This window comes from Thamnophis elegans, chromosome 7 (genome assembly GCF_009769535.1).
Source record: "Thamnophis elegans isolate rThaEle1 chromosome 7, rThaEle1.pri, whole genome shotgun sequence".
Taxonomy (NCBI): Eukaryota; Metazoa; Chordata; class Lepidosauria; order Squamata; family Colubridae; genus Thamnophis; species Thamnophis elegans.
In genome coordinates this window covers 75,719,779-75,789,500 of record NC_045547.1, presented here as the reverse complement: position 1 = coordinate 75,789,500, position 69,722 = coordinate 75,719,779, and the positions used below count along the sequence as shown (strand labels likewise).

The 69,722-nt window shown below is 45.3% G+C and overlaps 1 protein-coding gene across 1 annotated transcript; it reads right to left on the bottom strand.

Moving 5' to 3' along the window:
* Positions 1-9,015: 9,015 nt before the first annotated feature.
* LOC116511657 (fatty acyl-CoA reductase 2-like) lies at positions 9,016-30,756 on the bottom strand. Its single transcript, XM_032221827.1, has 11 exons — positions 30,544-30,756; positions 29,524-29,699; positions 27,001-27,180; positions 22,749-22,926; positions 19,365-19,409; positions 18,057-18,175; positions 16,591-16,658; positions 15,554-15,725; positions 13,162-13,291; positions 12,347-12,474; positions 9,016-9,229 (listed from the first exon to the last, which is right to left on the bottom strand). The coding sequence occupies exons 1-11, from the start codon at positions 30,742-30,744 to the stop codon at positions 9,067-9,069; spliced, it is 1,560 nt and encodes a 519-aa protein (XP_032077718.1). The 5' UTR covers positions 30,745-30,756; the 3' UTR covers positions 9,016-9,066.
* Between the last annotated feature and the right edge of the window lie 38,966 nt (positions 30,757-69,722).

Genomic DNA, 69,722 nt, shown 5'->3' with positions numbered 1-69,722 from the left:
AGCCAGCCAATCTGTGAGCGGTGGGCGGGGCAAGCGTGGTGCAGACGGGGTGGGGGGAGGGAGCTGGAACCAGTTCTAAATGGCACAGTAGAGTCTTAAAACTGTCAAGTTACAAGACCTTAGAATCAGGGAAAACCATAACTGGGAAAACCACATGCTGATTAGTGTACATTTAAAGTGACAATAAAGTTTTACTCTACTCTAGTCTACCCTACTCCTACTCCTACTCCTACTCCTACTCCTACTCCTACTCCTACTCCTACTCCTACTCCTACTCCTACTCCTACTCCTACTCCTACTCCTACTCCTATTAAATAAATGTGAATTCCTCCCATTCACACTCAGCAAAGGCCTGGTAAACTGTCTTTCAAGGGTGGATTTATGACCACAGACCTCATCCAGCTTGGAAAGCTGCCATGTAAATATTTTCCAAATGCAGTGCTTTTCTAGGAAATACTTGGCACAGAGTCTCTGAGATTCATGGACAGATCTTCACACTCCTGAAACAAACAAACGAACAAATTGTTTCCTGCAAAAGCCCACTCCCCTTTTGCTCCTCTTTAATTTCCTGTGGGAGGGGCCAATGGTCTACCTGTGATCTGACTCCCAAGTCAACCCCTGTTCATTAGCTTTTCCCTTTGTCTGGCTATGCATGTGCCCACTGGAATAGGCTCCAGCTGTTCTTCTGCCTCACTGATTCTGACTCTGAAGGCAGCTGATAACTGTCAGATGGCCCTGGCCCCCTCTCTGCCTCCAACACAGAGCCATTATCAGAGCCTTCCCCAGGCTCCAGGACTGGTCCATGTTCCTCCCCCAACCTCCTCACTGTCCGACTTGGCTTCTAACACCTCTGGCTGGTGGGCCACAACAGTCTTTTCCAAGACTTCTTCATGACTGCTCTATCAAGTGCTAATCTGTAGCATATTTCTTGACCGCTTGTTCCTTTAATATTGATAGTTGATCCTAAAAGACAACAGCTTTCTACTAATCGTGAAAGAAAGTGAATGTATGTGTCCCACGATAATGTTGCAGGATCCAATCTGGGTCGGTCACCAGAATCGAGCTTTCAGACTCATGCTGGAGCCCATCTTCAGGGAACTTCTCTCTTTCTACTATTCATTGTCAATTCAAAGCTTATTGTTCTACATGTTGTCATTAACTTGGCATTCTTTATATTTACCATATTTTTCACAGTATAAGACGCACTGGAGTATAAGACGCAGCAAGGTTTTGAAGAGGCAAATTAAAAAAATAATGTTTGCACTCTGCAAACCTCCCAAAAGCGGGCCTGTTTTTTTTCCCCCCAAAAGGGCATGATTAGCCTTTAGGAGGCTTATAGAGTGCTCCTGGGGAGGGGGCAGAATTGAGCAAAAATTGGCCCATTGTTTGCTCATTTCTGCCCTCCCCAGCCCCCAGGAGCACTCTGAAAGCCTCCTAAAAACTATGCACGGCCATTTTAGTGAAGGGACGGAGTTTCGGGAGGCAAAAAAATGCTGTGTTCAGATTTTCAGCCTCTTTTTGGAGGGAAAAAGGTGCGTCTTATACTCCAAAAAATACGGTAATTTTAAACCCACCCACCCCTACTATACTCCTTGACTTTTATTTCTAGAGTTTGCAGATCCTTGCATTTTCCGACAATGGGGTAATGTGATCAGCTCAGCATAGTGCAAGTTATTGTGTTTATTCCCCTAATTTTAAAGCCGCACTCACTTTCAACTCAACCAATTTCCCTTAATGGATATTGACAATAGAGATTGAATAGATATTGTCTGTAGTTTCCCTTAACAGATATTGACCATGTGATGGTGGGAATGCTGCAAAGATCGTAACTGCGAAAAACAGTCATAAGTCGCATTTTTCAGTGCTGTTGTAACTTTGAACGGTCACTAAACGAACTGTTGTAAGTCGAGGACTATCTGTAACTGCCACCATATTTGGCAATGTCAGATATATACGGTTGTCTTCTTCCAAATGCAGTGATTGCCACTGTTGGGAGAAATATCCATCTGGTTCAGTTCCAAGCAGGGAGAAAGACACTGGAAACATGGAGGCTGATTGGGAAGAAGATTTAATGTAAGGTGGCAGGCTGAACCAAAGTCGGCCTCAAGCCTGAACCAAACTAGGGTTTCATGATATTAAGCTTTAACTGTTCACATAGAAATTGCAAGGTTTGCTTTTAGGACATAGTGCAGTTAGACACGGGTTAGAAGGAAGGCTGCACATGAAATATGCTGAAGCGAAGCATCTATTTTAGCCCATTCGCTGGCTTGGCTGTTAATCTGTTTGGTAGACACATATTGTTAGTTCCTCAAAATACGAGCTATGCATGTCCGTTAGCTGACCCATGTATTATGACATCCTGTAGACATACTTTCTGTAACTCAAAGGCAAATCTTGAGGGGTGTTTCCAAAACTGGCTTTAGCTGAAAGTGATAAACTATATAAGGAAGTTCCTGAATTTCACTCAAGATTCAGGCCATTTATTTTTTGCCTCGAACCTGTGCAAATAAACTTTTCCTTCTCTGAAGAGCTGGCTTGTGTGTCCTGTCATTTTCTGCAACAAATGGAGCAGAACCATTAAGGGCATGGTCCTGGTGAAGCTGAACACATGGGTCTGAGAGTGAGGGGCTTTTATACCCTCTCTTGAGCTTTGCACTTGAGCTTCCTGTTCCTACACAAGGACATGTATTCTATTGACTGTTGTCAGACTCCCATAGGGTTTATGTAGGGGTCATACCTGACTCTATAGGCAAAGTACAAATCCTAGGTGTTTTTCTGAGCTAAATTTGGTTGAGGTTTCTGAGGGTGATGCAATGAAGGCGTTTGTCTTTTGAAAGGGTGTTGGGCAATTCCTATTATTATGTGGCTTAATGGCTTTTCCTGTGTTGGATCTTGGGCGATGGCTATTTTCTTATCAATAGAGCTATCTTGATACTTGGCTTCTTTCAATAAGTTCTTTATCTCTTAAGTGCTGACATCTGCTGTGGGCTTCCAAGAAAAGGTGGGAGCTGCTTTCTGTCTCCAAGAGCATGCTTCTCCATTTCTCCTTTAGGGGAATGTAATATTCTGCCTTTTTAAAAATATCAGTTGGCTGTTGTGGGGGGTCATAACTAACTTTGTAGGTTGTCTGAGTTAAGATTGACTGAAGCCTGGACTCTCTAAGATGATGTAATCAGGAGGCTTGTGTCCTGAAAGGGTGTTTGGTCATTCCTATTGTGTCTCAATGGCTTTGTCCTGATCTGGATCTTGAGTGAGGGCTGATCCTACCATTCTACCTAATTCTCTCAGGCTCTCAGTCTTGCCACACTTTCTATTATTCTTCTGTGCATTTTCTACTGTGGGAAAATGGGAGGGGGGATTATATGGAGTTGGATGCTGTGTAGCCATAACAATATTCTTTCTAGAAAGCCAAGGTCATCCTTTGACTTTGCACCTCTGCACCTGACCGGAACTGGATGGGTGGAAGCTGCCAGCATGGCAGTGAGATATTGGACCATGTGATGGACTTGTGGGTGTGGGGGCAAGATCTTGAACTTTCAACTGGGTGGGAAAACCAGGAAGCCTTCAGATTCGGGTTTTCCCAGATATGCCAGCATGGCTGTCTTAATAAATTGGAACTTTGAGCAATACTTTGCCTTGGACTCTGATTTACTTTTGGATTTTGTCTCACTTAAAAAATTTTATTTCTCTTTTATCCTGTTTTCATGAAAATAAGACCTCCCTGAAAATATTGCAACACAGCAGCAACCATGAGGTGACCATGCTCGCCGCCTCCTGCACCTCAAAAATAATAAGACCAAGCACTTATTTTTTTTGGGGGGGTGTCAAAAGAAAATAAGCCCCTGTCTTATTTTCGGGGAAACACAATAGAGGAAATATAATATTCTGCCTTCTTAATATTTCTCAAAATATTTCATTTTTCTAGGAGAAGGGTGTGTGTTACCTTCTACACCGCTATAGAAATATCGACCACAAGATACCAGTAGGTTTTCAATTGCTGGTTTTATAAGTGATGACAAGAAAACTCACGCAGTAGATGTCGAAAGTTTGGATGCGTCCAATAATCCATTAATTTTATAAAATGAATATTAAAATGAGTTCACTAAGAAATGATTTTTGAAAAATATTTTAATGAGAGCAAAGAAGTTGAATTTCATAAATATGCAATTGGTATTATCAAAGCAATAAAAATGAAACATATGTTAGTCCATAACAGACAGATAACATTTGGAAGTGTGCAGATAGACATCTCCCTAATAAACAGGTGCATTAGAGGAAGGAGACAGTACAACACAACACAATCAGCTTGGGAATTCACAATTGTCAGTCTCACTGTAGACCATACCAAGACCAGGACTCCACAAGCATATATTTATTCTGCTAGTAGCTGATAACCTGGCTTTGTCCGGGGATTTATTTATAGGGGGAAAATGTCCGGACCAATGTACTTTGTAATGTTGGATTTTCCCCCTTAACAGAGGGAGCCCCCTTGTGGAGTACTGTGAAGCCGTTACTATGGCAACTCCACTGCACTGTACAGAAAAAGCCATTTTAAGGAACAACAGACTGTATCTTAACAGAACACATACCCTGAGGGGTGTTAGGGGTATCTTATCCCCACAGTATTTGTTTCCAGAGAGCAAGTGTGTCATCTGTGTACCAAGTTTGGTTGAAATCGCTTGAGGCATTCCAGAGTTATGCTGGAACATACACACACACAGACACACACACACATATATATATATATATATGTTCTGACCCCCATCTTGCTTGTTCAGAAACTACAGCCACACACAGCTTGCAAAGGAACGTTTTTATCAGTCCCGGCTCTTGCTGGCTGCGAGCCCAAAATAAACACAGATAAATTATCTGGCAAAAGTAAACTACAGCAAAACAGGTTTATATAAATCAAATCACTTATCCAAGTGCTTCTTCTCGATGATTGCAAACAAACAGAGACTTGACTAGAACAGAAACGGAACGGAATGGAATGAACGAACGTTGACTTCTGCAACCAGGGCGTGGCACCATCAGTCATTTTTATCCGCAGGAGGAGACCCTAACGAGCAACAGCTGCTCGTTATCCTCTCCTGTGAGTTGGTCAGCCCTTTTCCCGAAACAACTCACAGGAGGTTTCTGCTGAGTCAATATATATAGCAGAATTTTGCAAGACTGATTATTTGCATTTGCTCCTCCTATTTAACAGTTTGGTGAATTGGAGAGATGTGTACCTGAACCTAATTTTATTTGTCCATTGTGGACTTTGGATACATTTGCATCCTGCTTTGTTAACAAAGCTGCAGCCTGGAACAGCTGACTAGGGGTATTCCAGAAGTCTGATCCACCCACCAACCAGCTGTGCTGAATCAGGCTGCAATAAGTGCTGAAGCTGACCTGGCTAGTCAGAGTTTGCAGCAGCAATCACATTGAGAAAGCACAGTAACTGGATTCAAAATAATAATAATAATAATAATAATAATAATAATAATAATAATAATAATAGTAGTAGTAGTAGTAGTAGTAATTGTGATAAAATCAAGAATGGAGAGTTGGCAGAAAAAATCACTACATGGCCAATTTCTGGAAAAAATAAAAGATAAAGTGGACAGTGAACAAACTTGGTTATGGTTAAAAACAGGTACATTAAAGAAAGAAACAGAGTCACTAATCCTGGCTGCGCAAGAACAAGCTATCCGCACAAATGCCATTAAGGCCCAAATCGAAAAATCCTCCGATGATGCCAAATGCAGACTTTGCAAAGAAGCTGACGAAACTGTTGATCACATACTCAGCTGCTGTAAAAAAAATCGCGCAGACTGATTATAAATTGCGGCACAATTCAGTAGCACAAATGATCCATTGGAATTTGTGCAAAAATTATAATATTAAAACAAACTGGTGGGAACATCAGCCTGAAAAAGTCACCGAAAATCAGATGGTCAAGATCTTGTGGGATTTCCGTATACAAACCGACAAAATTCTGGCGCATAATACACCAGACATCACACTGGTTGAGAAAAATAGGGTCACAATCATAGACATCGCAATACCAGGTGATAGCAGGGTCGCCGAGAAGGAACATGAAAAAATCGCAAGATACCAGGACTTAAAAATCGAAATTCAACGACTATGGCACAAACCAGCAGTGGTAATTCCAGTGGTAATTGGCGCACTGGGTGCTATACCAAAAGCACTGGAATTACATTTAAAACAGTTAAAAATTGACAAAATCACCATCAGTCAAATGCAAAAAGCCGCACTGCTTGGATCTGCACGCATATTACGAAAATACGTTACGACGTCCTAGGCCCCTGGGTGGGGCCCGACTAGTAACCAATGCCAAATCCGGCGAAACAACTGGCCGCTGTGATACAATTGTACAACAACAACAACAACAACAATAATAATAATATACAATACATTACCAAAAGCAGGTTTTCCAAGGTAGCAGTAAATACAAGCAAAACACAAGCAGTTTCACTTTTAGTTCTCAGCTAAGCGAGGCTCCTTCCTGTCTCCTTGTGGCTCACACAGCAAATTTCAGAGTCCAAATAGCCCTCATTGGCTGACTTAGTTGATATGCCTATTCATTGGCTGGCCTTGTTACCATGTGTCAGCTGGATACCATGGATGCTGGTAGGCAGAGATGGATTTTTTTTCTTCCTATTTTCCTCCCCCAAAACTTAAGTTGCGTCTTATACTCCAGAGCTTCTTATACTCCGAAAAATACGGTATATCTGCTCAACAAAACTCTGCATTGGTGACAGGACGGACATCCGGCCATCAAAACACTCTGCTAGCTCAGTTGCCCAGATTCCACCCCACAAGGGATTATGGGAGATTAAAAGAAGGTGATGATTGTGGATGCAGGACAGGCCTCACCTTACATGGTATTCCCTTTAAGCTGACACAGTTTCTGCCCAAGATTCCTGGGAATGCGGTTTAAGGGTTGGGGTCCTCTATAAATTGAGGAGGCCCCTGAAGGGCCTCCTGCAAAGTGGGCACACGTATAAAGCCAGTTTACCATTGTGTTGTTGCAGAAAATGACAGGCTTTAGGCTTCTCAGGATATAGGAAAGGTTTATTTGGCAGCCAGGTTCAGAAAGTTAGCGAAATGGCTAACGTTGCAAATTCTGAACAACCTTCATCATCAAAGCACACGTTCTTATACATTCTCAAAACCATTGCAACACAGAAATACTTAACTCATTCCTTATTGGTTATTTTCGGGGAAAAGCCTTATAAGTAGATGAGGGTCTTACTCCTCTCCTTTTGTTACAGGTATGGACCACGTGTCATTAATGAATTTTATCTGAACCTTGTGGTTTGGACTTTTGACATAGGGACGTTGGCTAGAACATCTTGTGGTTAGCGTGACCCGTCAAAACCGCGGAGGACAAAATCGCGCTCGACGGAAGCGCGCATGTGACGTCATCACAGTGCGACAAAAAAATTAAAAATTGAAATAAAATTAAAATTAAAGCAAGCCGATTCACATAAAGGTAAGGGTTAGGTTTAGGGTTAGGGTTAGGTTAAGGGTTAGGATTAGGTTTAGAGCGTTAGGGTTACGTTTAGCGTTAGGTTAAGGGTTAGCGTTAGGTTTAGCGTTATGTTAACGGTTAGGTTTAGGGTTGGATTTAGGGTTAGGTTAAGGGTTAGGTTTAGGGTTAGGTTTGGGGGGGTTAGGGTAAGGTTTTCGCTTTATTGTTACATTTTTCGATCACAGCGCGATGTTTTCGTCGCGCTGTGATGACGTCAAATGCGCACTTTCGTCAAGCGCGATTTTGTCCTCCACGGTTTTGTGGTGGAAGCGTGGTTAGAGGCTGATGACATTTCCTTTAAGCAAGCTTCTAACTATCCTTTTTATGCCACCTCTTCATTCTTATATTTTTAATGCATATTTTATTCTGTGAACTCTATTTAAAGCTGCATTTCATCTCTGGAGGTTCAAAGTATTAAATCATGAAACAAATGGAAGAGGGTGTTGTGACTTGGACAGTAAGGAGGTTGGGGAGGAAGATGGGCCAGTCCTGGAGTCTGGGGAAGGCTCTGATGAGGGCTCTGTGTCGGAGGGAGAGAGGGAGCCAGAGCCGTATGCCAGTTATCAGCTGCCTTCAGAGTCGGAGATCAGTGAGGCAGATGAACAGCTGGAGCCTGTTCCCAGTGTGCGCATGCGCAGAGTTGCCAGACGAAGGGAACAGCTAAAGAACAGGAGTCGACTTGGGAGTAAGGCCACAGGTGGACGATGAATGGCCCCTCCCAGAGGAAATAAAAGAGAAGCGAAAAGGGAGTGGAGTTTGCAGGAAACAATTAGTTCGCTTAATTGGTTTGTGACTCTCCAAGACTCCTTGCCAAGTTTTGTAGACATCGGCCTGGCAGCTCTCCAAGCCAGATAAAGTCTGTGACTATAAATCCTCCCTTGAAAGACTTAGCTGGATGTGAACGAGCAGAATTCTCATTATAAAAGGGAATTTTGTCGGGATAAGGAGTTTGCTTCATGATCTCGGGAAGTCTCGGTCAGAACAGGGGTGGGGTGTGTGTGATATCCCACCCTCAAAAGTAGCTGTCATTGCTTGGTTGATGTCACATTGGTTCTCATCATCAGTAGGAGTGAAGGAGATCCCCGAACCTTAATTATATAAATTTTTTTTTAGCTCTGCTGGTTGGATTCAGTAGGAGTACATGGAATACAAATCAATTCACATACAGTACAAAATGCCTGAAAATTATATCATTCAGTACTTCTGGGTAGAAGATATCTAGTGCCGATTTTCATGCATCAGCTGGGCACTGGGATGAAACAAAACGGGTAAATGCCATAGTGAAAAATGCAGCTTCATAAGAGATGATGGGATGGTTGTAGGAACAGGAAGTCAGTGCCCACTGCAGCAGCAATAACTTAATAGTAGCAGTAGTAGCAATTAAAGTCTCTTGTAATATCTGTTGAATGCTTAAACAAACAGCTGGAAGGTATCTCATTACTGTTGGAGCAGACAGAAACCAGGAGTCGATTTGAGGTCATGAAGGTTATTCCAGGACATAGGGAACCATCCCTTGAAAGGCTCAGTCAAGGTCGAAGGGTGCTGGAAGCTCTAATGTAGCTAAGAAACTTGTAGCAGAGGCTTAGTACAAAATACCAGACGTTACGAGCCATCTGCGACCTTGCAATGAAGACGCGCCAGACGATCACAAGCAGAGCGGCCTTCAGGGCAAACTGGATGGTCCTGAGCCTGAGAAAAAAAGAGAAAAGAGAGAGGGAAAAAAAAGAAGAGCTGAACTCTGGTACTGTCAGATAGAGACACCAGATCAACCGCCAGTTGGAATTTGTAGAGTCAAGGTTCAAGGTTCAAGGTTCATTTTATTTATATGCCGCCCTATTCCCAGCGGGACTCATGGCGGCGCACAAACCCAAGGGAGGGGAAGGGAAACACAAGAACTACAACAAAAAGTACAAGGGAATTAAAAACAACCAACAGCCACACGACTCGAGAGGGGAAGGGAACTCATCGACCCCAAGCCTGCCGACACAGCCAGGTTTTAACGGCTTTTCGGAAGGCCTGGAGAGAGGTGAGGGTCCGAATCTCTGCGGGGAGCTCATTCCAAAGGGCCGGTGCCGCCACAGAGAAGGCCCTCCCCCGGGTAATAGCCAGATGACATTGGCCAGTAGACGGAACCCGGAGGAGGCCTAATCTGTGTGATCTAATGGGTCTTTGGGAGGTAATTGGCAGCAGGCGGTCTCTCAAGTACCCCGTTGAGATGAACTCAACGCATCAAAAAACGTATTGCCTTCTGTGTCACCTTGGCCCGAAATAAAATAATCATTCCATCCAGGGGCGCAGCAAAAAATTTGCAGCAATGGATTTGCTGCTCTGTTGCTGGTGGGGCGTGGTCATCGTGGGCATGGCCTAGTCAACCTCCTGCACCGCAGCGAGGCGGGCGTGACTTCCCCAGGCTCTGGAGGCTTTCCTTGAGCTTCTGGGAGGGTGAACTGCTTCCCCTGGGCTCCGGAGACCCCCTGGAAGCCAGAAACAGGCCTACTTTCGATTTCCTGAACTTCCAGTAGATAGGCCTATTTTACACCTTCCCTAAGCTCTGGAGGCTTTTCTCAAACCTCCAATAGGATGAAAACTTCTTTCTCCGGGCTCTATAGGCCAGAAACAGGCCCGTTTCCAGACTTCCGGAGCCTCCGGTAAGCTTGTTTTCCCCTCTCTCCGAGCCTTGTCATGCACTTATCTGGCCCAATGAATGGGCCGCTTAGAGACTCCTGGGAGGGGCATGATGGGGAGGGGTGGGCGGGGCCAGCCAGAAGTGGGATTTGGGGGTTAGCCGAACCATGCAGAATCTTCGCTAGAGGGTTGCCCAAACCTGTGCGAACCCCCAGCAGCCCACCTGTGACCATCCCTATGATCCCAGTGATTTAGGGAAACAGGAGGGAGGAGAGGGGACAATGTCAGGCCTGCAGCCATCTTTTCTTTTGGATCTTTGGCCTGCCACACTTTCCATTATTCTACTGTGCATTTTCTATTGTGGGAAAATGGGAGGGGGGAATCGTACGGAGTCACAGACTATGTAGCCATAACAAAATTCTTTCTAGAAAGTCAAGGTCATCCTTTGTCTTTGCACCTCTGCACCTGACCGGAACTGGATGGGTGGAACTGCCAGCATGGCAGTGGGAGACTGGACCATGGGATGGATTTATGGGTGCGAGGGCAAGATCTTAAACTTTCAACTGGGTGGGGAAAATCGGGAAGCTTTCAGATTCGGGTTTTCCCAGATGTGCCAACATGGCTCTCTTCATAAATTGGAACTTTGAGCAATACTTTGCCTTGGACTCTGATTTAGTTTTTTGGAACCCTGACAGACATGATGAGAAGACCCAATGAACCAGATCTTAAAGACTCCTGTTATGGAGTTTCCTTATCCACCTTAGATAGAAGGTTTGAGCAGTCCAGCTCCAGATAGCAACGTCCATCCCCACCTACCACTAACCATTCAGAATGTTAACACTGCATTTCATGAGAATAGCAACCAGATATCTAGGTTATTAAGTAGGGATCGGACATGAGATGCATCTGGACTACCTAAGCTAAATAACCATTGCTATTGTTAAGTCTTCCTGTTCAGCTCTTGGACAACCTTCTCCAAGTTTCATGCTTATGGTGATAGGAATGAGAAATCCTTAAATCTTACCGGCTCAATGGATGACTCAGCCTTCCATCCTTTCGAGGTGGGTAAAATGAGGACCCAGACTGTGGGGGCAATATGCTGACTTTGTAAACCGCTTAGAGAGGGCTGAAAGCCCTATGAAGCGGTATATAAGTCTAACTGCTATTGCTATTAAATACAGGGAAGAATAGCATCCAAGAGGCATTGAATTAACATTACTTTTAGAAAAACAAAGAACAACAAAGTTGGAAGGGACCTTGGAGGCCATCTATTCAACCCCCTGCTGAAGCACAAGACCTTATACACTTTCAGTCAAATGGTTGTCCAATCTCTTCTTAAAAATTTCCAGTGTTGGAGCATTCACAACTTCTGGAGGCAAGTCGTTCCACTGATAACTGCTCCCACTGTCAGGAAATTTCTCCATAGTTCTAGGTTGCTTTTCTCCTTGATTAGTTTCCATCCATTGGTTCATGTCTCGGCTTTAGGTGGTTTGGAGAATAGCTTGACCGCAGAATGAATGAATGAATGAATGAATCAATCAATCAATCAGAGGGATAGAATCAAGATTACATGAAGTGTTAATACCACTAATCAGTGGAACAGAAGTTGCCTCCAGAAGTTGTGAATGCCCCAACACTGGAAGTCTTTAAGAAGATGTTGGATAGCCATTTGTCTGAAATGGTATGGGGTTTCTTGCCTAGGAAGGGGGTTGGACTAGAAGACCTCCAAGGTCCCTTCCAACTCTGCTATTGTATTGTAATCAGAATAGAGCTGGAGATATTTATTTATCCCAACCCCCCTTCCATGAACATCAACAAAATGTCTAATGTTGGATTTTCCCCCTTACCAGAGGGAGCCCTCTTGTGAAGTACTGTGAAGCCGATGCCATGGCAACTCCACTGCGCTGTACAATAGAAGCAATTTTAAGGAAGTACAGTAGAATCCATTTTAAGGCACAATAGGCTGTATCTTAACAAAACACCTCCTGAGGGGTGTTAGGGGTGTCTTACCGCCACAGTATCTGTTTCCAGAGGGTAAGTCATCTGTGTACTAAGTTTGGTTGAGCTATATGTGGCATTCAGCCCAAACCTCTAATTGTGGTGACCAAACAATTTCATTCACTGAACGCATTCTGTTCTCAGGTTGTGAAAGTTAACACAAAAGATTGTATGGCGTTTTACCTTCTGATATGCTGTCGGGCGGCAGGAAGTCCAGCCATATCTTCATTCAACAGATACTTCTTAGTTCCTAAGCAGTAATCTTTCATATATTCTGACCAAGTCAATTGGCAAATGTCAAAGCAGAACAGCTGGAATCAAACAGAAAGAAGGCTACTTAAAATGGAGAAGGACTATTCCGGTTAGAAGAGGTTCCACCAGTGGACCCGGAAAGCAGGCCACACCTACAGAAGAGGTTCCAAAAATTTTTGAAACCCACCACTGGTCCTTGGATATGATTATTCTACACTATCATGCTCATATTTATAAAACTCAGGGCCTCTGTGAAAGGTAAGGATGACTACTGCGTTTGTGGTGCAATCAGAACATTGCGTGTGTTGAAGTTGTTTTAATGCAAACCAAAGATGCCTTTTAAAAAACAAGTTTACATCCTATTCTTATGCATGCCAGTGCTGTGTGTGAGGTAATTTAAGGTGGTTCTGACAAGTGTCGTCGGCATCTTCATATCCGGTCACATGGGCGGCAAGCCACTCCCATCCGGTCACATGGGTGGCAAGCCACTCCCACAAAGGAGGCCTCACCCACAGGGTAGGTTCGAACAATTTTTGAAACCCACCACTGTGTGTCTGTGTGCCTGTGTGTGTGTGTAATTTAACAACCGGTTCGCCTGAACAGATGCGAACCGTCTGAATTCCACCAGTGCAAAGCACTCTGAGGAAGGCATCTGTCCTTTTGGAAATCGTTTGCAATCTAGCCCGAATACCCTTTTAATTATTTAAATTTGATTGATGGGATCCGGGGTTCAATAAGATGCTTACAGTTTGGTCTTTTGGATTGAGCTCTTTCAGTAGCATGTTTGTGTTTTCGTAGCTCCAGTCCCAGGAATTGCTGATGAAATATTCAAGAAGATTCAAGGTCTTGTCCAAGCGTGTGACAAGCTTCATCATCCTGAAAGACAAAAGGGAAACGTATCTACCCATAGATAGGTCGGAAGGGCCACCGCAACCAATATTGGCTCCTAATGATTCATTTAGTTGATTGTGTTTTCAATCAGAATCATTTCCATTGTTTTTAAGCTGTTGGAAGGATTATTACCTTGAAAGAAGAGTTGTTGTTGTTGTTGTTATTGGGGTGTGTGTGTGTGCGCGCGCACGCATGCACACATAACAACAAGCAAAGCTGCAAGCCAATCAGATCGTCCCCAAAGCTGTCAAATTGATGGAGAAAGTACTGTATTTTTTAGAGTATAAGTCGCATCTTTTTCCCCCAAAAAAGAGGGTAAAAATCTGGGTGTGTCTTATACACTGAATACAGCATTTTTGGCGTACTGAAACACCACCCCCTTTGCAAAAATGGATGTCCAGAGAGTTTGGGAGGCCTGCAAAGTGCTCCTGGGGGCTGGAAAGGGCAAAAATGAGCAAAAAACGGGCTGTTTTTGCTGGTGTTTGCTCCCCCAGCCCCCAGGAGAACTCTACAAGCCTCCCAAAGTCTCTGCATGCCCCTTTTTTTGTGCACAAAATGAGGTGTGCAGAGGGTTTGGGAGGCCTGCAGAGTGCAAAGACATTTTTTAAAAAAATTTGCCTCTTCAAAATCATGGTGTGTCTTATACTCCGGTGCATCTTATAATCCAAAAAATACAGTAGTCCTCCCTGGAAAAAGGTCATCTGTTGTTTTGACCCAGCCTTAACGGAACCAATACACAAACTCCTTGTTCTGAAAAAATCCTCTTTATTTAATTACTGTGAATTCACGGCATTCACATGTAGAAAAGTCCAGGCAATAATCCTTCCAAGGATGAATTGCAATAACAGACCTTATCAGTCCTTGACAGTCGCAAAGCTGTAATTTAATTCCTGCCAATAAGTTTCTGAGGCACGAACCCCAATTCACAAGTCTTCCTAAATAAATCCGCACGGTTGTCTCCAGGGGTGAAATGCTCTGAACTCTGCTATCGGTTCACTTCGCTACCGGTTCGCTTTGCGTGCGCACCACAGGCACTGCCATGCAGTGCTGACAAAAGAGGATTAAAAAGTCTTTTCTGAGTCTGCAAACGTAAGTAGAACAGCGAGGGGGCGAAGAGCTATGCCACATGATTTAGATTTGCTCGGAAGTAGGATTTCCTGCTTTCTAGTTAATACAAATCGGGCGGCACAGCTGATTGTTGCATAGCTGATCGTTGGAACTACCAGTTTGCCTGAAACGGTAGCATTTTTTACTACTGGTTCGGGTGGACTGCTCCAAACCGTTAGCATTTCACCCCTGGTTGTCTCCCACAATGCCACTCCTCTTTTGCTTCTGTTTATTCCCCAGCCAGGGAGGGGCCATTCAGCGTCCCTATGTGCCTTGCTTCCCGAGTCAGCTCTTTGTCCTCAATTGTTCTCCCCTCCTGACAGCTCTGTCCATATGCACATCTGGAACAGGCCTCAACTGTTCATAGCAATAGCAATAGCAATAGCAGTTAGACTTATATGCCGCTTCATGGGGCTTTCAGCCCTCTCTAAGCGGTTTACAGAGTCAGCATATTGCCCCCAACAACAATCTGGGTCCTCATTTTACCCACCTTGGAAGGATGGAAGGCTGAGTCAACCCTGAGCCGGTGAGATTTGAACAGCCGAACTGCAGAACTGCAGTCAGCTGAAGTAGCCTGCAGTGCTGCATTTAACCACTGCGCCACCTCGGCTCTCTTCTTCTTCGCCACTTATCTCCGACTCTAAAGGCAGCTGGGGAATGTTGTACTGCCCTGGCCCCAACTGTGCCTCCGACACAAAGCCCTCATCAGAGCCTTCCCCAGACTCCAGGACTGGCCCATGTTCCTCCACAACCTCCTCATCATCCGAGTCTGCCACCAGCTCTGCTTGCAGCTGGCGGGCTGCAACATCTGTATTCTTAAGGGCGCTTCCCTAAAACTGCTACCTGGACTTTAATAGCAATAGTTAGACTTATATACCGCTTCATAGGGCTTTCAGCCCTCTCTAAGCGGTTTACAGAGTCAGCATATTGCCCCCAACAACAATCCGGGTCCTCATTTTACCCACCTCGGAAGGATGGAAGGCTGAGTCAACCTTGAGCCTGGTGGGATTTGAACAGCCGAACTGCTGAACTGCAGTCAGCTGAAGTAGCCTGCAGTGCTGCATTTAACCACTGCGCCACCTCGGCTCTCCACTTTTTTGGAAGGATGCCCTATACCTCACAATGTAGATGCAATCTCACCGTGGCTTCTTTCCTAGCAGCCGCAGATGCAGGTCCCAGAGAAAAGCAGGGATGGTGTGATAGACAAATGTCCAGTAATGATGGAGGAGGTAGCTTGAGGTTACGTTGGCCTTTGGTATTCTGAAAGGTTTCTCCACTGGATATTTTTTATACATATGCGTTGCCTTAATTTCTGCAGAATGGTAGAAAGGAGATACTGCACCCATTGTGGTAATTGCATGAAAAGGGAACAATTATCGGAAATGTCCATTGGAGAAGGCAAAGTGCTCTTTGACCATCAAAGAAACCAGATGTGGTTTCCTGCCACATGATGTAAATATAGCTGAAGAAAGAGGAATAACTCCTTGTCAAGGAAGAAATGTCTCCTCCGTCAGCCATTGTTCTTTTTTATTGTTATCGCTATCATTGTTATTATGATGTTACAAAGAGTGTTTAGGGCCACCACTTTCCAATGGCAATAACAATAGTTAGACTTATATACCGCTTCATAGGGCTTTCAGCCCTCTCTAAGCTGTTTACAGAGTCAGCATATTGCCCCCAACAACAATCTGGGTCCTCATTTTACCCACCTCGGAAGGATGGAAGGCTGAGTCAACCTTGAGCCTGGTGGGATTTGAACAGCCGAACTGCTGAACTGCAGTCAGCTGTAGTAGCCTGCAGTGCTGCATTTAACCACTGCGCCACCTCGGCTCTTCCTATTAACAAGAAGGTGGCCTTAGAGATTCACAAATAAAACAATAAAACAAATCATTGGGTTAGTGTCATCCTTGCAAAGTATTTCCACACAAGAAGCACAGACGGACGTTGTAACTTCATTGTCAGGTTACATTAACCGAATTGTGCGAAGAACCTCACCCTCTGCTCTCTTATCCACAATGAGAGTGGTGCCCCTTTAAATCTCAATGGCAAGGCAAGCTGTCAAGGATGGTTTCCAATCAAAAAGTCTAGTGGAATTTTCTGAATCCTTGTTTGTTAATAATAATAATAATAATAATAATAATAATAATAATAATAATAATAATAATAATAATACTCACGCAATTCTTCCCATGACAATGGGTTGAGGGCACCTGAGGTACAGTTGTAGATCAGTGGCGATTTGGGCCTGAAAAGAATAGAAATAAAAAGTTCACAAAATGCACCAAATGTATGAATACTACATTTATTCTCATTCTCTCTCCCTCTCCCTCTCTCTCTCTCTCTCTCTCTCTCTCTCTCTCTCTATCCCTCCCTCCCTCCCTCCCTCCCTCCGTGTGTGTGTGTGTGTGTGTGTGTGTGTTCCAGCATAACTCTAGAATGCCTGGCCCATTAAGGAGAGCAAGTGTAGCATCCTAGAATGGCAACCGTTTGTGATGTCATGGGAGGTGGAAGGGAGAGTCTGGGCTGTTAAGGAGAGCAAGTGTGGCATCCTAGAGTGGCAATTCTTTCTGATGTCAGTTCTCAATACTCATTGAAAAGAGGGAGGTTTTTGATTAATAGTTAACAGTTTACTTTATTGTCATTGCACCTCGTATAATGAGATTAAATGCGTGCACATTATACATTTAAAAAAATAAACCCAAAACACACATCCTTCATATTCTATACAATTGTATTGAAAACCCCTGAGTCCTAGTGGACAACCATTTAAATGGGAGCCAGCTGTGTGCAGCAGCTGCCAAAAAAGCCAATACAGTTCTAGGCTGCATAAACGGAGGGATAGAATCAAGATCACGTGAAGTGTTAATACCACTTTATAAGGCCTTGGGAAGGCCACACTTGGAATCCTGCATTCAGTTTTGGTCGCCACAATGTAAAAAAAGATGTGGAGACTCTAGAAAGAGTGCAGAGAAGAGCAAGAGAGATGATGAGGGGACTGGAGGTTAAAACATGAAGAACAGTTGCAGGAACTGATCAGATGGCCAGCGCCCGCATGCTCCCTAGAGCTGACAGGGCAATGCTGTCTATGAGCAAGTGCTCCCTATAACATTGTACAAAATGGCAGTGTGTACCTGTTGCCGGAAAGAAACCCCAACAATGAAGACAATAGGTGTGCTGGCTTCTCTCACAAGGCAGGGGGCAGAAGACAACATTATGGATCTTGTGAAGGCAGAAATGAACCACGGTGGCGCACTGGTGAGAGTGCAGTACTGCAGGCTACTTCTGCTGACTGCTGGCTACCTACAATTTGGCAGTTCGAATCTCATCAGTCTCAAGGTCGATTCTGCCTTCCCTCCTTCCGAGGTGTGTAAAATGCCCCCAAATTGTTGGGGGCAAGAGACTGACTCTGTAAACAGCTTAGAGAGGGCTGTAAAGCACTGTAAAGCGGTATATAAGTGCTATTGCTCTACTGTACTGCAGTACTGCCTGTAGGAGGCACTGTTGGACATTCAGAAAGCTTTAAAACGTGGATGACGATATGAGGAATCAGCAGCTTTGGCAGCTCCTGAAAAACTTGCAACCTTGGGGGGAAAAACCCATTCTACCTCATTGGCTTATCTCTTGCTCAAGAAAGAGACTCCACCTGTGAACTGCAGTGTACCAGCCAGCGGCGATGGTTAAGTTGATAGCGAGGTCTACTGGGATAATATCAGCTACTGCAGCTGGATTGCATTTTATACTCCGTAAAATCCCTTTTGCACCCTAGAAATAAAGAAGTTAATTAACCTATGTAACTTGATTTCCTTATTTAACATAGAGTTTAGTTCAGGGGCAGGTTCCAGCTGCCATTACTGCTGGTTCAGTATTAAAAAAAAAATTGTGCTTGCTTCGTGCGCTCACTTCATGCGCATTTTCATTTGAAACGATCTGCGCATGCGCGCATTAAAAAATGAATAAAAATTACATTTTTTTTTCAATGAAGATTGTTCTGCGCATGTGCAGAACAGAAAATCAAGATGATGTCGCCAATCACAGAACTGGCACAGTCACTTGTCCACCAGAGTTACTACCGATTTGGCCGAACCGGACCAAATAGGTAGGAAGCCACCTCTGGCTTAGTTAGTCTGAGATATGAATTCTGTAACAATGGAACCATCTCTGCTCTCCCCGGAATCTGGCCTTCCATTGTTGCAGTGTGATCATTCTGGTACTTTAACTGTCATATTAGTCAGGAGAGCCAAAAGCTCTTGAACTCGCTCAGAAACACCAGGCCTGGTGAACCTCCTCCTTGATCAGCCTAGGCCAGGGGTATCAAACTCAAGGCTAGATCTGGCCCACGGAAATATCAAAGGACCAGCCTGCAGTGCATCTGCCGGCCGAAATGGGCTACAGGGAAGTCTTGCAAGGCCCTCGTGTGTTCTGTTTTCGGCCTCCCCGGCTTCCAACGCAGTCTGCCAGCCAAAAATGGGCCACATGGAAGTGTCATGAGGCCCCCGTTTTGAACCTCCCCAGCCTCCAGCAGTACTCTGCTGGGCAAAAATGTCTGGGATGGTGCTGCAGGAGGCCATGGAGGCCGAAAACAAGGATGCCCTATTTTGGCTGACAAATTGCTTCTGGAGGCCGTCCTGGCCAAAGAGGCGGCACAGGGAGTCTGTGTGCGGCTGCCCCGTGCCTCATTTTGGCCAGCAGAGTGTTGCAGGACACATCTGCTCCATTTCTTCCCCAACGCTCCTCCCTCCTACACTGGCTCATGGAGGAGAACTACAATGCTCATCTGGCCCTCGAAGAAATCCAGTTTGAGATCCCTGGCCTAGGCTATGCATTGTCAGAATCACTAGATTCTGCCCTTATCTCTCTAGATAAGCTTCATGCTTTGGTTCTTCGTGGTTTCTTCTGGGCCTGTTTCACTGCTCCCAAGATTTTTTGAAGTCCTATTTTCATCTCTACTTACTGCGACAAGGAGGCCGCTCGTACCATTGAAGTTGTCAATCCAGCCCTGAAAAAAATGAAGCATAGATTGTTGTGGAGTCTGTATGTTTATTAAGATTGTCTACAACATATTTCAGCTGGCTAACAGAGTCAAGCACCTTCAGGACTGAAAACTGAGGTTCTCCTGCGGAATTTTGCTCTTCACAGATGGATTAAGCCAATATTGCAAACAATGCTAAATGCTTGCTAAGAATTGAGAAAGAATTGAGAAAGAATTGAGGCCTTTGAACTCTGGTGCTGGAGAAGATTCCTGCGAGTCCCTTGGACTGCAAGGTGATCCAACCGGTCAGTCCTAGAGGAGATCAACCCTGACTGCTCTTTAGAAGATCAGATCCTGAAGATGAACCTCAAGTATTTTGGCCATCTAATGAGAAGGAAGGACTCCCTGGAGAAGAGCCTCATGCTGAGAATGATTGAGGGCAAAAGAAGAAGGGGACGACAGAGAATGAGGTGGCTGGATGGAGTCACTGAAGCAGACGGCATGACCTTAAATGGACTCCGGAAGATGGTAGAGAAAAGGAAGGCCTGGAGGAACGTTGTCCATGGTGTCATGATGGGTCGGACGTGACTTCGCAACTAACAACAACAAAGGGGTAACCAACAAGAAAGAATGTAAAAGGGGGATAGCATGAAGACATGAATACTGGCCAAACTTTTGAAAACTAATATGGAGATTACCAGTTTTGTTTCTCCTTGAATTTTGATGAAGAGACACAAATCTGCAGAAGAACAGAAAGACAGACCCTTTGCGGTCAAAATCTAAATGTCTCAGGCGTTAGTCCTGTTCGTCCAGCATCAATTGTACTATAAGAGGCTGTTGATAGTCAGACTGGAAGGTGGGAGGGCTACTTCCCCGCTGCTTTCCTGAATGAGGCTGCTAGCTCTTGCCCAAGAATGTGTGGGCAGAGTTGCCTCCGAGGCTTTCCTATCCTAGGAACTGGTTGCCTAGACCTGAATTGTTATGGCGTGCTTTGCTCTTGTTGATTAGTAGGCTGCTGGTATTAATTAACCACCTTTTAGGTTGAGCGGCTGTGAGCAAATATTGGGTTCAATCTGAAGCACATGGAAGGGAAATACATGTGGTTGATATGGCTCTTGGTGTGTTTCAGAGTACCTTTCGCCATAAACTATAAGTTGTAAATACTTTCTCTTCTGTATTTATTATTCACATAATAGCCCATTTCTCTACTTAAAAGAGAGTCCTTGAGGCACATAACCAAATGTTGTAGATCATTCTGAGGAATCTGTTATAATTTGGGAAGTAAAGTTTGAGAGAGAATAGAATAGAATAGAATAATAAAGAATAGGGTAGAATAAATAGAATGGCATGGCATGGCATGGCATAGAATAGAATAATAAAGAATAGGGTAGGGTAGAATAAATAGAATGGCATGGCATGGCATAGCATAGCATAGCATAGAATAGAATAGAATAATGAAGAATAGAGTAGGGTAGAATAAATAGAATGGCATGGCATGGCATGGCGTAGAGTAGAGTAGAGTAGAGTAGAGTAGAATAGAATAGAATAGAATAGAATAATGAAGAAGACTAGACTAGGATAGGATAGGATAGGATAGATTCTGGAAGGGACCTTGGAGGTTTTGTAGTCCAGCCCCTGCTTAAGCAGGAGAACCAATGCCAATTTAGATAAGTGATAATCGAGACCAGGGGTGTCAAATTCAATTTCATTGAGGGCTGCATCAGGGTTGTGTTTGACCTTGAGGGGGCTGGGTGGGAAGCATGGCCAGCTTGACATCACTTGTGTCGAGGGCGCTTGTGGTGGCTGGAGAGCTCTGCCAGTGAAAATGGGCACTCGAGTTCCATTTTCGGCTGCGATGGCCTCCTGCAACCCTCTGCCAGAGAAAACAGAGATCGGGAGGGCAGCCCTGGTGGAGGCACTGTGGGCCATTCCTTCACGGTTTCCAGGGTGGCCCTGCAGGCCAGATCTAACCACCCTGTGGGGCGGATCCAGCCCATGGGCCCTGAGTTTGACACATCTGGTCTAGAGACTCTTCTTAAAAACATCCAGATGCTCACTATATAACCTCAGATGCAAGTTTCTAGAAAACAGTGTTCTGTTGTAATTAATTTGAAGGGCTTGACTCTAAACAAGGGATTTCATCATGATTTCTGGATGGAGATTAGACTCCTATGCCTTTGGGATGTTTGTCTGTTTTTCAATGTTATGGCTGTGCCCATAAAATTAAGCCTTTGCAGACATTCTTTTGGGCACATGACCTTCTGACCCTAAGATTCCATAATAGATCTCATCCATGAATCCAGGTTTACTCGTTTTAGCTTTAAAGGTTATTGGTGATGGCTTTGCCAAAAGCATGAGAAGCACTCTTCCGACCTAGGTTTCCCCAGCAGCACGAAGCAGAGACCTCGTCTCGATAAACCCCTTTTATTTAATGTACAGTGAATTCTTCTCCAGCAAAGTCTTTCCTCCCCCACAGTCTTTCAAGATAGTTCACAATTACCGACTTTTATCAGGCTTGAAGAGTGGCCAGGCCAATATCTTCTAAATGCCCAATACTTGGCAAGAATGGAGGAATGAACTAATTGTTACCTGCAAACTCCACTCCCCTTTCGCTCCTCTTTTATTCCCTATGGGAGGGGCCATTCACCTGTGGCTTTACTCCCAAGTCAACCCTTGTTCCTTAGCTGTTCCCTTCATCTGACAACTCTGCACATGGGCACACTGGGAACAGGCTCAAGCTGTTCTTCTGCCTCACTGATGTCTGATAACTGCCAGACAGCCCTGTCCTCATTTGTTTGTTTGTTTGTTTGTTTGTTTGTTAAATTTCTAGGCCGCCCAATCCTGGAGGACTCCGGGCGGCTTACAAAGAAAGAAAAAGAAAAGCAAAATAAAAGAATAATTTAAAAATTCCCAACACGCATACATTTCTAATCGGGGCTGGACCTTTACAATAAGGTCAACAGCCCCAGGCCTGCCGGAACAGCCAAGTTTTAACAGCTTTTCTGAAGGCCATGAGAGTGGGTAACCTCTGGGGGTAGCTGGTTCCACAGGGTCGGAGAAGCCACAGAGAAGGCTGTCCTCCGGGAGCCCGCCAGCTGACACTGTCCAGCTGACGGCATCTGAAGGAGGCCCACCCTGTGGGATCTTATCGGCCATTGCAGAGCCCTCATCAGAGCCTTCCCCAGACTCCAGGACTGGCCCAAGTTCCTCCCCAACCTCCTCACTGTTCAAAACTTCTGCCAGTTCTGCTGGCAGGACATAAGAAGCACATTCTTATTTAGAGCCATTACGGAATGGTTCTGAATCAACCTTTTTTTGCTAGGAAGTAGCATGTAAATTGAGCAACAGAAGAGCACACATGTTTACCGGGAAGGGCTCCTGCCAACTAGCCCCCACGATGGAGGGTCGAATGATGGCAACATTTAAGTCCCCTTTCTCCTGCTGGATCAGATGTTCAGTCAGAGCTTTGGAGAAGGTGTAGGTGTTGGGCCAGTCTCCAATCAAATTTGGGGTGATCGCTTCAATGAGGGACTCATCCATCCACCTAGCAGGATATTTTTTTAAAAATAAAATAAAATATATTGATGGGAGAAAATTAAACTTAAAGCATTGTCCTTACATATTTTCACATGCATCTCCTTGGAAAAGTTAAAAGTTTTATATATGTGGCAGGTCCTCTTTTAAGATAGCATTAGCAATAGCACTTAGATTTATATAGCAGTTAGCAATAGCAGTTAGACTTATATACCGCTTCATAGGGCTTCCAGCCCTCTCTAAGCGGTTTACAGAGTCAGCATATTGCCCCTACAGTCTGGATCCTCATTTTACCCACCTCGGAAGGATGGAAGGCTGAGTCAACCTTGAGCCGGTGAGATTTGAATCGCTGAACTGCAGATAACAGTCAGCTGAAGTGGCCTGCAGTACTGCACTCTACCCACTGCGCCACCTCAGCTTTATATACCACTCAGGAGTGGCTTTCGCTTACCTTCCCTACAGTGATGGGTTTCAAATTTTATTAGAACCTCTTCTGTAGGTGTGGCCTGCTTTGTGGGAGTGGCTTGGTGGCCATGTGACTGGGTGGGAGTGGCTTGGCAGCCATGTGACTGGGTGGGCGTGGCCAACTTGTAAAATGTGGTGGAACTCACTTTAACAACCCTCTTGTTTAGCAACCAAAATGTTGGCTCAGAAACTCTGGCATTGAAGTGTGCTAGTCTTAAAGCTGTCAAGTTACAAGACCCTTGCACCCCTAACCCTTTAGGAAAAAAACCCCAGGGGTGTTCAAACTTGGAGCTTTAAGACTTGTGGACTTCAACTCCCAGAATTCCTCCTCTCGCTCTTCATCTTGATGATGTGTGGACGGGCGGCGGGAGAGAGCTGGAACCGGTTCTAAACAGCACCGTGGATTTGTGGAACCTTTTCTATAGAAGAGGTTAGAACTGGCAGGAACCCACCCCTGCTTCCCTACCAGTTCGCAAATGTGTGCGTGTGGTTGTTTCACTCACATGCGCCCCATCCACGCATGCACCTGATCTTACGCGCATGTGCTTTGCTCAAAAATCATCCCTAAATAGGACGAAATAGAGCCATAAGAATAAGATGATTTCTGCTACCAGTTAGGGTGAACCAATCCGAATTGGAAGAATACTATCTCTGATATCACTTCACAGTGCTTTACAGCCCTCTCTAAGCAGTTTACAGAGTTAGCATATTGCCCCAACACTCTGGGTCCTCAATCCTTCCTTCCTTCCTTCCTTCCTTCCTTCCTTCCTTCCTTCCTTCCTTCCTTCCTTTCTTCCTTCCTTCCTTCTTTCCATGATGACCTGGGGCATAGCACAAAGGCAACACAGCAATAGCAATAGCAGTAGACTTATATACCGCAACACAGCCAGAGAACATGTATGAGTCCCTTTATTAACACCAACTGTGCCCTCCAATGTCCCTTTCAACTCTTCCACAAACCTGTAACAGCCTTTGCCTTGAAAATACTCCAGTCCAAATATTGTAAGCACAAAACTTTCAACTGTAAACCCAACAAGGCAAGAGAAGACAATTAATTCGGCAGAGCAAGCAAGATAAGGAGTTCCAGAAGTGAAGTAGCATGGGAGTAAATTAAATCAGTTGGGAGGATGCCAGGAACTCGGATAAGCAGTTAAACTCAGTGTTTGTTCCTGACAACCACCCCTCCCATTTGCCTCTCCTTTAAACTCCATCCCCAGGTGTGCCTTGTGAAGGGAATTGCGGCCCTTTCCTCCCTCATAAGCCATACAACCCACGTTGCTCTCTTCTCTGTTCTTCTCTGTGTGCCCTAGGATGAAGAGCAGGGTGGGCCTTGGTCTTCATCTGAACTCCTCTCCCTTGTTCTACCTCTTCCCTGCTCTGCCCAGCCTGACTTTGCCCTTCCCCAGTTTTTTCCGTGACCCGTCAAAACCGCAGTCCACAAAAGCGCGATCGACGAAAGCGCGCATTTGACGTCATCACAGCGCGACAAAAAAATTAAAAATTGAAATAAAAATAAAATTAAAGCAAGCCGATTCACATAAAGGTAAGGGTTAGATTTAGGTTTAGGGTTAGGGTTAGGTTAAGGGTTAGGGTTAGGTTTAGAGCGTTAGGGTTACGTTTAGCGTTACATTAAACGTTAGCGTTAGGTTTAGCGTTAGGTTAAGGGTTAGGTTTAGGGTTAGATTTAGGGTTAGGTGAAGGGTTAGGTTTAGGGTTAGGTTTAGGGTTAGGTTTGGGGGGGTTAGGGTAAGGTTTTCGCTTTATTTTTACATTTTTCGATCACAGCGCGATGTTTTCATCGCGCTGTGATGACATCAAATGCGCGCTTTCGTCGACCGCGATTTTGTCATCCGCGGTTTTGTGGTGGAACCGTTTTTTCCACAGTCAACGGAGCCACTCTCATGCTCTCTGTCAGCTGTTCATCTTCCCTCTTGGATTTTGACTCCAATAGGGGCATGACACCTTCCTTCCTTCCTTCCTTCCTTCCTTCCTTCCTTCCTTCCTTCCTTCCTTCCTTCCTTCCTTCCTTCCTTCCACATGTGACTCGTTCATCTCAAGATTGTTTACCAACAGGAAGACAGACCTTGGGTCAAAAAGGATCACATGATATATTCTTCCCATGGTATATCTACTTTGGCAATCCTTGCACATTTTGGGAACTATCCTACCACTAATCCTCTCTCTTGGAAGAAAGTACATAGGATGAGGCAATAATTATTCCTTCAAACCTACTTGCAAATATATCGCAACAGAGGGAGGATTGCTTTTGTTACTTACACCAGGGTTCCCCTACCCCCAGTCTGTGGACCGGCACCAGTCTGCGGCATGCCGGAAACCGGTCCTTGTAAACAAGCAAAGTCCCATCCGCGGGATGCAGGCAGCATAGGAAGCCATACCCACTCCAGTATGTGGAAAAAATCTCTCTCCATGGAACCGGTCCCTGGTACCCAAAAGGTTGGGGGCCGTTGACTTATGCCACCAAGTCCAAAAGCTTCTTTGTTTCCACAGGAACAATGATGGTGGATGCTCTTTTAACCAAGTATGTGTGTTTTCCTCCTCCTTCATTACCATTTACCAGGACAAAGATCATTACATTATAAAACCACTTGTATTTATGATTATGACCATGATTTATCACCTGTTCCTTGCATGGATATTGAGAGCATAAGCACCAGAGAGAGGGACGGGGTTCAAAAGTTTTAGCAAGGAGTTCTCTGCCCATTTGCTGGATGGGCGTGGCTATGGTGGGCATGGCCTAATCATCCTCTTGCACCACAGTGGGGGAGGCATTTTTGCCCTCCCTGGGCTCCGGAGGCTTTCCTTGAGCCTCTGGGAGGGCAAAAACAGCCTCCCCAGGCTCCGGAGGCCCTCTGGAGGCCAGAAACAGACCTGTTTTCGGTCTCCCCGAACTTCTGGTAGGCCCGTTTTTTGGCCTCCCTGAGCCTCTGTGTGCGCTCTGCACTTACCTGTATCCAAGACAAGCCGCAGGAGGACTCCTGGGAGGGGAGGGGTAGGGTGGGTGTGGCCAGCCAGGAGTGGGATTTGGGGGTTCTCCAAACTGCACAGAATCTTAGCTAGAGATTCTCCCAAACCCCTGCGAACCTCCAGCAGCCTACCCCTGCCTGGAGACAAATTCCTTGTGTGTCCAATCACACTTGGCCAATAAAGGATTCTAATTCTATAAAGAGTTTTATTCTATATTGTATCACTACTCTTTGCAGGAGGCATCTCCATAAACATTTTACATTTCTGGAACTTCCCTACCACAATTTCTCTCTCTTTCTTTAGAGCCGAGGTGGCGCAGTGGTTAGAGTGCAGCACTGCAGGCTACTTCAGCTGACTGCAGTCCTGCAGTTTGGCTGTTCAAATCTCACCGGCTCAAGGTTGACTCAGCCTTCCATCCTTCCGAGGTGGGTAAAATGAGGACCCGGATTGTTGTTGGGGGCAATATGCTGACTCTGTAAAGCGCTTAGAGAGGGCTGAAAGCCCTATGAAGCAGTATATAAGTCTAACTGCTATTGCTATTGCTAAGAAAGTACATAGGATAAGACAATAAGTATTCCTTCTGACCTACATACAATCACATCACAACAGAGGGAGGGTTGGTTCCATTACTTACGTCACCAGGTCCAAAAGCTTTGTTGGTTCCACAGGAACAGGATAGAAGACCTCCTCTATGTGCTTCCGGTTACAGTTTGAATAGGCCGTTGAAACGTGGATGAGAGCTTCGAGGTTCTTCATCTGGTGGGCCAGCCTCAGGAGTTGCTGGGTACCCATAACATTCAGGAGAAGAGCATCCCTGCTCAAGAAGGAACAAAAAGCTAGGATGAAGTCCTGCTGGTGTGAGGTCCTCTTGGCTCTTCTGAGAGTTGCCTCAGGAGCTTCAGAACATCTTGATGGCAAGATATCTCATGTAGTGTGGAGAAGACCACAGATATAGTCTACATCACCGTATGAGAGATCTCTGCTAGTAGTGGAAATGACCGTGGCCTGGTACAAATTAGTTGACCAACCCCCTCCACCACCACCCAACAAATAAAGATAACAGCATCACCTACAGTGAAGACAAAGTCCGCGTTTGACTACCAGGTGAATTTAAAAGATACCTGGACCCTGAATTTTAAGGCCATTTGCTTTTTGGCAATGGGAAAGGCTGCGCGCATGCGCAGAGGTGGTGCGTGCGAGTGAAGCAAACAAGCGCACACCCTCACATTTGCAAACCTGTAGGGAAGATAAGTGAATACCACACATGTGAAAGTAGCTTTTTCGTTTTTGACAGAATAATTTTGTTTTTAAAAGTAACGAATCAGGTTGGAAATGTAAGTGGGAGTTTTCCACTTCTAGTATTCAAACCTTATCCAGATGCCTGGAACAATTTCAAATCAGATTGTCAAAACTGAGTCACACCATTGCCAAATTTTGCCAACATTAGTTCAGACAACTTTGATTTTAAAGCTTTAAAAGATGGGTATGTCTTTGGTTCGCCTCTGAGGGCCTTCCTGCTCCACTCTCCCATCACTTTTCACTTAGGTGGGAAATAGCCCTCTTCGGGAAACCAAACCAATCAGCTAAAGAAATATTTCATTTTTCAAAGTTCTTTTGGGGAATCAGAATATTTTGAAGTCTGGAATAGATTTTATGACTGGTATATAAGACAAAGTGACAAGACTGGAACAAACTGTATATTGTGTTTGGACAGAAGGATAAATAATGTATTAAGTAGGCTAATTGTCAATAGTTGTGACTAGCTGTAAGTAATGTGAATGCATAGTCACCCTGACTTTGCGGTACTGCATTCTTTTAAATGTAAAAATAATAAAAATATATTGAAAATAAAAAAGTTCTTTTGCTTCTGGCAGGAAAACAAGTGCCGTATTTTTCGGAGTATAAGACTCTGCAGACCTCCCCAAAATGGCCCATTTTTCAAGAAAATGGACATTTGTTTTTCAAAAAAGGACATGAATAGTCTTTAGGAGGCTTGTAAAGGGCTCTTGGGGGTGGGGACCAAACAAATTGCAAAAAACGGCCCATTTTTCATGAAAATGAGCTTGTTTTTTGTCAAAAAAATGGTCGTGCAGAGCCTTTAGGAGGCTTATAGAGTGCTCCTGGGGGCTGGGGGGGAGGTTTAAAATTGAGCAAACAACAGCCCCCAGGAGCAATCTACAAGCCTCCTAAAGGCTCTGCATGGCCATTTTGGTGAAGGGGCGGGGTTTCGGGAGGCAAGAAAATGCTGTATTCGGTGTATAAGACGCATCCAGATTTTCAGCCTCTTTTTTGAGGGAAAAAGGTGTGTCTTATAGTCCAAAAAATATGGTACACTTTATGAATCTCTTCTAACCTTTTTACACAAGGTCTTCGATTTATAACATTCAAAGTTATGACAAACGCTACTTGCAACCTAGTTCTGGAGTCCCAATGGATGCACAGACATCAACAGTCACATGACTACAGCAAAGGTCATAAAACCGGGCCTTGTCATGTGAGTGCCTTGACTTATGACTATCATGACTTACCCTAGAAATTCCAGGCTTCATTATGGTCATAAATTGAGGATTACCTGTGTTCAGGGGTGATCTTCAAAAATTTCAGCAACAGGTTCGCTGCCTGGTTGATGGGTGGGTGTGACCATGGTGGACAAGGCCTGGTTGGCCTCCTGCACCACTGCCAGGGGGCATTTTTGCCCTTCCCAGGCTCCAGAGGCTTTCCTCGAGCCTCTGGGAGGGCGAAAACTGCTTCCCCCATGCTCCAGAGGCCCAGTGGAGGCTGGAAACAGGCCCGTTTCCAGACTTCTGGAACTTTCCTAGAGCCTCCATGTGGGTGCTGCACTTACCTCGCATCCAAAATGGGCTGCGTGGAGACTCCTGGGAGGAGAGGGGTGGGCGGGGCCAGCCAGGAGTGGGATTTGGAGGTTCTTCGAACTGGCCATAACGTTAGCTACAGGTTCTCTCAAACCCGGGCGAACCTGTCGCAGCCCACCCTGCCTGTGTTGTAAATAATGGCTACACTCCACTATGGTCTTCTTCAAAGTGATGTAGCCCTAATTCTTGGGAATGGCTTGATGCACTTACTCATATCTCCTTTCAAGAAAATATGATTGGGACTGGAGGGAAAGACACCCAAGGGGAGAGCAAGGGGAACCTACTTCAGGGGCTCATCGAACCGAACTGTTGCTGCACAATGGAAGATCACGTTGACCTCAGAGAGCAGCTCCTCCATGTCTTTGGAAGGGATAGCCAGGTTTGGCTGGGTGAACTCAGCACTGATGGGCTTAATCTTCTCATGGAAATTGGGCCATTCTTCCCGGACTCTATCAAACACCTGGAGTGCAACAGAGAATATTCACTTAACAAAAAAGAAAAATGCTAAGGGTGCTTTTTCAAGAGGCCTTTGGACTTTCTTATAACAAGAAGTCCAGTTGCCTCTTGAAAAAGCACCTTTGGGACAACCATGACCTGGATGACTGAGAATCTCCATAGACACCAGGAATTAATTTGTTTGATATTATTAATGGTGGCATCAAATGCTAGCAGAGAGAGCAGGGGTGTCAAACTCAATATCAATGAGGGCTGCATCAGGGTTGTGTTTGACCTTGGGGACCGGGGTGGCCATGGACAGCTTGATGTCACTTATGTCGGGGGTGCCTGTTGTAGTCCCAGTGCTCTGCCAGCAAAACGAGGCCCCTTGAGCTCCTTTTCAGCCACAATGCTGCAGCCCTCTGCCAGTGGTGTGGCAGAGGTGAGCGTGGCTTGGTGGACATGGCAGGAGAAGGATACTGCAAAATCCCTATTCCCTCCCCACTCCAGGGGGAAGGATACTGCAAAATCTCCATTCCCTACCCACTCCAGGGGAAGGATACTGCAAAATCCCCATTGCCACGCCACTCCAGGGGAAGGATACTGCAAAATCCCCAATCCAACCCACTCCAGGGAAGGATACTGCAAAATCCCCATTTCCTCCTGATCAGCTGGGACTTGGGAGGCAGAGAATAGATGGGGGCATGGCCAGCCAGAGGTGGTATTTACCGGTTCTCCAAACTTCTCAAACTGTCTTCTACTGGTTCTCCAGAACTGGTCAGAACCTGTTGAATACTACCTCTGCAGTGAACCTGTGGCAAAACCCTACCAGCTGCTACCCATTTCTGTCCACCCTCTAATTTCCTTACCTTGCATTGCAGCAGATTCTCCACTCTGGTTTGCATGGAACGTCCACCTTTGGCCCGCACACAAATGTAGATGGTTTTCACGTCGTGGCAAGACCGGAGAAGCTTCTCAACCAGGACTTTCCCCATAAACCCCGTAGCTCCTGTAACAAGGACTGACTTCCCACTATAGTAAGCACCAACCAAAGACATGGTGTCCTTCATTTCCAAGTTCTTGGTGGCAGGATCTGGCAGGAAGACACATGAAATCAAACAGTTGAATCTTCAAAGCTTATAAACCTGTCCTGTTGTCCTTCAAAGCTTATAAACTTGTCCTATGGTCTACGACACATCTGCTGTCATGATTGAACCGCTTTTGAAAGTTATCGAGTCTTATCGCTATTCAACATGACAAAGAACTAGGGGGAGGAAGAAGGCAGAGGCTCCAGGGAATACACTGTGAGAGCCAAGAATCCACCAAGGTCACTGCTGCAGGTATCTGACAAAGAAGTGGACTGTTCTCAAACAAAAGGACCATTCATACATGGGTGGAGAAAGGGTAAAGCTATTGTTTAACCATGCAAGTGCCTGAGAGTGCCTATTTTTGGGGGAGGAGGGGTGAAATTCAGCCGGTTCTGACAGGTTCTGGAGAACTGGTAGTAAAAAGTTTGAATAGTTTGGAGAATCGGCAAATTTCACCTCTGGCTGGCCCCAGAGTGTGTGGGAATGGAGATTTTGTAATATCCTTCCCCCAGGAGTGGAGAGGGAATGGGGATTTTGCAGTATCCTTCCCCTGGAGTGAGGTGGGAACAGAGGTGGGTTGCTCCTGGTTTTACTACCGGTTCGCTTCGCTCATGGGCCAGACAATTTACAGTTAACTGTGGATGCACATGCATTACTAAACAACATGCCGGCAATGGCAGCATCAGCGGCAACCAGGGAACCAGTTTGCGGGCATGGCCAGCCTGGAGTGCTGCTGGTTCTGTTACTCAGGCCAGAATACCACTACCAATTCGGCCACACCGGGCCGCACCAGGAGCAACTCACCTCTAGGTGGGAATGGAGATTTTGCAGTATCCTTCTCCTGCCATGCCCACCAAGCCACGCCCACAGAACCGGTAGTAAAAAAAAATTTGTATTTCACCACTGGGGGTGGCTAGTCAGACCGTTGACATCTGTATGATTAGTTTGCTAAACCGTGTTTCTTCTTGACTGTAAAACTAAGGGCTGTAAAACGTGGAGGCATAACTTGTGTTCATCAAATATCCTCAACGCTTTGAACTTCCCCACCGATTTAAGGAGAGTCCTATTAAGAAGTAGTCCATCCTTCTTGTGCAAGTTTAAAATTCAGAACATCTTAACAAGACAAGAAGCAACAGATGGAAATGGATCAAGGAGAGATCCAACCTAGAACTAAGGACAAATTTTCTGGAAGTTAGAACAAGTAATCAGTCGAATGGCTTCCCTCCAGAAGTTGTGAATGCTCAAACACTGGAAACTTCTAAGGAAAGACTGGACACTCATTTGTCTGAATGGTACAAGGAATGGTATAAGGGTCTCCTGCTTGAGCAAGGGGCTGGACCAGAAGACCTCCAAGCTCCCTCTATTATTCTGGTCTGGCCTGGCCTAAGAGTCAGCATCTTGACATTCCCAGAAATATTTGCCTATATGTAATATATAGACACTACCAGATATTAATATATCTGGGGGAATCAAAGTTACTTTCATCTACCGTTATAGAAAGATTAGAAGCACAGCAAACCTAGTTATAAATTTAGACGAACATCGTGTTCTAGCAACGCCTGACTTGATCAAGGTAGATTTTCACACAGCCTTAGGCATGTACAGATTAAGGCATCCCTGGGGCCACAGATCAGATTGGGAAGCAATGAAACATTTAAGAAAAATGGTCATACCAAACCATTACCATGCCATTGGCAAGAAAACCACCCCTATGGATTTATGAGAGTCAACAAGTTGTCTGAACAGAGACTTTTGAAATTTGCAAAAAAATAAATAAAAAAATCTGGTCTCCTTGCTTGGAAAGTCGAATGAGCACATCCTGCTGTGGGAAGCCCCCCCCCCCCCAGTGGTGGGTTTCAAAATTTTTTGGAACCTACTCTGTGGGTGTGGCCTCCTTTGTGGGAGTGGCTTGCCGTCCATGTGACCTGGTGGGAGTGGCTTGCCTGGCATGTGTTCTCTCTCTCTCTCTCTCTCTCTCTCTCTCTCTCTCTCTCTCCTTCCTTTTGTCAATCTGTCCCTTTTTTCTTTTTTCTTTCATCTCTCTCTCACACTCTTTTTCTTTCTTTTTTCTTTATTTATTTCTTCCTTTCTTTCTCTTTCTCTCTCTCTCTTTGTCAGTCTGTCTGTTTGTCTGTGTGTGTGGGGGGGCAGTGGTGGGTTTCAAAAAAATTTGGAACCTCTTCTGTAGGTGTGGCCTGCTTTCTGGGTCCATTGGTGGAACCTCTTCTAACCGGTTTGGTAGATTTGACGAACCGGTTCTACTGTACAGGTGCGAACTGGTAGGAACCCACCTCTGCCCCCCTCCCACCGCCATGAACTATTTTGGGAAATATTAAAAAGGCAAGATATTACATTTCCCTAAAGGAGAAATGGAGAAGCATGCTCTTGCAAACAGAAAGCAGTCCTTGCCTTTTCTTAATAGCCCACATGTTCTATTACACTGCGAGCTACACAGAGCTTGTAGGTCTGCACATATTCTCCCCTTATTAGAGAGATTGCGAGGGAGGGCAGACCATTTTTACCTAGGCTTTCTCCTCCAGGACACTAACCGGGTTACCACGTATGCAGTGGCAAAGTTCTGTGTTGCTGCAATGTCCATAAGAAAAAAAAATGGCTACAGAAGTATAGTACCATCTTGTACCAATTATCTGGACATACCTCTAATGATCTTTGGACCATTATGTTATTATCCACTTTTAATGTCAATATTTTTTAATTATATTTTTAAAAAATCCCCATTTCCTGCCGATCAGCTGGGACTCAGGAGACAGGCGAATAGATCAGGGGCGGGGCCAGCCAGAGGTGTGTATTTGCCGGTTCTCTGAACTACTCAAAATTTCCGCTACCGGTTCTCCAGAACCTGTGAGAACCTGCTGAATTTCACCCCTACATCACTACTGTTGTCAGTCACCCAACTGGAAACAATCAAAGAAGAGGCTGGTAGGACAGGGCAAGAGAGACAAAGTAGGTCAAAAACAATTGGGATTTTCCAATGTTGTTTTGAAATATATGCAATCTCCCTTAAAGCTGTGTGAATATTTGCAAGGACAGTTTGCAACATCCAGTGTGTTTTTGAGATAAGTGGAATGGTAGGTGGTGGTGGAGCAGAATATTAATGAGTAAAGGAGGCGCCCTTGTCTATTTCTTGGCTTCGTGTCATCTGACTGTAATCCAGGATTAAAGTTCCCTTGGAGGTCGAATTAACGCTTAAAGCCTAATTCAGTTCAACACTCTTCTGCAATCCCAATGAGAAGGATATTTGCACAATGCCAGAAAATGACAAAGAACGTCCCCTTTCTCAATCTAGGACAACGTTTCTTCAGATCAGCTGCAGTGATGAGATCCCACAACTCCTGTTGCATTCCAGCACCTGCCAACTATGCTGGGACATACCCTGCCTGCTGGCAACTAGCATGCCTCCAGGTCTCCCTGATGTTTTTCCAGATACAGCAGCTCTTTACTACCGCAGCAATACACAGGCACATGGTTCCTATAAAGGGAGTTGTCAGGTGTGCAAAGCATCCCCAAAGGGCAATTTTGAAAAGTCCACTGATACGGGCAAAACCACTTTTCCTGAGAGCCTTAAAAAAAAAAAAAAGCTCATGTTGTTGCTTCAGAAATATATTTTCCCCCTTTCTTTATTTTTTTTCTTTTCATGATGACAGTGGTGAGGCTCTGCCTCCCCTGCCTCCCCTGACTGCATGTCACTGATAGATGATAGATAGATAATTTATAGGCTTCTCACCTCGTATATATCTATAACAATATATCTATATCTCTTGGCTACCTTTCTTTTTTTTAAAAAAAAATCATCCTTCCCTTCCCCACTATCCTGTCAGAGCTGAAGAAGCTTCTTGGATCAGAAGTTAAACCTCTTCAAAAGAAAAAAAAACAAGAAAGTCCAGTTGCCTCCTGAAAAAAGCACTTTCGGAACAACCGTGACCTGGATGATGACTGAGAATCTCTACAGACTTTTAGCTATACAATTTGGGATGAACACCCTTGGAATGGTGTCGGTGGGAGTAGGAATGGATTTCCAGAGGAAAAAATTGCAGACTACAGGAACCATTTGCACCACTTAGGTGACCCTGAAGACACAGATGAACCTCCAAGTGGCCTCAACGACCCTCTAAAAGGATGCAAATGACCAGCTGTCTGCAAGGAATATAAATCCTTCCATTCCTCCACTATCCTGTCAGAGCTGAAGAAGCTTCTTGTATGAGAAGCGAAAGGTCTTCAAAAGAAAAAAAAACAAGAAAGTCCATAGTCCTGAAAAAAGCACCTTTGGGACAACCACGACCTGGATGACTGAGAATCTCTATAGACATTCCCATGGTTGCTCACTTGGTCAGGGAGCATCTGGGTTTTTCATCACTTCCTTCCACTTCCAGGCTCAATGACAATTCGCCATGGCCAACTCGCCACAGTGTCAAGGTTCCGACAGATGCCCTAATTAACTCTTGAGTCTTGAGTCAAATTTCAAGAGAAAACCAGTTATTTATTAGGAGGAGCAAGTCGGCATCTACTCGCGTGAGGTCAACTCTGCTGCATGTAATTTTTGGATCAACTTTAACCCTGTTTTCCCCCCCCCTCCTCTCAGTCTGTGTCATAAATCACATTCTCCAACGAGGCACTCATAGAAATGCTGTAGAAATCCACGCCTCATAAGCCAGCTTTGGTAAACTGAGATGGAAGAAGGTTTGCATGGAATGTGCTCCCCACCCCCTTGCTGCCCAACTCACTAAGCATATTTAGTCTGCTCTCAAGTTGCCCATGGCGAATTGTCATTGAGTTGCCCATGGCAACTCGAGAGCACACTAGATATACTTAGTGAGTTGACACACAGCCTACTCACCTACTGACAACCCGCTGCAACCCCGGGGACAACTCGCTGCAGGACAAGAGTTACGATGATATCAAAGAAACTGTGGAAGAGAATATCAATGGAATGGAATGTGAACGGCAAAAATTAAAATATTTTTTTTTAAAAAAATAATTGAATAGAATTGTTAAATTTTCCCGCTGCAAGTTGGCTGTGGCATGTTGGTCCTGCGGCAAGTTGGCCATGGTGAGTTGGCCACCGCGAGTTAGCTGTGGCAAGCTGTCCCATTCTGCAGGTTCCATGGGTCAGCTATGCTGAGAACTTCCTAGCCAGACTTCCCTCCAAACTTCTGCTTTAATTATCTGCCCCCCAAGCTCACTCACCTATATAGACATCACAGTGAAAAACCTCTGGAACTTGGATGGTCTCCCAAGAAGTCTCTCTTGACTGGAGCAGAGAGGAATTGCCAGGATCTGGTTGGCACTTAATATAGTGCCCTGATTCCTTAATAGTTTATTAATCTGCCATCCCTCTAGCCCTCCTCATTAAGCTGATTGACCAAATGCCATAGTTGCCTTGGAGTGAAACCAGAGCAGGTGGGTGGATGTTGAATCAGGGAGTTCCAATGCTACAAATCTGGACATAAACCCACACGTTTCTTTGGCTTAGAGCAGAGATGATTCTCCAAGGGACTTATGACATCAAAGCCAAAGCAACGTGGAAATAATACAAGGCAAGATTAATGTTAGCTGTTGATGAAACGAATGAGATCCAAGAGATTACTAAAACGAATGAGAATGGATTGACTGATTGTGTTCCATCAAATAATCAGGAAGCAAACAGGTACATCTGATCTACGAGAATCTGTCCCTAAACCGATCATTCAGATAGCCATAGGTATAGCAATACTGCATCCCCCCCCCCCCAAATTATGTCTGGGTCTTATAAGACGGTTGCTTTGAGAGAGGGGTCAAAGAGGCCATCTATGTCAAAATTGAACAGCCCTCTCTCAACGGAGGGGGAGGGATAAGAAATAATCTATCAGGCCTGCAGCCATCTTTTCTTTTTGAGTCTTTGGCCTGCCACACACTCTATTATTCTGCTATGAATTTTCTATTGTGGGAAAATAGGAGGGGGGATTGTATGGAGTTAGATACGATGTAGCCATAACAAAATTCTTTCTAGAAAGCCAAGGTCATCCTTTGTCTTGGCACCTCTGCACCGGACCGGAATTGCATGGGTGGAACTGCCAATAAGGCAGTGGGAGATTGGACCATGTGATGGACTTGTGGGTGTGGGGACAAGATCTTGAAACTTCATCTAGGTGGGGAAAACCAGGAAGCTTTTCGGGTTTTCCAAGATGTGCCAACATGGCTCTCTTAATAAATTGGAACTTTGAACAATACTTTGCCTAGATAGATAGATAGATAGATAGATAGATAGATAGATAGATAGATAGATAGATAGATAGATAGATAGATAGATAGATAGCTCTATCTTTCTTTCTTTCTTTCTCTCTCTTTCTCTCCTTCCTTTTGTCTCTCTGTCCCTTTTTCCTTTTTTTCTTTCATCTCTCTTTCACTTTTTCTTTCTTTTTTTCTTCATTTCTTCCTTCCTTCCTTCCTTCCTTCCTTTCTCTTTCTCTTTCTCTCTCTGCGTGAGTGTGTGTGTGTGTATGTGTGTGTGTGTATGTGTGTGTGTGTCAGCGGTGGGTTTCAAAAAATTTTGGAACCTCTTCTGTAGGTGTGGCCTGCTTTCCGAGTCCACTGGTGGAACCTCTTCTAACCGGTTCGGTAGATTTGACAAACCGGTTCTACCAAATAGGTACAAACTGGTAGAAACCCACCTCTGGCCAGCTACATTGTTTGCATTGTCAATAGCCAGCTGATCCCACTCTCCCTTGCGCTGATGAGGTTGCCTAGCGTGATAACAAGATGTCTGTAAGAAAACAACCAGGTTTAGAGAGCAACGAGAACTTAGAAGGACTGATTAAATTACATGGTTTTGCCTATAGGTTTTGTCTAAAACTGATACCATACAAGCATATTCCACATTGCCCCTTTTTCTACACTCGGCTATTTTAGGCAAAACAAGCTGGTCCTTAAGTTCGATAAATCAAGAATTTTAGTTTTTGCTAAAAGACCAAGCCAATTACTCATGGAAATTGGAAGGATATAGTTTGGAACAGGTTAGAACATTTAGATACTTTGGTGTGGTTTTCCACTTGCTAGGGACATGGAAGTCACACCTGGATCAATTTGTCCATTTTAATAGATTTGTATGCCGCCCAATCCCGAAGGACTGCGGGAGGCTTACATAAAAGCAGTTTAAAGATATTAAAAAAGATTAAAAACACAAGCTAGAACGACTTAAAAACAAAACACAACATGGACTCAGTTTTAATGGGGCTGAGATTCAATCAAGATCAATAGCCCCAGGCCTGCCGGAACAGCCAGGTCTTAACAGACTTACGGAAAGCCAAGAGAGTGGGGAGGGTCCGGATCTCAGGGGGTAGATCATTCCAAAGGGCCGGGACAGCAATAGAGAAGGCTCTCCCCCAAGGAACCGCCAGACGGCACTGCGTAGCCAACGGTACCCAAAGAAGGCCCGCCCTGTGCGATCTTATTGGGCGCTGGGAGGTATGTTGCAGGAGGCGGTCACAGAGATATCCAGGTCCTAGGCCATGTAGGGCTTTAAAGGTGATAACCAGCACCTTGAAGCGTGTCCAGACACCGATAGGAAGCCAGTGCAGCTCACGGAGGATAGGTGTAACATGGGTGTACCTAGGTACACCCAGTATCGCTCGCGCGGCTGCATTCTGGACCAATTGTAGTCTCCGAACACTCTTCAGGGGCAGCCCCATGTAGAGCGCATTACAGTAGTCAAGCCTTGAGGTGACGAGGGCATGAGTGATCATTTGGAGTGCCTCCCGGTCCAGGTAGGGCCGCAACTGGTGCACTGGGCGAACCTGGGCAAAAGCTCCCCTGGTCACAGCTGACAAATGATGTTGTAATGTCAGCTGTGGGTCCAGGAGAACACCCAAATTGCGGGCCCGCTCTGAGGGGTGTAAGATTTAACCCCCCAGGTTTAAAGGTGGAATATCTGGACTAGTTTTATCACACATTGCAAGTAGCCATTAGGTCCTCTAATGCAGTGTTTTTCAACCTTTTTTGTGCAAAGGCACACTTTTTTCATGAAAAAAATCACGAGGCACACCACCATTAGAAAATGTTAAAAAAATTTAACTCTGTGCCTATATTGACTATAGGCGGGTGTTTTTCCCACGGCACACCTTACACTATGTCGCGGCACACTAGTGTGCCACGGCACAGTGGTTGAAAAACACTGCTCTAATGCAATCAAACATTTCTTTTATACAGGTGGAGGTCAGTTAGTTACCTGCTGCCTTAAAACTTTTTGAGGCCAGAACATTGGCACAAATTCTTTATGGGGCACAAACAGGAATCCTTGCAAAGAGAGACTCACTAGAAACCATACAAACTAAATTCCTGGAGCCATCCTAGCTGCACCCAAGAGAACTCCAAATGCCCAGTTAAGAAATGAGGCAGGCATGCCTCAAATTCAGGTAAGACCCTGGAAGATGATGATCATTTATTGGCTTAAAATGCATTTCTTTCCAGAGAGACTGTTTCTACTAGTGTTGACTATCCCCCTGGAAACAGGCAATTGATCACAAGCTGGGCTCTTATGAGCTCTCACCATTATTCTTAATGTCCCTAGGCTTTGAGCAAGCAAAGCGAGTAGTAATTAGTAGAATGAGGGACATGGAGTTCCAGGGACGTGCAGTCACTAGAGGCAAGGGAGGCGGAGCCTCCCCAGTCTCCTGAGAGAAAGCAAAGAGTTGTAAATATTTTTTTTAATGAATTAAAGCCAGGATAGTTGCTACCAGATTTCAAGTCACAGTGGCTTGGTGTCTGCTCTCAGTGTCAACTAGGAGGAGGCCAGAGAACTCGGGGCCTCTTTTGCTTAAGGAATTTTTCGCCTTTTAAAAGTTAAGGCGGAGTTAAAAAGCAAAAGATTTAATATGCAAAAGAGGGACTGATTCTCCCACCTCCTGATCTGGGAGCAGCGAATCATGTCTTGCACTTGAGCGACTGCGCAAGTGCAAGGGTGATTCTGGAGAGGTTTTTCTTTCACCAGCCACCATTTCTTCTGCAGCCAGCCCAGCACCGAGCGGGGAGGACGAGGAGGAGAAGAGCGGTGAGCCCTTGTGGCTGGCTGCGGAGGGACTCACCGCTCTTCTCCTCCCAGCCAGCCAGCCAGCCACCCCCACCCGACCTGCTCCCTGCCTGGCCGGCCAGCTGGCACAAAGACAAACAGCTCTTCTCCTCCCAGCCAGCCACCCACCCACCCCCACCTGACCTGCTCCCTGCCTGGCCGGCCAGCCGGCACAAAGACAAACCGCTCTTCTCCTCCCAGCCAGCCAGCCACCCACCCCCACCCGACCTGCTCCCTGCCTGGCCGGCCAGCCGGCACAAAGACAAACTGCTCTTCTCCTCCCAGCCAGCCAGCCAGCCACCCCCACCCAACCTGCTCCCTGCCTGGCCGGCCAGCTGGCACAAAGACAAACCGCTCTTCTCCTCCCAGCCAGCCAGCCAGCCAGCCAGCCAGCCACCCCCACCCAACCTGCTCCCTGCCTGGCCGGCCAGCCGGCACAAAGACAAACCGCTCTTCTCCTCCCAGCCAGCCAGCCAGCCACCCCCACCCAACCTGCTCCCTGCCTGGCCGGCCAGCCGGCACAAAGACAAACCGCTCTTCTCCTCCCAGCCAGCCAGCCACCCGACCTGCTCCCAAGAATGTCAGCGGGGACGGAGGAGGCGGGAGGCGAGGCGGCAGAGCGCGGCAGCGGCGAGAAGCAACACCCCCGCCGCTGTGTCCGACAGGCATCTCGCGCTTATGTCCATCATAAACGAGAGACGCCTGTCAGACACAGCGGCGGGGACGTTGCTGCTCGCCGCTGCCGCGCTCTTGCCTCACCAACGGTATCCCTCACCGCACGTCACTGTGGAGTTCCAAGAAGAACTAAATAGGTTGCCTCTCCACAGTAGGGACAGAATCAAACAGGGTGTGTGGGAATCGGCAAGATATCTAAATGACCTGATCTCCCCAAAACAAAGAATAGATTTCTTCAGAGCCAGATTTAACCTTCTTCCTTCAGCACTCCTCCAGGGCAGGTATAAGAGAACACCTACAGCAGAACGGGTTTGTATATGTGGTAAAGGAGAAGTGGAAGATAATTCGCATGTTCTATTACACTGCGAGCTACACAGAGCTTGTAGGTCTGCACATATTCTCCCCTTATTAGAGAGATTGCCAGGGAGGGCAGACCATTTTTATCTAGGCTTCCTCCTCCAGGACACTAACCCGGTTACCACGTATGCAGTGGCAAAGTTCTGTGCTGTTGCAATGTCCATAAGAAAAAAAATTGGCTACAGAAGTATAGTACCATCTTGTACCAATTATCTAGACATACCTCTAACAATCTTTGGACCATTATGTTGTTATCCACTTTTAATGTCAATACTTTCTAATTATATTTTAATGTTAGTATTTTTTAATATAGTGTAAAAACATGTGTATTGCTGGTCTTTGACCATAATAAAGATTTTACTTACTTACTCTCATAATGGTAAAAATCTTTACCATCTGCCAAAGGCTACGTAAAAGGTGGTTCCCAGGCTGTTAGGTACACACCGACTGCAAACTCCCCTATTTAAAAATACCCATTTTCTTCCTAAATCATAGTAAAGTTACTAGAAAGCGAATCAGAAAGTCTGCCCTCTTAATAAACCCGGGTGTGTATATCAGTTCTAAGTTGACAGGGGTTCAATAGTTGGAATTTTTATAACCCCCCCCCCCATCCCATCCATCTCAATAAATCTTGTTAAAGAAAATTGGGGGGGGGGGAACCTGTCTAACCCTTTAAGACAAATCATAGATCTAATCTGATCAAAACAATATTGCATTTCAAAAAGAGTAAGATTGCAAAGGTTCATACTGCGTTTTTTTTAAAATATTGAGATCATACGCCGGCACGGGTGAGATCATACGCCGACACGGGATTAAGTACCATCAATACGCAGACGATACACAGTTGTATCTGTCTGCCCCGTGCCAACTCAGTGAAGCAGTAGAAGTGATGTGCCAGTGCCTGGAGGCTGTTAGGGTCTGGATGGGAGCAAACAAGTTGGCACTCAATCCAGACAAGACCAAGTGGCTTCTGATGTTCCCTCCCAAAGATTGGCCAATTATTCCATCTCTCAGGCTGGGGGGGTGAAATTATACGCCCCTCAGAGAGGGTTCACAATTTGGGAGTCCTCCTGGATCCCCAGCTGACTTTAGAACACCATTTGTCGGCTGTGACCAGGGGGACCTTTGCCCAGGTTCGCCTGGTGCACCAATTGCAACCCTACCTGGATCGGGAGGCTCTTCAGACAGTCACTCACGCCCTTGTGACCTCAAGACTGGATTATTGTAATGCGCTCTACATGGGGCTGCCCTTGAAGAGTGTTTGAAGACTCCAGTTAGTCCAGAACGCAGCCGCGCGAGCAATTGTGGGTGCACCCAGGTACACCCACGTCACACCTATCCTCCGCGAGCTGCACTGGCTACCCATTAGTCTCTGAATCTGCTTCAAGGTGCTGGTCGCTACCTATAAAGCCCTACATGGCATCGAACCTGGGTACCTGAGAGACCGCCTCCTGCCGATTACCTCTCTCAGACCGATTAGATCTCACAGGTTAGGTCTCCTCCGGATTCCATCTGCCAGCCAATGTCGGCTGGCGACCCCCTGGGGGAGAGCCTTCTCTGTTGCATCTCCAGCCCTCTGGAATGATCTCCCTGTCGAGATCCGGACCCTTACGACCCTCCCGGCCTTCCGCAAAGCCATCAAGTTCTGGCTGCTCCAGCAGGCCGGGGGGCCTGTGAAATATCCAGCCCCACGGAAATTGTGAATGTTGTGGTTTTGTTTTTAAAGTGTTGTTTTGTCTAGTTTTCCCCCTTTCCCTTGTCTATTGTGAGCCGCCCGGAGTCCTTCGGGAGTGGGCGGCATACAAGACAAATCAAATCAAATCAATATTTCCAAGCTGATTCTTAAATTACAACTTGTCAGAAGAAAGCAACGCAATAAAGTTGTAGCCTTCATTTGTTGTCCTCAGATGACAGTACCTCTTCGGGGGGAAAGGGCGGCATATAAATGTAATAAACTGAACTGAACTGAACTCTTTATCCAGAACCATGACCCACAATGAAGAATTGCTTCTGCTAAGCTGTTTGGAAATGTAGGATAATCTGTGATCTGAAACTGTGAGCCAATATGTATATACCTCACAGTTAAGACATCACATATTTCAGGAGATAAGTGGAGATAAATAGTATCACATTCCGGTCTAATGTTGAGAAACAGTGTATTAGTGGAAGTAACAATGAACAACCATAGGGAATAATAGAACTGAGGTGGCGCAGTGGTTAGGGTGCAGTACTGCAGCCACTTCAAATGACTGCTAGTTCGGCAGCTCGACGGTTCAAATCTCACCGGCTCAGGGTTGACTCAGTCTTCCATCCTTCCGAGGTGGGTAAAATGAGGACCCAGATTGTGGGGGCAATATGCTGACTCTGTAAACCGCTTAGAGAGGGCTGAAAGCCCTATGAAGCGGTATATAAGTCTGACTGCTATTGCTATTGCAATAATATTGTCTTCAATGGGATATTCAACTGCCATTTCCTGGATACTTTGTTGTGTGTTGAAGAAAGTTAGTACTCAGCCCTTTTAGAAGAATGAAATTCTTCTCAATAGTAGTAACTGTGAGAGGGATCTTGGAGTCCTAGTGGACAACCATTTAAATAGGAGCCAGCCGTGTGCAGCAGCTGCCAAAAAAGCCAACACAGTTCTAGGCTGCATAAACAGAGGGATAGAATCAAGATCACGTGAAGTGTTGATACCACTTTATAAGGCCTTGGGAAGGCCACACTTGGAATCCTGCATTCAGTTTTGGTTGCCATGATGTAGAAAAGATGTGGAGACCCTAGAAAGATTGCAGAGAAGAGCAACAAAGAGGATTAGGGGACTGGAGGCTAAAAGATATGAAGAACGGTTGCGGGAACTGGATATGTCTAATTTAATAAAAAGAAGGACTAGGGAACACTGATAGCAGTGTTCCAATATCTCAGGGGTTGCCACAAAGAAACGGGAGTCGAGCTATTCTCCAAAGCACCTGAGAGTAGAACAAGAAGCAATGGGTGGAAACTAATCAAGGAGAGAAGCAACTTAGAACTGAGGAGCAATTCCCTGGCAGTTGGAACAATTAATCAGTGGAACAACTTGCCTCCAGAAGTTGTGAATGTCCCAAAACTGGAAGTCTTTAAGAAGAAATTGGATAACAATTTGTCTGAAATGGTGAAGAGTTTCCTGCCTAGGCAGGGGGTTGGACTAGAAGATCTTCAAGGTCCCTTCCAACTCTGTTATTTTGAAAAATCTATCTATAATGGCCACAAAGACTCAACAAAATGTGATAGCAGTTAATCACTCAATCAGTCATTATGTCAGCCAATTCATCAATCAACCAATTCAGAAATCTGGCTGGAGTGCAACTAATGTCAGCTACAGATAATATGATTTAAGGTCACCAGGAAAAGTTTTCTTATCATTGATTTCCAGTGCATTCAAGTCTGTGTCTATTCCTAGCAAGCTTGATTCCTGGATCAATTGGTACGAGACTGCCCCCTAATGGACATTATGGAGTTGATATCTTGGAGCTTCACGTGAATCTTAAACCTTCATCTGTAGAGTCCGAGAAATGTCAGTTGTTTCCTTACTAAAATTGGGGCAGCCTCCAAATGTCTCGTCTGCATCTCACACGGGGAAGCTGAAATCTCAGAAAGAAAAGAAGGTCAAGTGAGTTCACCAAAAGTCCCTTGTTTTCTCTTTCTTTATCAACAAAGGTATATCTTTATTTGAATGTTGAATGTTTATTGAATTTGTATGCCGCCCTATTCCCGAGAGACTCAGGGCGGCTAACAAGCAGAGGGGAAGGGGAATAGGAGCCGAGGTGGCGCAGTGGTTAAATGCAGCACTGCAGGCTACTTCAGCTGACTGCAGTTCAGCAGTTCGGCTGTTCAAATCCCACTAGGCTCAAGGTTGACTCAGCCTTCCATCCTTCCGAGGTGGGTAAAATGAGGACCCAGATTGTTGTTGGGGGCAATATGCTGACTCTGTAAACCGCTTAGAGAGGGCTGAAAGCCCTATGAAGCGGTATATAAGTCTAACTATTGCTAACTATTACAACAGGAAAACAAAAAAGACAGGCAAGTTAAAACACAGCAACAGTCGCAACAATTCAAGTGGGGCTGGGAACTCATCAGCCCCAGGCCTGCCGGAACAGCCAGGTCTTAGTGGCTTTGCGGAAAGCTGGAAGCATGGTGAAGGTCTCTTCTTTTCTCACATTCCTTCCTTCCTTTTTAAAAAAAACTCTTCTGTGTTCCCCCTAAGGCGGGGATGGCTAACCTTTTCCCCATCACATGGCAAAAGCAGGGGGAGCACAGGGGGGTCATACGTGGGTGTGCCCACACCCATAATTCTATGCATGTGCGACCCCTGTCCTCCGCCCGCCCGCTTTTGGTCCACGATGGACCTGTTTTTCACCCTCCCCAGGCTCCAGAGACTTTCTAGGAACCTGGGGAGGGTGAAAATGGCCCCCGTGCTACATGAGCACGGGACAAGTAGATTATGATCCACTTGTCTACTACAGATTTAGGAAGAAGCAGTAGAAGACCTCAAAAGCACACCAATTCTTACTTTCTGGAGGGTGGTTGGTTTAGCAAGTTGATTTAAGTTTCACCAGAATATCTGAGATATTTCCAAGTACCATATTTTCACGACTATAAGCCGCACTGAAAATCCTAAAATTTGATCAAAAACCGGCAGTGCGGCTTATAACCCGGTGCGCTTTATATATGGAGCAGTTTCCCTCCCCAGCGCCCAGGCTTTCTTCTCCGTTCGCGCCTCCCGTCCCTTCCACCGTCTGAGCAGTTTCCCTCCCCAGCGCCCAGGCTTTCTCCTCCGATTGGTTTTAATGGGGAGGTCCGATGGAATAGCGCTTAATGGGAGAAGGATTAATAGTTTCTCGGGTTCAAGCTGCGGATTCTAACTTTCACAAAGGGAACTAAAGCTGAGCAGGTAATTGCTTTATTAAATCCGATTCAGTTCGCGGGAGATATTTGGTGCGCTTCTTTGAAAATCTCCCTCCCAATTCTGCCCAACGCCTCCCCGACCTTACTGGACGAACGGGGGGGGGGGGGGGTGTATCATGTAGTGTGGAGTGTGAGGAGTGGCAGGTTGCGATTTCGTTAGTAATTGCAAAAAAAACGTGCGGCTTATAACCCGGTGCGCTTTATATATGGAAAAAGTTTGAAAAATTAACGTTAACTGATACTGCGGCTTATAATCCGGTGCGGCTTATGGTCGTGAAAATACGTTATTTTCTTCCACCTGAACTCTTTTTTAGCTCAGAATATTACTAATGGCATACCTAATGTATTTGACAAATCAGAGGCTGATTAATAGGTGGAATATCTAGGGTGGCCTAAGCACACCATCACCAGTTTGCCCTTCTCATTTCCATATCTGTACTGAGCTGTGACCACCAAATAGGTGATTATCAGACCATCAACAGTGACCAGACCTAGTCAACTTTCTGCATAGCATCCTTAGACTCTTTATTATAGAACCCCTAGGGGTCAACAAGCCCATCCTGGACTTCCGGTTTGTGCGCTGGGTTTTTTTTCACCCTCCGGAGGCTTCAGGGCGAAAAACAGCTGAAAATGAAGAGCGAAGTCAGCTGGCCAGCGCACGCCTGCGCGCTGGAACTGACAAGGCAATGCCTTGTGTGCCCTAACAAATGGCTCCATGTGCCACCTGTAACACGAGTGCCATAGGTTTGCCATCACTGCCCTAAGGTGTGCCCACGTATGTGCATCAGTGGTGGGTTTCCAAATTTTTCACTACCAGTTTGTGTGTGGGCATGCACGACACTTCTGTGCATGTGCGAAAAACATCTGGGCAGGTGGGCAGATTCTCCCGCCACAGCTACTACCAGTTTGCCTGATCTGGGCTGAACCGTGAGTAACCCATCCCTGATGTCCCTGCATCTGTGACTCATCGCACATAATGAACTCCTCGCACAGGTGGCCACGTGCCCACAAAATTAAGTTAACCCCAAATCATAATAGGCTTAGGCACCGTAAGAGTCCAGCTTCAAAACTGGCAAGGAGTCCTATTGGGACTTGTTGTCTTTATTGCAGCAATAAAAGGTTCTTGGCCTCACCCGGATGCAGTCGGAGCTTTATTAAATCAATTGATATGGTTGCCCGACTCACAGCTGGGTGACTCTGGGTGGCTCACCACAAGCTTCATGAATTAACAACAGTTCTCCACCTTCCTCTCTAAAGGGTTTGATGTCTACCTCTTGAGTTATACAAGGTCCACGGTAGTTATTAATGCTATAAACATTTCAAATTTTTAAATTAATAATAAAGTTTAAATAAGTCAAAATATATACAAAGGAGAAGAATGAATAGGAAAAAATGAAGAGTGGGTTATCTAAGTGCTTTTAGTATAAAGATTTCCTTCCTTCCTTCTTTATTTCTTTCTCTCTCTCCCTCCCTCCCTCCATCTTTCTTTCTCTCCCTCCCTCTTTCTTCTCTTTCTCCCTCTCTCCCCCTGCCTCCTTCCTTCCTTCCTTCCTTCTTTATTTCTTTCTTTCTCTCTCTCCCTCCTCCCCTCCCCTCCCTCCATCTTTCTTTCTTTCTCTCCCTCCCTCTTTCTCTCTTTCTCCCTCTCTCCCCCTGCCTCCTTCCTTCCTTCCTTCTTTCTCTCTCTCTTTCTTTCTCTCTCTCTCCCCATCCCTCCTCTGTCTTTCTTTCTTTCTTTCTTTCTTTTTCTCCCTCCCCTCTTTCTTTCTCTTTCTCTTTCTCCCTCTCTCCCCCCTGCCTCTTCCTTCCTTCCTTCCTCTCTTCCTTCCCTTCTTCCCTCCCCTTCTTTCTTTCTCTTTCTTTCCTCTCCCTCCCTCTCCCTCCCTCCCTCTCTTTCTTTCCTGTTCTCCTTCTTTCTTTCTTTCATCTATTCCCTTTTATCTCTAACTTGAAATTAAAAGCTAACTGACCAAATTCAATCAATCAATAAATGACAGCTACCAAAAGGGATGGCATCAAGATCATGAGAAGTGATAGTAACCGCTTTATACCACATTAGTGAGATCACATTTGGAATATTGCATCCAGCTCTGATTGTGAGGATATTAAAAAAAAAAGAAGGAGCCAAAATCCTAGAAGGAGTGCAAAGAAGAGATAATGGATGCTTGTTAAAGAGAGATCCAACCTAGAACTAGGAGAAAATTCCTGACAAGGAGAGCAATTAACCAGTGGAAAAACTTGCCTTCATTGCTGGGTGCTCGGGAGGGAATGGGGATTTTGCAATATCCTTCCCCTGCCGTGCCCGTCAAGCCACGCCCACCAAGCCACCCCTACAAAACCAGTAGCAAAATTTTTTGAATCCTACCACTGACCTCCTGAGCTCTGTTTTCGCTTTTAGAAGGCAGCAGGAGGCCATCACAGCTGAAAACAGAGCATACGAGGGCCACAGGTGGCCCTCCCAAGCTCTGTTTTTGTTGTCAGAGGATTGCAGGAGGCTGTCGCAGCCAAAAACGGAGCTCGGGATGCAACAGTAGGCTTCACTTACCTTCCCTACTGGTTCGCAAATATGAGCATGTGCTCGCTTCACTCACAAGCACCGCATCTGTGCATGCACAGTGCTAATGCATTACATTTGGGTGGGTGGGTGGGTAGCCTCCCACAGCTGCTGCTACTGGTTCGCCTGAACCGGAGAGAACCGCCTCAATACCACCTCTGTCGGGATGGCAGCTAAAAATGGAGCTCGGGAACCCATTTTTGCTGGCAGAGCACTCGGGCCACAACAGGCACCCCCAACGTGAGTGACATTGAGCTGGCCACACCCATCCTGGCCACGTCCACCCTTACCCCTGAGATCAAACACAACCCTGATGCAGCCCTCAATGAAATCGAGTTTGACACCCCTTCTGTAGATGTAATGGGCAGAAGGTTAGGGTTAGCGAGTTAGCATATTTTTCGGACTGTAAGACGCACCCGTGTATAAGTTGCACCAAGATTTCGAAGAGGTAAGTCAGAAAAAAATACTTTTGCCCTCCCCGGCCACCAGGAGCACACAGCAGGGCTGCGGAAAGGCAAAAATTGCCCTGTTTTTGCAAAGAAAGGGTGGAAAACCGGACATTTTTTTGCAAAAACTGAGGCATTTTTGCCTTCCCCCAGCCCTGCTGAAGCTTCCAAGGGCTGGGGGAAGGCAAAACGCTTCCATTTTTGCAAAAAACAGCCCATATTTTCCAAAAGTGGGATGCGAGGGCAGGGCTTCAAAAATGGTTATATTCAGTGCATAAGACACACCAAGGTGTGCCTTATACTTTGAAAAATACAGTAGCTATATTGAGGATTGGATTGGATTTGGATTTATTTCATTTATATGCCGCCCTTTTCCCCGAAGGGGACTCAGGGCGGCTCACAATCCAAGTCAGGGAAGGGGGTACAGATAAGGGATAAAGAAGACGAACAGAACAATACACAATTTAAAAGCACACAACAATCATACCATTCGAGGGGGGGGGCAAAAGCTCTTTAGCCCCAGGCCTGTCGGAACAGCCAGCTTTTAAGGGCTTTGCGGAAGGCGTGGAGGGTGGTGAGGGTTCGAATCTCCACGGGGAGCTCGTTCCAGAGGGTCGGAGCAGCCACAGAGAAGGCTCTCCTCCGGGTAGTCGCCAGTCGGCATTGGCCGGCGGATGGAATTCGGAGGAGGCCTAATCTGTGGGATCTCATCGGTCTAGTGGAGGTAAAGAAGGAAGAACGGCTACCAAGGCAGCAATCAGATAAGAGAAATTTGGAACCCAGCCCATTTCTGTATCCGGAGTAAGCGTCTCGGGTTTGATTTTCCTTACTTCTCAGAAAGACAAAGAGGAGGAGGAGGCAGGAGGGGGAGGGAAGGTCTTGCAAGATTCTATTACTGTAACATTATAATAAAAATAGCATTAGCATTCATGAGTTTGATTTACTGATTTACCTTGGAAGGCTGACTGTAGCAAGGTGTCTTCATCACACATTCCTCAGTTCAGCGAGAAAGCGGTGGTAGCCATGCAGGAAGGAAGTGGGAATTTGGACCACCTCTCAAGAGCCTAGATCTCTTTAAGTTTTCACGTTGTTGCTTGTGAACCAGGAAATGATGCACAGCTGTTGAGCAGCCAGGCAGGGGGAACATGGGGCAAGGAGGCAACAGGAAGCACTACCGGGGCATGTTGGGGAAACAAAGATGACGGTGGGGAAGGAAGATTTGTCAGATGTTCTACAAGCAGCTTATCCTCAACACGTCTTAGAGCAGGGGTCTCAAATCAGGGTTGCGTTTGACCTTGGAGGGGGGGGGGATGAAAGTGGGGGCATGGCCAGGATGGGCATGGCCAGCTCGATATCACTCAAGTGATCAAATGCCACTTTTCTAGTAGTTTGTTTTGCTAGCACTCGAAAAAGAAACTGGGGAGGGCCACACAAGCTCTGTTTTCACTGGCAGAAGACTGCAGGAGGCCGTCTCAGCAGAAAACGGAGCCAGGGAGGTCCACACGAAGTCCATTTTCAGTGGCAGAGGCACCATGGTCCTGTCTTCCACTGTTTCCACAGGGCAGACCTTTGGTCCAGATCTAAGCACCTTGTGGGCCAGATCTGGCCCGTGTGTTCTGACCAAGGCTTCCCAAGAGCCTGAAGCAAACTCCTTGTCCCAACAAAAATCTTTTTTATTAATTGACTGTGAATTCTGCTCATTCACATCCAGCAAAGTCTTTCAAGGGAGGATTTACAGTCACAGACCTTATCTGGCTTGGAGAGTTGCCAGGCCGATATCTGCAGAACTTGGCAAGGAGTCTTGGAGAGTCACGAACCAATTAAGCGAACTAATTGTCTCCTGCAAACTCCACTCCCCTTTTGCTCCTTTTTTATTTCCTCTGGGAGGGGCCATTCATCGTCCACCTGTGGCCTTACTCCCAAGTGGCCCCCTGTTCTTTAGCTGTTCCCTTCATCTGGCAACTCTGCACATGTGCACACTGGGAACAAGCTCCAGCTGTTCATCTGCCTCACTGATGTCTGACTCTGAAGGCAGCTGATAGCTGGCATACTGCTCTGTCCCCCTCTCTGCCTCTGAAACCGAGCCCTCATCAGAGCCTTCCATAGTCTCCAGGACTGGCCCATGTTCTTCCCCAACCCCCTCACTGTCCGCTGGCTGCGGGGCAGGGGGCACAACACTGTGAGCATAGAGCCCTTGTACAAGACGGCTTGAAAAATATCTGTCATGCAGGAGCTGTGTTTCTCAACCTCAGGAACTTTAACATGGGTGGACTTCAATTTCCAGAATTCTGGGCGTTGAAGTCCACCCATCTTCAAGTTACCAAAACACTGTGCTAGAGAAACAGAGCAAGACTCTTGGATCAAGGTGGAAGAGCTAATGTTGGCTTTCCAAAACAGGGAAGGGGAAAAGCAATTTATTCTTGCCAGTTCAAAGCCACCTCATCACAAGTATGTATTTATCCATGCCAATCCGCCCTCGGGGCAATGTACAACTCAGAATCCAAAACACAATTATAAATTTGCAAGGTAGTGTGAATAAAAAGAACATCCAGAAATATTAGCTGTGCATTGTAAGGCTATGTTAATAGACTCTTGCAAGCTTGAAAGTTCACCTCTCCCCGACCCTCTATCACATATACAGCCCAGGAAACTAGGGAGGGTGCCTTCTGAGATGTTTGCCTTGCCCATGTTCCTTTTGTAGACTCAGCGCTGATCATTGCCTAACCTGTGGCTCTTCCTCTTTTCTCCCAAGGCCATTCCCACATATCATTACACAAGGCAACTCATCAGTAATCCCTACAGCTTTCATGAATCGGTCCAACCTTGTTATTATTATTTTAAGCCAGCAAAGTTGGGAGACAGCCTCACCAACAGGGATAAAGACCTTGTGAGCAGAAGGAATCAACAGCTGAGGATAAACGGCAACCCAATCTCGCTAGGGCTTCAGGGTTCATCCCAAGTCAAATGTCTTCTCCTCCAAAGACCTAACTCAACCTCAACTGCTGGTGGAGGGCATAGAGGTTCAGGTCATCATGACTTTTTACCCAATGCATAATTCGAATTTGAAATTCACTGCTGTGAGATGTGGGGGGGTCTCATAAGATTGTTGGCTTCCAAAAAAAAGGGTGAATGATTCATTTGTGAATCACATCAATTGGCTGCAATAGCACTTGGACCAGTGGTGAAATTCAATTTTTTTTACCGCCAGTTCTGTGGGCGTGGCTTGGTGAGCATGGAAGGGGAAGGGTATTGCAAAATCTCGATTCCCTCCTCACCCCTGGGGGAAGAATACTGCAAAATTCCCATTCCCTCCTCACTTCTGGGAGAAGGATACTGCAAAATCCCCATTCCCTCCTCACTTCTGGGGGAAGGATACTGCAAAATCCCCATTCCCTCCTCACTTCTGGGGGAAGGATACTGCAAAATCCACATTCCCTCCCCACTCCTGGGGGAAGGATACTGTAAACTCCACATTCCCTTCTCACTCCTGGGGGAAGGATACTGCAAAATCCACATTCCCTCCCCACTCCTGGGGGAAGGATACTGTAAAATCCACATTCCCTCCCCACTCCTGGGGGAAGGATACTGCAAAATCCACATTCCCTCCCCACTCCTGGGGGAAGGATACTGCAAATCCACATTCCCTCCCCACTCCTGGGGGAAGGATACTGTAAAATCCACATTCCCTCCCACTCCTGGGGGAAGGATACTGCAAAATCCACATTCCCTCCCCACTCCTGGGGGAAGGATACTGCAAAATCCACATTCCCTCCCCACTCCTGGGGGAAGGATACTGTAAAATCCACATTCCCTTCTCACTCCTGGGGAAAGGATACTGTAAAATCCACATTCCCTTCTCACTTCTGGGAGAAGGATACTGCAAATCCCCATTCCCTCCTCACTTCTGGGAGAAGGATACTGCAAAATCCCCATTCCCTCCTCACTTCTGGGGGAAGGATACTGCAAAATCCACATTCCCTCCCCACTCCTGGGGGAAGGATACTGTAAAATCCACATTCCCTTCTCACTCCTGGGGGAAAGGATACTGCAAAATCCACATTCCCTCCCCACTCCTGGGGAACGATACTGTAAAATCCACATTCCCTCCCCATTCCTGGGGAAGGATACTGCAAAATCCCCATTCCCTCCTCAATCCTGGGGGAAGGATACTGCAAAATCCCCATTCCCTCCCCACTCCTGGGGGAACGATACTGTAAAATCCACATTCCCTCCTCACCCCTGGGGGAAGGATACTGCAAAATCCCCATTCCCTCCTCAATCCTGGGGGAAGGATACTGCAAAATCCACATTCCCACCTCACCCCTGGGGGAAGGATACTGTAAAATCCACATTCCCTCCTCACCCCTGGGGGAAGCATACTGTAAAATCCACATTCCCTCCCCACTCCTGGGGGAAGCATACTGTAAAATCCCCATTCCCTCCCCACTTTGGGACCAGCCAGAGGTGGTATTTGCCGATCCTCCTTACTATTCAAAATTTCTGCTACAGGTTCTCCAGGACCTCTCGGAACCTGCTGAATTTCATCCCTGACTTAGACTTATGTACCGCTTTACTGCTTTACATCTCTCAGTGGTTTACAGAGTCAGCATATCGCCCCCAACAATCTGGGTCCTCATTTTACCCACCTCGGAAGGATGAAATGCTGAGTCAACCTTGAGCCGGTGAGATTTGAGCTGCTGAACTACCGCTAACTATCAGCTGAAGTTGCCTGCTGTACTGCACTCTAACCACTGCACCACCTTGGCTTATTATAGCTTAGATCGGGGCAGTGGTTGGTTCCTACCGGTTCGGAATGGTTCAGCTGAACCAGTAGTGGTATGGCGGCCTTCGTTGCTGGAACTGGCAGTGACCCAGGCCTGCCACATCCTTGGTCTCTTTGCCAGCATGTTTCTGTGCCAGCATGTTTCTGTGCATGCCACAGTTTTCAGTCAACTGTGCATGTGCAACAAAGCGCAGCATAATGCCTTCTCAATGAACCAGTGGTAAACCCACCACTGGATCAAGGGTGTCAAGCTCAAAGCCCACAGACTGGATCTGACCCACGGGGCTGGATCTGACCTGTGAGGTGCTTAAATCTGGCCCATGAGGTTGCCCTGGAAACAGCAAAGGACGGCCCACAGTGCTTCTGCCAATGAAAATGGAGCTCAGGAGGGCCACGAAAATGAAGGTGTCAGGAAGGAGGAGTCAACGTTGTGACAACACAATGTGCGGTCTTGATTATCTGAGACCGCCGTTGACACTTTTGCCCCTGGATGGTCCAGTAGGACCTAAACTGTCCCGGAGAGATGGTGACCAGGAAGACAAAGCCTTGCTGGTCTCAGGGACACAGCGAAGTCCCTGATTGACCCAAGGGAAGCACTTCAAACCAGCAGCAAACAGGCAGCCCCCAGATTAACAAAGTCGGAGACGGCTCCAGAAGGAAGGAAGTGAAACTGAGTCCATCGGGTGAGGGTTTTTTTTTACTTTGAGAAAGATTGCCCAAAGAAACCTTTTTTTAAAAAGATAAATTAGTCCTCTAAGTAAAGAATAAAGTGGCGAATTTAATCCTGATTGGACTGCCTTAGAAAGTTTTTGTTCTTGCTTGCAACGATGTTTTGTGGATTGAAGTGATTGTAACATTTCCTGTTTCACCACTTAAAGTGAATGGACTGATTTTTTTTCCTCTATTTTTTACCACCTTATTTTTTGGCCTAAACTAAAACTCTTTTTTATTTTAACAAATTCTCCCTTCTATTTGTTATAAAATTATACCAATAAGATTTAAAGATTTTTGTTTTCCTTAAAATTGAGAAAAAGTATAAAAAAGTGGAATCTGCCATTCGGAAGCCTGAGTCTGAAGTTTTTTTTTTCCTTTGAAACAATGTATCCTTTGTTCACTCCTATTTGATCTCACTGACTTTATAACTAAAGGGTTTGCAACTTGTTTACAAAATCTGATAAAGACTCAAAGGCATGAATCACTTTTTGCAGGTGCTCTTGGAAAATATTTTGGCAAGAGAAGGAAAAGGAAAGAAAAAGATAAGAACCCTTCTACTTTGAACAGTACAAAAGAACTTGTGCTTAAGACTTAAAATAAATATAGATATATTCACAAAAGAAGTTTGGAAGGCTAGAATGGCAGTGGCTATTAGAATTCTTTTTTTTCCTTTTTCTCTATTTCTTTTCTTTTGGAAAAATGGATCAATATTCAGATGAGGAAACCTTAAAATTTCAAAACATCCTGATTGGAATTCAAAATATCTTAGAAGGATTTGGGGGATTTGAGAAGAAATTGGATAGACTATTGTTTATCATAGCAAAAGATGATGGGGTTGGAGTCCCAAAAATTAAAGAAGAGAATGAAAATATAGAAGATAAAGACAAGACAATAGATGAACTTATTAATGGAGCAAATATGGATGAAGCGGAAAGAAGGAAGATGGAAAAGTGAATTTGACAATTTGGAGCTTTATCCCAGATTTCAAGATACAGGAGAAAGAAGAGAGCGATAAGGATGGAGATAAGAAGAGAAACCTACTCAGAAATAAGTTTGACAACCAAAGATAAGCTAATGTTAACAACAATTCAAGAGCAAAGAGGCTACATGAGAGATCTTCTAAGCAATAAAGTGTGGAGAGAAGTTCATAAAAACTTTGGAAAGGAGCTGAAAAGAGAAGTGACACAACAATTGGCAAGAAAGATAAGACTGTTTTGCTACTGGAAAGATACAGGTTGATAATGAAAGTTGACGATAAAAAGTTAGCTAATTCTTGGTGACTAATAAGTAGGATTTTAGTATTTGTAGACTGTTTTAGATTATCATTGAATGTTTATTCGTTAACATATAATCAATTATGATAATAATAATAATGAAATGATAACCTTAATTAGTATAAGTAACCTGGCCATAAATTGTAAATTGGGATTTGGTGAAAAGACATATAAATTTTATTAATAAATTTTATTTAGACTTTGTTATGAAGGTGTAATTAATTTGGGTCTGAAGAGAGGAGATGTGATACAAATAGTAATTTTTTTTGTTAACCACAGTAATAATAAGGAAATGTTAATTGATACGTTTGGTGATTAATAAGTAGGCATGTTAGCATTTTGTAGATTGTTTTAGATTCTTATTAAATGTTCATTTTATTAACATATAATTAACTACGATAATAATGAAATGACAACCTTAATTAGTAAAAATAACTTTTTTATTAATAAATTCTTGTTTAGAGCTTGCTATAAAGGTATAATCTCTTTTGGGCCTGATGAGAGGAGAGGTGATATAAATAGTAAATAATTTTAGTTACTACAATAATAACAAGGAAATGTTAATGGATAATGTTTAATGATATATACATGTGTGTTGTACCAGTAAAAGCAAATTGGACATAAGCTTTAATTTGTGAGTTGGTGGGGGGGGGGGGGGAATGGGAGGGAATGCTTAGATATCCTACTAACTGACTTTGTTTTAGAATATGTTATAAAGGTGTAAAGTCATTGGAGGTTTATTGCAATTGCAAATGTATGCCAGTAGGGGGTTGTGTCTTTAAATACAAATGATTTAGATAAAAGCACGTTTAAATAACTATAACCAAATGAGAATTGTGGTACAGTGATAGTAAAATACATACATTTTAAAATGTACAATTCAATTTGAATGAAGTATATGTGACGATTGTGGAAGAAACGCACGAAATGTATTTGTTACCAATCGACACGCTTTCTACAAAATGAAAGATGATTCTTTTTTTATGTGTGTTTTATTTAATTAAAACAATAAAACTTTTTTTAAAAAAAGAAAATGAAGGTGTGTGTGTGTGGGAGGTTTAGGCCAAAAACAGTTTTAGGCTTCGGTGTCCTCCATTTTTGCTAGCAGAGGACTGCGTGAGACTGTCACAGCCAAAAACGAGGCCCCGTCCTCTGCTTTTGCTGCAGGAGGCTGTCACAGCTGAAAACGGGGCCCAGAGACTACGCGCAGCCCACCGACCTCAGTTTTTACTAGCAGAGCAGGGGTGGGTTTCAGGTGGTTCGCGGCGGTCCCCGCGAACCGGTTGGTCGGCAAACCCGGAAGTAAGTAACTTCCGGGAACACCAAAGGGTCCACCCGCCCGCCCGCGTTTCTTACCCGGTTTTGATGAGTTCTGCGCTTCCACACATGCGCAGGACGCATACAGCGCCTGCGTGATCCTCCAGGAGCAGCTGGAGCATCGCACAGACGCTAGTACGCATGCGTGCACTGCGCGCGTGCACGAGGACGCCGCCGGCCCCGTTCCAACCGAACTGGTTGGAACGGGGCGAGAAACCCACCCCTGTAGCAGAGGGATTCAGGAGGCCGTTATGATCAGCCACGCCCTCCCCCCCCGCCCCCCAAGTTCAAACACAACCCTGATGCAGCCCTCAATGAACTCGTGTTTGACAACCCTCACTTAGATCATGTACCAGACCAGTGGATTTTAGACTTTTGAACTCTACCTTGCACCGAACAATCATCTAACTGTCTATTGTCTATTGAATTGTTTCAACCATGTTTAAAAACCAGATCCATCCTGCGCGTATTCCTGCCGGTCCATAATAGAAGTAGCAAACCTGTTGGCTCAAGACAGCCAGAATCCCTCCTTCAGAAGCTGTGCTACAAACTAATAATACACATATATGCTCCTTCTGGGCTAAAAGGCAGCCAAGGGGAACCAGAACTATATCAAGTAAAATTAAGGCAAAGACAGGTGAATATCACAGAATAATAGGCAGACTGTAATAGGTAAGGTCAACCATGAGATCCAGAAATCCCTCGCTTTACAAGCCTGGTAAAGAAGGTGGATATTTTTGTACCCAGAACATCTGAGCCAAGATGCAAGATGCAAGAAAGAGCCTTTTCAAAGCAGAACTGCAAAACTCACTTTCAGAGACCACTTCCAAAGCTTCTCTTCTCTTCTCCAACGTAACCCAGACAAGGAGCTTGGAAGAGGCACGGATCCTTATGAATAAAAACTCATTTCTTCCTCCCAGTCTCATTAACAGCAGAAGTCTTGCGAAATTCCCAAGCAGCCTACCAAGAAGGGCTCTCTAAACTGGATGATGGTTGGGTGAGGCGCTGTTCCTTTCATCGTCAGCACTTTTTTTTTTCTTCCAAAATTACCTTTACCACTTCAAATTCTCATTGCTTCTTAAGTATATTTAACTACATTGGATATTCGGGCAGGAAGAAGAAAGCACTCTCTAGCCAAACTTGACCAATCCACAGAAGTTAAGGTAAAGTAGGAGAGTTCTAAAAAACAAACGTGGTGGCATAAACTACTGTATTTTCTGGACTATAAGATGCACTGGAGTATAAGACATGCCAAGATTTCGAAGAGGTAAATTAAAAAAGTTTTTGTACTCTGCAGGCCTCCCAAACCCTCTGCATGTCTCATTTTTTTGTGAAAAGGGGGGCATGCAGAGGGGTTGAGAGGCTTGCAAAGTGCTACTGAGGGCTGGGGGGGGGGCAAAAATGAGCACTTTGCAGGCCTCCCAAATCTTCTGCACGTCCATTTTTGTGAAGGGGGTGAGGTTTCAGGAGGCCAAAAATGCTGTATTCAGTGTATAAGATGCACTCAGATTTTCACTCTCTTTTTTGGGGGGGGAAAAGGTGTGTCTTATACTCTGAAAAGTATGGTAGATGGAGGATATTTCAAATTTGTTGTAACCAGTGGTGGGATTCAAATTTTTTACTACCATTTCTGGGGATGTGGCTTGGTAGATATGGTGTGACTTGGTGGGCGTGGCTTGGTGGGCATGGCAGGGGAAGGTTATTGCACAATTCCCATTCCCTCCCCACCCCACCCCACCAACCTGCTTTCCAGCTCCATTCTCCTATTCAGGGCAACAGAGGAAGACCCAGCTAATCAGCTGGGACTCGGGAGGCAGAGAACAGATGAGGGCAGGGCCAGCCAGAGGTGGCATTTGCTGGTTCTCCAAACTACTTAAAATTTCCGCTACCAGTTTGCCAGAACCGGTCAGAGCCAGCTGAACATCCCCTCTGAATTCAGGTTTAGAGAACATGGGCCAGTATGACAGGGGAAGGATACTGTAAAATCTCCATTCCCTCCCTACTTCAGGGGAAGGTTACTACAAAATCCCCATTCCCTCCCAATCAGCTGAGACTCGGGAGGCAGCGAATAGATGGGGGCAGGGCCAGCCAGAGGTGGTATTTGCCGGTTCTCCAAACTACTCAAACTTTCTGCTACTGGTTCACTAGAACCGGTCAGAAACAGCTGAATACCACCTCTGATTGTAATTCTCCCCTCTCTGTAAGGAGAGCATCTTGCCTGGCCATGCCTCCTGTGTTTGGAGTGGCCTGCAGTGAGGGTGTGTGGTTCAAACAGCCTTGAAAACAGTCAGCCCTGTGTGGGAAATGTTAGGAATATAATCTAACGGTTGGGTTGGCAATATATAAATCATATAGCAATGCTGTACCTGTTTCTTTAAATCATGCTGTAAAATGTGATTGGCTGCTGTTTTCCTCAATCGGCCATAAGAGGGAGCCAGAATGACTGTTAGCTCTCTGTTTGTTAGATGCTGAGCTGATCTGATCTGAGTGTTTTGGAAGCTGGCTGTTAGAAAGTGCCGTGAGCTATTGTAAGCTTTGCAACTGCTAGCAAACTTTGAGTACCGGACTGTTTGTATGAATATGGACCATGTTATTTGGATTATCCCTTAACTGAAAGACATTGATGACTGACTGTCTTATCTGTGTATGACTTGGACTGTTTGATGGATTCTGATACCTCTATTTCCACGAAAGCAAAAGCCTATTTAAACTGCAGTGTCTCTGTATGCTGGTTTGTGTGTTCTCCAACACAACTCTCACAACGCTTCTCTGAACGCACTTGCTCTCCCAACGGGGAGCTTGCCTAACAAGAAACACAATAGAAATAAAACATAGAAGTCAAAGAGAGCCCACACGAAAACCAATATTCAGAAAAGTAGGTGGCGACAAGCCATTTCGATGTGGTTTTTTCAAGAAGGCTACAGGAACTCTTTAGCTGCGAAGTGTGACTCAAAGGAAGCTTCCTAACCAATGTGGTAGCAATGCTTAGCCATCTTTGGCTAGCCTTGAAAAGCAAGATGGTTTTGGGATGGCAGATAATTAAGAAAGCCCAAACTGTAGTCTTCCTGAGACAGCAAAGAGCCCATTACTTGGTCCCCAAAACCCTCTTTTTATTTCAACAGCTGTGAATTATGTAGTCCTCGATTTACAACAGTCCGTTCAGTGACCGTTCAAAGTTTCAAGTTCAAGTTTATTAGAATTTGTATGCCGCCCACTCCCATAGGGACTCTGGGCGGCTCACAACAGACAAGAAACATTTAATTTTAAAAAATAGAGATAAAAAATAAAAATACAGTATTAAAATTCATGTCACCCATTCCATCTAAACGAGGCTGGATATCAATCAACAGCCCCAGGCCTGCCGGAACAGCCAGGTCTTGACGGCTTTACGGAAGGCCGGGAGAGTGGTAAGGGTCCGGATCTCTGCAGGTAGATCGTTCCACAGGGCTGGCGCAGCAACAAAGAAGGCCCTCCCCCAGGGAGTCGCCAGCCGGCATTGTCCAGCTGACGGCACCCGGAGGAGGCCCAACCTGTGCGATCTTGTTGGTCGTTGGGAGGTAAGTGGCAGGAGGCGGTCTCTCAGGTAGCCAGGTTCTAAACCATGAAGTAAAAGTAAAAAAGTAACGACTAGCACCTTGAAGCGCGTCCGGAGACCAATAGGAAGCCAGTGCAGCTTGCGTAGGATAGGTGTAATATGGTTGTATCTAGATACACCCCATATCGCTCGCGCGGCTTCATTCTGGACCAACTGTAGTCTTCGAACACTCTTCAGGGGCAGCCCCATGTAGAGCGCGTTGCAGTAATCCGGTCTTGTTACAACGGCACTGAAAAATGTGACTCGTGACAGTTCTTCACAGTCGCAATCTTTGCAGCGTCCCCATGGGCCCCTGATCAAAATCCAGATGCTGGCCAACTGACTCGTATTTATGACGGTTGCAGTGCCCCGGGGGTCAGGGGGGTCCCCTTTTGCGACCCTCTGACCAGCAAAGTCAATGGGGAAGCCAGATTCACTTAACAACCAGATTACTAACTTAACAACCGCAGTGAGTCACTGAATGACTATGGCAAGAGGGGTCGCAACATGGGGCAAAACTCACTTGACAAATATCTCACTTAACAACAGAAATTCTGGGCACAATTGTGGTTCATAAGTCGAGGAGTTACAATATCTTGGGGCTGAGCATTAGACATGGCTAGGCTTCTTTTGGGGCCTAGGCTTCCAGAGAGAATAAAAACCACACACTTATCCCCAAAACCCCTCTTTTTATTTCAACGGCTGTGAATTGTGTTCATTCACAGCCCGTATTGGGGCCCACCCTCCCCTCTCCTCCCAGGGGTCTCCATGTTCATCATGCCAGGTAAATGCAGGGTCCCAGCACAGGCTCTGAGAGGGTGAAAAATGGGGCTTCTGGAAGATCCAGAAGTCCTGAAGTGGCCCTGTTTTCTGGCCCGCAGAGAGACTCCGGAGCCTGAGGGAGGCCCTCAAAAGTCACTGGAGTATGGGGAGGGCGAAAAAATGGACCACCTGGAAGTTCTGGAAGTTTCTGGAAGTTTCTGGAAAGTTTCTGGATCCTGGGAAGGGTGGAAAATGGGCCTCCCGAAAGTTCTAGAAGTTGGGAAACAGGCCTGTTTCTGGCCTCCAAAGGGCCTCTCCGGACCCGGGTTGTTTTCAGCCTCCTGGAGGCCTGATGAAAGCTTCTGGATCCTGGGAAGGGCAACCCCCTCACCACCATGGTAGAGGAGCCGAGGTGGCACAGTGGTTAGGGTGCAGTACTGCAGGCCACTTCAGCTGACTGTTATCTTCAGTTCAGCGGTTCTAATCTCACTGGCTCAAGGTTGACTCAGCCTTCCATCCTTCCGAGGTGGGTGAAATGAGGACCCAGTCTGTGGGGGCGATATGCTGACTCTGTAAACCGCTTAGAGAGGGCTGAAAGCCCTATGAAGCGGTATATAAGTCTAACTGCTATTGCTATTGCTATAGGAGGCCGAGTAAGCCATGCCCTCCATGGCCACGCCCACCCAGCAACCGGGAAGAGAACCGGTTGCTAAAAACCCTCAATCCCACCGCTGAGTTTAGCCCTCCTTTTTCAGTGGGGCTCTCTCTGTGGAGTCTTCACGGGACCGAGACGGAGTCTTTTCATGAGCTTCAAGGGTTAGGAGCCGTCTTTCATTAGGGCTGTTACCATATTTTTCAGAGTATAAGATGTACCAAGGTTTTGAAGAGGCAATTTTTAAAAAAAAGTTTTGCACTCTGCAGACCTCCCAAAAATGGCCTGCTTTTCTCATAAAGAGGCCTGGATTTTTTTTTTCAAAAAAGGGCATGAATAGCCTTTAGGAGGCTTGCAGAGTGCTCCTGGGGGTTGGGATGGGCCAAAAATGAGCAAAAATGGTATATTTTTTCAAAAACGGGCCCATTTTGTCCAAAAAGGGACATTGATAGCTTTTAGGAGGCTTATAGAGTGCTCCTGGGGGCTGAGGGTGGGGACAAAATTGAGCAAAAAACGGCCCATTTTTTGCTCATTTTGCCCTTCCCAGCCCCCAGAAGCACTCTGAAAGCCTCCTAAAGGCTCTGCATGGCCATTTTGGTGAAGGGGGTGGGGTTTCAGGAGGCCAAAAATGCTGTATCCAGTGTATAAGATGCACCCAGATTTTCAGCCTCTTTTTTTGCGGGGAAAAGGTGCGTCTTATACTCTGAAAAATACAGTACTTGGAACCCTGACAGAGACTCTATAATTGACTTCCGACCAATGTTGCAAGCCATAAGGCCAGAAGCAGTATATTATATTTCCGTCCTACGCAACAGAAAACATCACTAGTGGAACTGCAAGTCAATGAGCAATTCTGGAACCTTAATAAGAGCCAATGACTCATTGGCAGTACAGCAATACTTGTCCCACAATCTACAGCCAGCCTTGCAAACTGGATTGAGTAGTTTAAGGTGGGCCAGTCATGGGCCAGTCCTGGAGTCTGGGGAAGGCTCTGATGGGGGATCTGTGTCAGAGACAGAGAGGGGGCCAGAGCCATATGCTAGATATCAGCTGACTTCAGAGTCAGATGAACAACTGGAGCCTATTCCCAGTGTGCGCATGACAAGACAAGCTGCCAGACAAAGGGAACAACTAAAGAACAGGGGTTGACTTGGGAGTAAGGCCACAGGTGGACAATGAATGGCCCCTCCCAGAGGAAATAAAAAAGGAGCAAAAGGGGAGTGGAGTTTGCAGGAGACAATTAGTTCGCTTAATTGGTTTGTGACTCTCCAAGATTCCTTGCCAAGTTCTGCAGATATTGGCCTGGCAACTCTCCAAGCCAGAGAAGGTCTGTGACTGTAAATCCTCCCTTGAAAGACTTTGCTGGATGGGAATGAGAAGAATTCACAGTCAATTAATAAAAGGTTTTTTTTTGCTGGGACAAGGAGTTTGTTTCATGCTCTTGGGAAGAACTACAAGAAGTTTGGAGGCATCATGATCATTAGCCACCTCCTTCCCTTGTAGGCAAATACTGTATACTCACCTGTGTATACAACTTTATTGTGGTATATCTTGAAAACTTTAACCAACCAGCAACCTGTTTTCAAATACATCTAATAATCAAAATGTGTAAAATCAACACATTTTATCTCGGAGGGCAATAATTCCCCAAAATTTGTAGACCCAGGGATATGAGTCAGTTTCTAAGGGTCTGAATTTTGGTCACATAATCACAACATTGTTGCAACTATTATGTGAGAAATGTAAAGAGGACCTGGCCTGGGGCACTCACATTGCAGCACTGATCAAAAGGGCCCAGCAGAGATGATACTACCTGAGCCTTCTCAGGAAAGAACAACTGAATGGAAAACTGCTGTTGTCCTTCTACCGCTGCACCATAGAGAGTATTTTAACTTACTGCACCTGTGTATGGTTTGCCAATTGCACAGTGGCAGATAGGACAGCGCTCCAGAGGGTCAACGTCATTGCCCAGAGGATCTTGGGTTGCCCTCTGCCCTCTTTGGAAGAGCTTCATAGCTCCCGCTGCCTTAAGAAAGTTCAAAACATTCTTAAAGATCCATCTCATCCTGGCCACCCCCTTTTTTTGAACTATTACCATAAGGCAGACGGTACAGGGCAATGAAAACCCAGACAGGCTAAAAAACAGCTTCTACCGCAGAGCAGTAACTGCATTGGATTCTGCGGGATAGTGCAATATTAATGCAATATCAGGAGTTTCCAATTCAATTGTACAGAATGCGAAGGAGGTGTGTCTGTGTTTTTATTTTTATAGTCATGATGTGCACTGAAGCAGATGTGGGTTCCTACCAATTGGGATTGGTTCGGCTGAGTAAGTAGTAACGCGGCTGGCCACGCCCCGGTACTGGTTCTATTGATCATCTTGTTTTGCGCAGAAACAATTTTTTCCACTGCTACGGTGCATGTGTGCATAGCACGCATCAAGCGTGCACACACACACAAAGCACATCCCTGAGCAAACCGGCAATAAAAGAAGCCAGAAGCCGCCCCTACACTGAAGGTGGCATTTAATTTCATGGTACGAGGTGCAATGACCACAAAGTAAACTTAAACATAAGTCTAACCATGAATGCAGACGCAAAAGCAAAGAACTGGTGAGGTTACTCAGACAAATTAAGAAGGATAAATCATTTGTCATGGTTGAGGCAGTGAAGAATAAATGCTGAAAGTATTAAAAGCGGAACAAACAAGATTCCCATAAAAGCCAGGGACAAGAATTAAAATGGCCGTGATTACAAAATAATGACATAGAATTTCTGAGAATTAGTCTCCTAAAACCTGAGAGAAATAAAAGGGCGGGGGAAATAGATGCACCAATTCGGCTTTGAAGTGCTCTAATCTTCACTACCGGTTTGGGACAGGGAGCGTGCGCATGCGCAGAGCATCTGTGATGACGTCCCGGCAGGTGGGCGGAGCCTGATACTGCTGCCACTACCGGTTGGCTTGAATCTGGGCGAACTGGCAGAAGTCTACTTGTGCACCAATTCAGTGGTGGGATTCAAATAATTTAACAACCGGGTCTCTGTCCTAATGACCAGGTGGGTAGGCAGGGCTTAGTGATCATGTGACCGTGTGGGCGTGGCCAACTCAACATCACTCAGGTCGATGGGCGCTTCATCCTAGCAGTTACAATGTAGCAAGGGTTAACCGGAGAGGCAGTTTCTGTAAGCAGGGCAATAAAAATTAGGCTAGAAACAACACCAGAATGTTTCCTTCCTGCCTTCCTTACAGGATTAGCCCTGTAAAGTGGGAAAAAAACCAAAAGAAGATTTCTTCCAACAACTGGTTCTCCCAACTGCTTAGAAAGTTAAGAACTGGTTCTCCTGAATAGGTGCGAACTAGCTGAATCCCACCATTGCACCAATTCCACCTGAACTTTGGAGCGCTTACTTCAAACACAAATTTGAGGACATTGTCTGCAAATGACTGGAAGGAAGACACACGTGTATACCCTGATAAATAGTACTGATAATATTAAAGGGGTTGTACGTAATTGATAACGATGGTTATCATCTTGTACCCGCCTTGCTTAAAACCTGTGGTTGCCAAGAAATGTTTTACTTACTAAATTTACTTCTTTGGTTAAAGAAAAGTCAACGTCTACATTTACCGCTGACAGGAGGTCCCTTATAAACATTTTGCTTAACACAGAAGAAAAGATAATGAAGACAGGACTTAGGGTTTTGATAATTAGATAGGATAATTATAGTAATAAGGGAGTCATGATGTAACTTCAAAGCAAGAGATAAATTTAGAATTGTAATTATAACTGCTTTAAAGAAGATCGGAAGTCACTTCTTTGCCTCTATTTTTCTTCTTTCTCTTCTTTCTTCCTTCCTTTTCTCCCTCCTTCCTTCCTTCTTGATTTAATTTTCTTTCCTTTATGTTAGTTTTTATATTTGCTTTTAAAACCATAATCCTAACTCTTCCCTCCCCTCGCACCCTGCCTCCTTCCTTCCTTCTTTCCTTCCTCCCTCCCTCCCTTCCTCTCTTTGATTTATTTTTCTTTCCTTTACATGAGTTTCTTTCTATTTTTCTTTCTTTCTTCCCTCCCTCCTTCCCCCTCCCTCCCTTCCTCTTATTTATTTTTCTTTCTTTTATCTTTCTTTCTCTTTCTTTCTTTCCTTCCTTCTTCCCCCCTCCTTCCTTCTTTCCTCCCTCCCTCCCTTCCTCTCTCTCTGATTTATTTTTCTTTCCTTTACATTAGTTTCTTTCTATTTTTCTTTCTTTTACCTTTCTTTCTTTCTTTCTTTCCTCCCTCCCTCCCTCCTTCCTTCCTTCTTGATTTATTTTTCTTTCTTTTACATTAGTTTTTACATTTGCTTTTAAAACCCTAATCCTAACTCTTCCTTCCCCTCCCTCCCTGCCTCCTTCCTTCCTCCCTCCCTCCCTTCCTCTCTGATTTATTTTTCTTTCTTTTACATTAGTTTCTTTCTATTTTTCTTTCTTTTACCTTTCTTTCTCTTTCTTTCTTTCCTTCCTCCCCCTCCTTCCTTCTTTCCTCCCTCCCTCCCTTCCTCTCTCTCTGATTTATTTTTCTTTCCTTTACATTCGTTTCTTTCTATTTTTCTTTCTTTTACCTTTCTTTCTCTCTCTTTCTTTCCTCCCTCCCTCCTTCCTTCCTTCCTTCTTGATTTATTTTTCTTTCTTTTACATTAGTTTTTACATTTGCTTTTAAAACCCTAATCATAACTCTTCCTTCCCCTCCCTCCCTCCCTGCCTCCTTCCTCCCTCCCTCCCTCCCTCCCTCCCTCCCTCCCTTCCTCTCTGATTTATTTTTCTTTCCTTTACATGTTTCTTTCTATTTTCTTCCTTCCTTCTCTCCCCTCCTTCCCCTCCCCCTCCCTTCCTCTTATTATTTTTCTTTCTCTTTCTTTCTTTCCTTCCTTCCTCCCTCCTTTCCTCCCTTCCCTCCCCCCTTCCCCTCTCTTTGATTATTTTTCTTTCCTTTACATTAGTTTCTTTCTACTTTTCTTCCTTCATTCCCTCCCTCCTTCCCCCTCCCTTTCTCTTATTTATTTTTCTTTCTTTTACCTTTCTTTTTCTTTCTTTCCTTCCTCCCTCATTCCTTCCTTCTTTCCTCCCTCCCTCTCTCTTTGATTTATTTTTCTTTCCTTTACATTAGTTTCTTTCTATTTTTCTTTCTTTTACCTTTCTTTCTTTCTCTCTCTTTCTTTCCTCCCTCCCTCCTTCCTTTCTTCCTTGATTTCTTTTTCTTTTCTTTACATTTGTTTTTACCTTTGCTTTAAACATTTAAACATTGCTATTAAAACATTTTAATAACATTCTATTAAAACGGATGACCAAACTAGGATGACAGGATTAAAGAATGCCAGCCACTGGGTATTTTCCACAGTTGTCAGATGAATATCAAATAGCTAAAGTACGTCTTCATCATGCCAGCCACCCACGGCTGGCATTACAAATGCATTCTTTTCTAAATGACTTCATTAACATATGCACATTCGAAATAAGAGAAGACATTAGAAGATAATTTGTCGGAGGCATAAACTGAGAGGCACCGACTGTTTAGCATAGCACATAACTGCAGTATGTAAAGTTAAGCCCTCTGATTTCTTGCTCCAAATTCTGTCGTGAAGAAGGTGTAGGCTGCCCCCCTTTTTCATTTTTCACGTTAAAATATTGGCCGTATGATTGATTTCCTGAAGGCAGGACTGTTTTGAAGCAAAAATAAATGAAAGATACGGAAGAAGAAGTGAGAGTGCTCTTTTCTCCTCCAAATTCAAAAGGGCTCTCTTTGGGTAAAGGAAGCTGAGAGCAGACAAGTATTTGTAGTTGTGTTTTTAGTTTGTAAAACATGTACAAGATAGCAGGCATAAATATAAACATGGACATGAACAAAGGAAATGAGTACAAATAAATGGGGACAGTAGGACAGGGATGGAAGGCACCCTGGTGGGCTTATGCAAGCCCCCTTTACAGATCTCTTAGGAATGGGGTGAGGTCCCCAGTAGACAGTTTGAGGTTGAAGGGGTGGGTGGGTTGAGGATGTAACAATGGAGTAGTATCTATCTATCTATCATCCATCCATCCATCCATCCATCCATCCATCCATCCATCCATCCATCTATCATCTATCTATCTATCTATCTATCTATCTATCTATCTATCTATCTATCATCTATCTATCATCTATCTATCTATCTATCTATCTATCTATCTATCTATCTATCTATCTATCTATCTATCTATCATCTATCTATCATCTATCTATCTATCTATCTATCTATCATCTATCTATCTACCATCCATCCATCCATCCATCCATCCATCCATCCATCCATCCATCCATCCATCCATCTATCTATCTATCTATCTATCTATCTATCTATCTATCTATCTATCTATCTATCTATTCCAGGCGTTGACCACTCTGTTGCTGAAGTCATATTTTCTGCAATCGAGTTTTGAGTGGTTTACCTTGAGTTTGTATCGATTGTTTGCCCGAGTATTATTGAGGTTGAAGCTGAAGTAGTTGTTGACAGGTAGGACATTGTAGCAGAAAATTTTGTCTACTGTGCTTAGATCACACCATAGGCAGCATAGTTCCAGGTTGTCCAAGCCCAACATTTCGAGCCTGGTGGCATAAGGGATTCATTGCAAGCAGATGAGCGGAGGAAATACTTCTGGATCCACTCGATTGTATTAATGTCCGGTATACTGCGTGGATTCCAGGCAGATGAGCTGTATTCGAGAATTGGTCTGGCAAAGGTTTTGTATGCCCTAGACAGCAAAGCGATGTTACCGGAGAAGCAGCTTCACAAAATTAGGTTAACAACTCTTCATGCCTTTTGGGCAACGCTGTTACAGTGACCTCGAGGGCTTAGATCGTTTGAGATGAGGACTCCTAGGCCCTTGAAAGTGGTTTTTTTGAAATTCAGGAAGTTTTTGTAAACGAGGTGGGCGTTCAACTCCGTTTCTCTTTTTCTCCGATGCAGGAGAAGAGGTTGAATTAGCCTTGGGCACTGCTACACAGTGGGGAGAGAAAAGCCAGTAAGTTTAGTCCTTGAGTTACGACCACAATGGACCCACACACATACATTTCTGTTGCTAAGTGAGGCCAGTTGTTAGGGGAGTTTTGCCTCAGTTTGCGACCTTCCTTGCCATCGTTGTTAAGGGAATCACTGCAGTTGTTAGGTTAGTGACAGGGTTGTGAAGTAACTCTGGTTTCCTCAATGATTGGGCGGGTCAGAAGGTCCCAAATGGGGATGACATGACACCCAGGGGTGGGCTTCAAAAATTTCGGCAACAGGTTCTCTGCTCGGTTGCTGGGTGGGCGTGACCATGGTGGGTGTGGCCTAGTTGGCTTCCTGCACCATGGTGGGGGGGGCATTTTCACCTTCCCCAGGCTCTGGAGGCCTTCTGGGAGGACTGATTTCCCCCCTCCCTGAGCCTCTACGTGGGCCCTGCACTTACCTCACATCCAAAATGGGCTGCATGGAGACTCCTGGGAGGGGCATGGTGGGCAGTGATGGGTTTCAAAAAGTTTGGAACCTCTTCTGTAGGTGTGGCTTGCTTTCCGGGTCCACTGGTGGAACCTCCTCTAACCGGTTCGGTAGATTTGACGAACCGGTTCTACCGAATAGGTGCAAACTGGTAGGAACTCACCTCTGGTGGTGGGGTACCTAGTAGTTATTGGAAGAATGAGTAGGGTGGGGTGGAGTGGAGTGGAATAGAATGGAAGGGAATGGAGCAAAGTGGAATGGAGTGGAATGGAACAGAGTGGAGTGGAGCGGAATGGAATGGAAGAGGGTGGAATTGGGTGGAGTGGAGTGGAATGGAATGGAACAGAGTGGAGTGGAATGGAGTGGAGT

What these genes read in the sequence shown, in the direction of transcription:
- LOC116511657 (XM_032221827.1), bottom strand. Translation starts at nt 30,744, where the DNA reads ATGAAGGACACCATGTCTTTGGTTGGTGCTTACTATAGTGGGAAGTCA. An exon ending in ATTGTCATGGGAAGAATTGC is followed by an intron (nt 15,726 to 16,590) that starts GTGAGTATTATT and finishes ACCATTCTGCAG; the next exon opens with AAATTAAGGCAACGCATATG. An exon ending in TCAATCCAAAAGACCAAACT is followed by an intron (nt 12,475 to 13,161) that starts GTAAGCATCTTA and finishes GTTTGATTCCAG; the next exon opens with CTGTTCTGCTTTGACATTTG.